This window comes from Herpailurus yagouaroundi, unplaced genomic scaffold (assembly GCF_014898765.1).
Source record: "Herpailurus yagouaroundi ecotype Mexico unplaced genomic scaffold, PumYag 184, whole genome shotgun sequence".
NCBI lineage: Eukaryota > Metazoa > Chordata > Mammalia > Carnivora > Felidae > Herpailurus > Herpailurus yagouaroundi.
In genome coordinates, this window is record NW_024412415.1 from 19,172,613 (window position 1) to 19,244,701 (window position 72,089).

General features: G+C 39.0%; 1 long non-coding RNA gene across 1 annotated transcript; it reads right to left on the reverse strand.

Moving 5' to 3' along the window:
* Positions 1-15,228: 15,228 nt before the first annotated feature.
* LOC121042109 (uncharacterized) lies at positions 15,229-52,333 on the reverse strand. Its single transcript, XR_005795976.1, has 4 exons — positions 52,205-52,333; positions 42,027-42,120; positions 15,868-15,983; positions 15,229-15,273 (listed from the first exon to the last, which is right to left on the reverse strand). It is a non-coding gene; the product is annotated as an uncharacterized LOC121042109 (long non-coding RNA).
* Between the last annotated feature and the right edge of the window lie 19,756 nt (positions 52,334-72,089).

The following is a 72,089-nucleotide window of genomic DNA, read 5'->3' on the forward strand; positions in this document are numbered from 1 at the left end:
AATTGCCACGAATTTATAGTAGTCACTTCATTCCTCACAGAGACCCACCTGTTTTCTCAAATGCACATAAGCAGGCAATGGCACCTGGAATAGTCCATAATTTTAACCCTTGTCTTGAGTCGGTGATAAATGAGCTGAATTGATGCAGAATGATTGCCTGCAATCTGCTTTTTTCTTTCCATTTTTCTTCAAATGGAAGGAAACAAAATGTATATGGAAATATATATTTTATATGTACACACACACACACACACATATATATATATATATATATATATGTACATACATTCTTTGCATCTTTCTGGTTTGTCTTCATTTGTTTCTTGTTTGAATAGAAAAGAGCAAGTCTGATTCACTACGCATTCAGAGGAAGAAAAAGTGTTTTATGCCAAGGTTTCAAAATACACTTCATTTTAATTTTAGAAGTAGGTAGAGGCTAAGTTATACATTTTTTAAAAAATTTAAAAGTTTCAAAAAAAAAAAAAAGAAAAGTTACATTTAAGGCACCTGTGTGGCTCAGTCAGTTAAGCGGCCAACTCTTGATTTTGGCTCAAGTCATGATCTCAGGATCATAGGATCAAGCCCTGCATTGGGCTCCATGCTGGGCATGGAGCCTGCTTACAATTCTCTCTCTCTTTTCCTCTGCCCTTCTCTCCTACTCATACTCTCTCATTCTTTTATTCTTTCTCTAAAAAAAAAAAAGTTTCAAAACCTGAAATTACATTGAAACACTAAACTTATAAAATATGAGAAAGTATCCAAAAAGTCATTTTGTAGAAGAGATAATTTTTATAGAATGAGAATTCCAAATGAATACAGAAACATGAGAATGGAAACATACAAATTAAAAACATTTAAAAGTATTGACATGCAAATCCATAAACTATTTTTTCTGTTGGAAAACAAACTAATGCATTACATCAGCAGTGTACGGTATCTTTAGATAAAAATATGCTTTTTCCAGTTTGAGTTTTTTGGTTGTAGGGAAGTGTGATCAGATTATGCAGGGTGGAGAAATAGAAGCAAAGGAACCAAACTAAATTAGTAGTTAATCTCTCTCATTAAAGGACATGTCACGGATAAATCCAGATTCAGAGCTCATCTTTCCTATTTCTGGTGGGCTCTGTGCATTTCTCTTTTACTCTCAGCAAGGTCAAATTATTTTCTATATTATGATTTTGACTTCTGCTTAACGGGCAGAGGTGTAAGACTATTCCAATGATGGCTGTACAAGTCTGCTTCACCTTTTGGCTAGGATTGAGAATCTTAAAAATAAATGGCCCTGTTCTATTTTCTAAGACTAGGTTATACAGCATAGTATCAACTGGACTCAATGAAACAGAATAGCAACTGTGATATTATGCACATGATCTGATAGAACTTTGTGATTCAAATTATGTAACTGAATTACCTTTCACTTCTTAATGCGTCTCCTGCATTAAACTTGACCACAGAAATCAACTTATACTTGAAGAAATGCTAACCTCTTATTTTACCATAGGGTGACAAATACTGGTCCTGTCATCAGATAATGATTTTATGGGGGGAGGAGGCTATAACCAAATTTTCTTTTGAAAATTCAAATTACATTTAAGTGGCAACTAATATTTATGGTCTTGAAGTATAGAATGCTTACCTTTTAACAAAAAAGTATTTCATTGTGTTCTGTAATTGGGAAAAACAGCAGGCTGTGGGACATGATGCTGTAAAAAGATCACTTGGGCTGCAGGGTGGATGGTCCTCATACAGAACAAGTTTAGGCTAGTTTGAAGGGAGTCGTGCTCTTGTTTCAGAAGCTATGCTTTTGCTCTAGCTAAAGCCAATATCCCAACTCCTCTATTACTTTCTTTCCATTCTGCCCTAACTTTCTTACTCACTGACTATATGACTCTGGAGTGGGAGGGATTTATTTCCTCTAGAACTTAGTTTTCCCATCTGGAAAATGAGGATTCAAGGCTTACTCAGTGTTTCAGAAACATTCTGATGGCATATCCTTGAAAGATGCTGTTCATGCAAGCAATGTCTTTGGCGTACCCAGATTTAGCAAAGCTCAGAGTACTATGAGAATTTGTTAGTTACTCTATGATTGTGCATCAATGGGAGCCATACATTGTTGGTTGTGGAGAAGGGAAGGTGCCCTCTGAAACATCTGCTTTTCCCCTATTCAATAAGCCTTCCACTGTGCAAATGACTGAGAATTAAGTTCCTTTAGATATAACTTGGAATGATCTCTAATTTAAATATATATATAGTTTTTGAGAGAGAGCGTGTATAAGCAGGGGAGAAGGGTGTGTGTGTGTGGAGAGAGAGAGAGAGAGAGAGAGAGAGAGAGAGAGAGAGAGAGAGATGGAGAATCTTAAGCAGGCTCATGCTCAGTGAGTAAGCCGGATGTGGGGCTCAATCCCACAATCATGGGATCATGAACTGAGCAGAAATCAAAGAGTTGGATACTCAAGCAACTGAGCCACCCAACTGCCCTTAAATACATTTTTTAAGTGCTTTGGTACTGTATTTTGCTTAACAAATTGTTTCTTACTTTGCTCCCAACTGTTTAGAAGACCTAAGTGTTCTGTGAGGCTGTAATAAGGAAATGCAGGATCTCTGAAATGAGAATGAACGGAATTCTGTTTTATCAAGTAATAAATCTCACAAATAGTATGGAGGAGAAGAAACCAGATACAAAAGAGTAAATACGGCACAATTCCATTTGCATAAAGTTGAAAACAGGGGAAATTAGCAGACTGTGAAAGAAATTTGACTGGTAGTTACATTCGTTGGGAGGAATCAGACTGGAGAGGCAGGAGGTGGACTTCTGGGGCTCTGATAAAGTTCTGCTTCTTCATTTGGGTAGGGGTGTTCAGTTTGTGAAAACTCACCCCACTCTATGCTTAATGTCTGAACATTTTTCCATACAGATATGTTTACTTAAAATGAATACATAAATAAAAGATATGCTGGGCTAGCTGCTCTCGAAGGGAAAAATAGCACAGAATAACATCAATATTACTTGTTGAGTGTTAACCATGTGCCAAGCACTGGTAAAGGTTTATGGATACATTATCTCACTTAATTCTCACAGCACTATTAGAATACTCTTAATATCCTCAGTTTACGGATGAGAAAGCACAGAACAGACAGATAAATTAAATTTGTCCAAGGTCCATACAGGGAGTAAGCCGTTGAGACAGGTCACAGAATGCAGACTGTTGATTGCAGAGTGCATGCTCTGAACCATGGCACTTCAGTAAATGATGCACGCTGTCATAGCCCCAGGTGTGTCTGGGGGCAAGTCCTTTACTGTCCTGCAGACTCCCTTTCCTTCACTGCCTCTTTTATAGCTCCCACACTCTGGTTTCATTTCTATTGGCTCACAGATTCATTCAAATGTGCCCCGCTTCCCTTTAAGTTCTTGCCCCGCTCCCCTCAGAACTCTCCTGGGACAGCCCAATGAGACATTAGCATACAAATAGAACTTTAACCTGAAGTACAATTGCAGAACACTTCTTCTTTGTGGGTGAGCGGATGCTGTATGTGAGGGTTGCCTGAATTTGTTCCAGGGCAATGCTGCCCTTGTTATTACTTAGCACAATTCTGCCAACCTTCAATCATTTTTGCCGCATCCTGGCCACCACCCAAACAGGGCCCTGGCCATGCTGCTGCAGTATTCATTAGGATGGGATTTTACCTGGATAATGCCTTTTGAGGAATGCATCCCAGCATTTGAGGCAGCTCCCAGCAGAACAACCTGCCATTTGTGATGCCTCCGTCAGGTTAAACATTTTAGATTAATCAATAAGTAAATGGCAAATAAATGGCATGAGCTCCATGTCCAATATAAATGAGATCAACGGAAGAAGCAGAAAAGGGCAGTTTCGGCATTGTCCAATATGCCTTGAGCATGCTGCCTTCAGCTCTGTCTACTTGAGGCGAAATATCTAGATGAAAAGTGAACAGTGAAGTGCATCATCCAGATGTTTTAGAACATCAGGGTGTCTGGTGTCCTTTACCTTAACACACTGACTTCATTTTGAGGTGCCAGAGGTGCTATTGTTCTGAATCTCTGTCACCCAGAAGAAAGGTCAGGACTCTGGCGAGCCATTCTCCTTCCTACAGTATAAACTGAACTGGCTGGCCCCAGAATACAGTGGGATGAAAATGCCACAGAAGCATCCCTAGCTTTGAGAATTTGCCAAACACTGCCCCAAGTATGCGTTTCATAAAGAATTCCATTCATTTCTCCCAATTCTTTCTGCTAATTTACTTCAGTTACACTTTTCAGATGTGTAATATCTCATTCTTGAGGAAAAATATGTTGCAGCCAAAAGAGCTGACCTTCATGCGTTTTCAGACTCTCTGCTGTGTACCTGACAAATGAGGCACCAAGGCCTTTCCATATTCTGTTTGGGGGTCTATTGGCTGAGGAATCCTTGGTCATCCCACCTGCCTGGCATCTAGGATCATGATGAATTGTCTCCAACTCTGGCCTCAGATTGTTTTTTAACATTTAATTTAGTTTCTTCCTGTGCTTGGATGAACATGGCCATGTTATGGATTTCTGCTCTAATGTACACCAGCAGGCTGGAAGAACAAGCCTCAGCAAGCTGTGGAAATTAGAGAGGCTGGATCAATAGGCAAGGTCATGACCCCCCGGCTCCGATTCTGTACACTGTCCTGAAATTCTCTCCCTTGAAAATCCTCCTGCTGCTTCTAATGTGAATCCGTGTGTATTCCCAGAGAGGAATTCATGTAAACCAGTCTACCCCAACCTCTCACATCTCAGGGAGGGACACCCATAATCACAAACACTGAAAAATTTGTGTAAACAACAGCCTAGGAATATAAATATCTAGGCATTTGCTTTATGTGCAGTTTGTTAACTCCATTGTCTAAAGACCCTTTCACAAGAAGGACAAATAGATGAGGACAAAGAGAAAACAGACCTGCCAATTCTGGAGCAAACCTCCAAGAAATTATCCTGTATCACATGTGTACCTTAAACAAAGGGACACAGTCTTCTGTGCCTACACCTTGAAATTTTTATGGAACACGGAATTTTAAAAATCAGCCTGTTTTAACCTCTAAGAAATATCTCTGGGCTCAAATAGATTGAGGAGAAAATATTTGAAAATAGTTTAAAACATAGCTGGTGCTAATACAAATTTAGATCTTGTTGATGTAAAGGACCTACATTCCCAAACACAAAGCAATATCCATAACAATCTAGTTTTCTATCTGGAGATTTACAAGTTGATGTGGTTCAGAGTTATAATTTTCCTGGGTGGAAATAACTAATGCATCAAAACTTCAAACCTGCAAAAGCAAACCCACTACTGGTAATTTATCATATTCACTAATCACTGGTTCCAAAACGACCTGACATCCAAATGATCAATTCTGGAAAAAAAAATCTTAAAGATCTGTCTTTTTGAGGAGAAGGTTAAGGATGTGCCAAAAATGGGAGAAGGGAGGTTCAGATCAAGAGGAGAGGTAGGAGGCCTCAAGAGCTGCTTATCATCTGGAATGTGGGTGCTACTTTCACTTGGTAAATCTGAAGCCACAGAGCCCAGAAAAGCAGGATCTCTTTTATTTGGAGAGTAAATTCAGTATGTGATAAGGCACATCTTTATCTAAACCTCTTATTCAGGAACAACAACAGGAGCACATTCTATACAGCCCAGTAATTCTACAATATTTGGTAGTTTTGCTTCAGAATTTAGGTACCTGGGTCGTATTAAGAAGATGACCTTTGCTTCATTTGTGACAAACAACTGAGCAAATCTCCTGTGTTTCTATTATGTCAGAGATTTTTAGATGAAATAATGTCACATTTAAAATCCTCAGATGGATGAGAAACTTAACAGAAACCCATGGGGGAGAAGAAAAAAAAAAGAGGTTAGAGTGGGAGAGAGCCAAAGCATAAGAGACTCTTAAAAACTGAGAACAAACTGAGGGTTGATGGGGGGTGGGAGGGAGGGGAGGGTGGGTGATGGGTATTGAGGAGGGCATCTTTTGGGATGAGCACTGGGTGTTGTATGGAAACCAATTTGACAATAAACTTCATATATTGAAAAAATAAAATAAAATCTTCAGATGGAAAATTAGTTTTTTTAAAATATTGCTTTGTACTTAAGAATGAAGATCTTTGCTTGCAAAGGATATTATTTACAAGAACTCAGAAAAAATGAGGATGTTTTCTTAGTAGCATAGGGACTAATTGCAAAAGAGAAGAGTTAATTTCATTCTTTGCTGCTACTTTTTTGAAAGGAAAATATACACATTTGTATTTTCTCTTATCCTTTAAGAGTAACCTCAGTTAAAGATGTACATATGAACAGAGTATGGTGAAGATTGGTGAGGGAATATTTTAGAAGACACAAAAAGGAAGTGATGAGATTTTTTTTTTTTTTTACTACTACTGATGCTATTTTTCTACCCTATTTCTCAGTGGAGGCTTTCCATTTGGAAATAAATTCTAAGTTTGATCACAGTTTCAGGTCACAATGAGTATTTGAATGAATAAATGGCAATTTAGAATCACAAAGTCTGGGGCAGAATCTAATGTAATCTCAAGAGTATCTCCTTTTTGGTGAAAGAAGTTATCATGTCTTTTTTTCAGATGACGCACCTAAGACCTTGAGACATTCAGATGTCTTGTCCCAGGTCTCCCAGTGAGGAGTACAGAGCAGACCATAACTCTTGTGTTTCTTCCTCCTGATACAGGGCTTAACCTTCACATAAGGTGTTTCCCATTTCAGGGCTGTACTCTAATTTCGGATTCTACCTCCCAATGCCAGACTCTGCCTTCTGATACAGGGATTTACGTTTGTTATGGCAATTTAATGCTGCATAACAAGTTACCCCCAAAATTAGTGGCTCAAAACAAAAACAGAATTTATCTGTTGTTCATGAACCTGCAATTTGGACAAAGCTTGATGTATATAGCTCATCTCTGTCCCACATGGCAGCAGCTGAGGCATCCTGAATCATCTGGAGGCTTCTTTACTCAACCTTGATATTGGCTGGGGCCTCTGTTCCTCTTCTTGGGGCCTCTCTACATGTTCTCTCTACCTGGGCTAATTTGGACTTTCTCACAGCCTGATAGGAGGCTTTCTCAGAGAGGAGCCAAGGTCCCGCAAAGATCTAGCCCTGGATGTCACGTAGCATCCCTTCTGCCTTACCCTATTGGTTGAAGCAATCACAAGCCACTGCCCCAACTCAAGGGGAGAGAACAAAGACCTCACCTTTCAGTGGGAGGAGCCATCACATTGTAAGCTATTGGTAATGGAGACATTGTTGCTTGTATGAAATAACATCTGCCATAATCTGTCTTCTGGACGTAACAATTCAAATACCCACACATGCAAAATATACTCATGCCTTCCCTCTAGCCCTACAGATTTCATCCCATTGAAGCCTCAGCTTAAAGTCTGGGATCTCATCATCTAAATCCGGTCTCCAAGAGTAGAACACTTCTCTAGGGTGATTCCTCAGTTTCAGCTTCTGGAGGAGCCCTGTGGACCAAAGAGATATAGCTGCATGTAGATGGGTAGCTCATCTTTGCTCCACTTGGCAGCAGATAGGGTGGCTCTAAGGCTGGGGACTGGAATCATTTAAAGTGTCATTCACTCACATGTCCAATAGGTGCTGCTGGTTATTGGCTGAAGGCCTCAGTTTCTCTCCAGGTGAAACTTTGTGGTCTCTTGTGTGGTGAGTTTAGGCTTCCTCTTAGCATGATAGCTGGCTTTCCCAGAACAAACATCCTAAGGAGAGAGCTAGCTGAATGCTGTTGTCTTTTTGTGAGCTGGCCTCAGAAGTCACAGAGCATCACCCTGCTGCACCCTATTGGTTAGAGCAGTCCCGAGCTCTTGCAGATGCAATTGGAGGAGCCCTAGGCTTCACTCTCAGTGGGGGAGGCCTCCAAAGCACACTGTAAGAAGCGTAGGTGGGAAGTATCATTATGGTCATTTAGGAAAACGTAATCTGCTGGAATAGTCTACCTTGCAACTGGTGCCCTTCACATTGGGGCTGAGTGGCTAGTGGTCAGCAGTGCTGTAGGGGTGGGGAGCAGATTCTACTATGGGTAGACAGTTTAACTAAATGACCCTTGATGTTTCTTCCAACACTCAGATTATGACACTATGAAAAGGCCAACTGAACCTAGGTGATCTGAAGATATCATGCAGCCCAACTGTGTAGCTTTGTGACATATAAGAAAAGGGGCAGGAGAAATGGGATGTATGGATAAATTGAAGATGCCAAGAGTGTAATCGTAGGATAGTCTGCGTCCAAATATTATGCCCTTGTCTGCTAACAAGAGCAACAGACTGTGACCTCAGCCAGTCCTGAGGTGTACTGTTCTGGCTGGTGAGGAAGGTGGCAGCTTATACAGGAGTTTTATGTTAAAGACTAACAGCAGGGTGAAACCTGAAAGCTCCAGTTGGAAGGGGTTGTACTCTCTGCCATCCCAGAATGTAGGCTCATGCAAAAAGCTGTGACCCTTTGGACTAATAAGAGTTAAATGCAATTGTGTGTGTGAAAGGGCTTTATAAACTGTAAAGTGATGCATCAGAGTTGTTTATTGTGTTGGGATTTCCATTCATACAGCAGAGACTTTTGCAAACGAAGCCAAACCCTCTTTTGCTTTCTGGCCCACATGTGGATTGCTTACTTTTGGTCAGATTATCTTTCCATGAAGTGGTCTGTGTGCCTTTCCTGTGAGCCCCTTAATATTCTTAGTCAACCAGTTTGGTTAAAATAACCAATAGCAGGGGCTGTGTCAGTGGACGCAGCTGGGAGTGTATTGCTGTGGGTCTGCTCGTTGTCTCATATTGTGTCCTCTCCTCATTAGTTTTTCAAAACCAGGCACTTTTTCTGCTGCCCTTCGCTGGGCTGGCTTCCAACAGTACCTTGCTCTGGGGCAGAATTGTACTGGCGAATACATAATTCAGTGGTTTGTACTTTGCATCTATTAACCATGGCACCAAATGCAGGAATGACACAATGGTGAGGCTTTTGCTTAGATAGTGTTTTTTCTGAGTGAAGCTTAACATTCAAACCAATTTATAGTTCCTTTGCATAGTAGATAAGTATCATAATAGTCTTTTAATAGATGACTCAACGGAAATACATACATTATAAGGTCAATGTCACTGCAAATTATTACAAAAGGTCCAATTCAAGGGTCCTAACTCCCCATGTCTAACTTTTACTACTAGATTATGCATAGTACATAGTAGGTATTTGAAAATATCTATTGAACTTTATTATATTATCAATAGGTAATTAAATAAAATGCAACTTCAAGACTTTTTTTTTTTAATCCAAGACTGACTTAAAACAGACTCATTCAACTTATTTGGAAATCTCTGGCAGAATAATAACCATTATGTTTCCATTGGATAAATGATGGCAGCCCAATAATGTCTCAACTAACTAAATATCATATTTTTAATTATATTTAACTTGCCTTATGCTAGTTTTGGAAGTAGCAAAAGAGCTATTGATGTAAGTCTTTCTTTCTTTTTCCATATCTTACACTTCAAAGATTTTATTTTGTTATACAAAGTATGAATATTCATTATTATACTCATTCATACAACAAACCTAAGGATCTGTTCGTATAGATATTACTCCCACTTAAAAGATAGGAATCAAAAGGCTAGAAGAAATTTATTGGGAATTTGATCTTAGGCTCATTCTCTGGTTTGATTCTCTTGCTATAATCTATTATTTTTAAGTAACAAAATAATAACAATAGCAATAATAACAATAATAACAATAACAACTCTTTATTGGGCATTTATTGTATTCCAGACTCTGTGCTAAACATTTCACCCCCATTATCTCATATAATCTTCACAACAGCTCTTGAAGGAGACACTGTTACTAGTTTCATTTTACAGATGAATAAACTCAGACTGTGAGAGTTTGGGTAACTTACTAAAACTACTAAGTGAAAGAGATGGATTTTGAAACTATACCCAAGTCTTTAACCACAACACTGTACAATTTCTCATGCCAGGTGCCATGGGAAAAAAAAAATTGGAGATGGTGGGAAGGAGTGTGGGTGAAAGACATGGGCATGTACAGACTTTTTTTTTTCCTAAAAGAGCATTTTAAATTACACAGTTAAGATTCAGTCATTATGTGAGTGAAACCCGTACTCTGGGAAACTTAAAGCTTCTCTCCTGCCCCCCATTCCAGTGTCATAGACCAGTTGGTGTTCAAGTAGGAAGGAATGTGCTCTGGAGTGAATTTATATTTTATAAGATGGAATAGGCCATTTTCATGCCCCATTCACTCAGGCCTGTTCTCTATCTGTATTCTGATATCACCTAAGCATCTGTCCACTCAAGGGTATCATCCAACTTGGACAGGCCAGCCCGTGTAAACCACACTTTCCAGTTGCCTGGTTATCATTACTAATGTATCAGAATGCTTTCTGAGAACTTCTGTGCATCTTTCAAACCAGTGAACCACAGTTTTCTTATTCGATGTCTTGTCTCTAGAAATTAGCCTTCTTGTTTAATGTGATCCTTTTCCTCTGCCTCACTCTAGTTCTTCATGGCCTCCACTGTTTGCTGCACATCGGCTACTGTCATTGATGCTTCAGGCAGTGATTCGGAATATTTATTAAGAAGTTTTCTCTGGGAGATCTTTTGTCCTGGTCTTCAGTAACCCAAAGTTTTGGGAAATAGCAAATGAGTCTAGGAACTTAACTTAGCCTGACCCTGGGATGTCAAGGTATATATAAGATATTTTAATACAAGTGTTGTCAAGTTAAGCAGAGGAAGACCAGGTTCTTGAGTTCCATTATTATGATACTATTAAACTATTAAACTTCCCATAATAGTGTTGAAGATCACATGATGACTGATTTTCTAAGAGACTCAACAGTATGTTGGAATCACTATTGTTGATAGCTGGTGAACACACACACACACACACACACACACACACACACACACACACACAAACTCATGGCCCAAATATTCTTCCACTGTTCCTTTCTGAACCTTAAATATGACCTGGGTCCAGACACTTCCATTTCTTTTCTTTTCATTCTATCATTAAAATACATTTCCTCTTCAAGCGTTTTTCTGAATAATTTTAGGTTGAAAATTCCCCTAAATTGCTTTTTACCTAAACAGGAAGCTCCCAGGGTTTTCCAATTACTTGCTATTCCATGTCATGTATAATCATATTATATAAGTAACTTTAGGAGTGTGAACTGGGGTTGCCAGAGTCTGAATTTTTGTGTCCCACAAAATTAATATGTTGAAATACTAACCACCAAAGATGATGGAATAAGAAAGTGAGGTCTTTGGGAGGTGGTTAGGTCATGAGGATGAGGCCTTCATGGATGGGATTAGTGCTCCTACAAAAGAGACCCCACAAAGGTCCCTCACCCCTTCTACCATGTAAGGACACTGTAAGAAGTCTATGACACAGAAGAGGACTCTTACCTGACTGGGACGGCACCATGATCTTGGATTTCCAGCCTCCAAACCTGTGAGAAATATATCTGTGTTGTTTATAGACACTCATTTGGTGGTATTTTGTTATAGCAGCCTGAACCAAGATGGAGTTTGTCTATAAATACCATCATCTTTTTTTTAAAGTTCATTTTGAGAGAGAGAGAGAGAGAGAGAGAGAGAGAGAGAGAGAGAGAGAGAATGAGAGAGAAAGAGAGAGAGAATGAATCCCAAGCAGGCTCTGCACTGTCAGTGCAGAAGCCAACAGATGAGTGGATCTGGCTCACGAACCATGAGATCATGACCTGAGCTGAAGTCGGACACTTAACCAGTTAAGCCACCCAGGCACCCCTATAAATACTATCATCTTGAAGGAACCTAAAATTTCTATACATGTTATCCTTAATTATCTGCCATAGTAATATTTTCAAGATTATAATGATTTCTTTCCAGCTTAATCCAAAGCATGTCATTTGATCTTTATGTCTTTTCTTTGCAATTCTTAATATTATTCACCATTCTTTTCAATCTTGTGAAAAAATTTTCCCTAATAAATGGTTTCCCTGTTTTTTTCCCCACCTCTCTGATTTTTTTTTTCTCCTCATGTGGGGACATCAGTTTTGGGTTTGTTTTGTTTGTTTGTTTGTTTTTAAATAATTACTCAAATGTGGAGCATCCAGGTACCAGGACGTATATGAAATCATACAGGGCTCTTCTTAGGCCTTGGCACATAATGAAATTTGACATGCAAGATTTTAAATTTGCCTGGGGTCAATGATACCTGTATTCCTTTTAATTTCTCCCTTTTGGAATGGTAATATCTATCTCATACCTGTCCACTTTGGAAGCAGAAATTTTTTGTTTCTAAAAAGTTTGTTACTAAGATGGATAGAGGAGATTTTTTTGCTTCAGAATGATCCATACCTAGAATTTTACCCTGCCTTAATTTAGATGATGAGACTGGGGACTTTTGAGCTTATGGTATTTAGGTAAGGTTTTTGAACATAAAATTAATGCTTTAAAAGCTTGAGACTTTGGGAGATTTTTGTATTGGGTGAATGTGTTTTGCATGTGGGATGGATTTTAATTTGGGATGGCCAGTGAGAGGATTTCATTGTGTTTAATGGCGGCTCCCCAAAAATGTGCTCACGTGAAACCTATGAACGTAGCCTTATTTGGAAAAAGTTTTTACAGATCTTATTAAATCTGATTAAATTATTTTTAGATAATATCATCCCATATTATGTGGCTGGGTCTAAATCCAATGACAAGTGTTCTTATAAGCAAAAATCATGAAGATACTTGAGAGACAGTGAGTAGAAGGCCTTGTAAAGAAAGAGGCAGCTTGAGAGCTCCTGGGTGGCTCAGTTGGTTGAGCATCCAACTTGGTTGAGCTCAGGTCATGATCTCACGGGCTGTGGATTCGAGACCCACATTGGGCTTGCTGCTGTTAGCATGGAGCCCACTTCTGATCCTCTGTATCCCCTCTCTCTCTGCCCCTCCCCTACTCACAGCTCTCTCTCTGTTTCTCAAAAATGTATAAACATTAAAAAAAAAAGGAGGCAGCATGAAGTTATGTATTGCAGGAGCCAAGTATTGCCTGGAGCCTCTAAAAATCTGGATGAGGAAAGAAAGGATTCTCCACTAGAGACTTTGGAGAGAGTGTGGGCCCTGCCAACAACTTGATTTCAGATTTCTGACATCCGAACTTTGAAAGAATCAATCTCCATTAGTTTTTTGTTTTTTGTAATTTTAAATTTTTATTATTGAAATATAATTGATATACAATGTCATATTAGTTTTAGGTGTACACCATAGGTTCAACAATTCTTTATGTTAAGCAATGCTCATCACAATGAGTGTAGTTATGATCTGGGGGACCTCAGTTCTTCTTCTTTTTTTTTTTTTTTTTTAGAAAGAAAGAGGGAGCACAAGCTGTAAAGGGAGATAGAATCTTAATCAGGCTTTGTGCCCAATGCGGAGCTTGATGTAGGGCTCAATCTTACAACCCTGAGACCATGACCTGGCCCAAAACCAACGGTCGAACACTTAACTGACTGAGTCACCCAAGTGCCCCGGGACCTCAGTTCTTGCTTATCAGCTTTAATTTCTCCAGAATCTCACCCTGAGATTTGGGAGTTTTGTACCATTGCTGTGTAGATGACTTTGTAATCTGCTTCTCCAACTTAGTTCTGTAGCCTTTATCCTGCTGTTTTCTTAAGATCAGCATATACCAAATGTAACCCATCATTTCTCCACCCAGATTTTTTTTTTGTTTTGATTTGTCCATTTCTTTTTTTTTTTTTTTTATGTTTATTTCTGAGAGGGGGGCAGGGCAAAGAGAGTAGCAGTCTCTGTGTGAGAGCTCAAACTCATGAACGCTGAGATAATGTCCTGAGCTGAAGTTGGATGCTTAACCAACTAAGCCACCCAGGCACCCCTTGATTTGTCCATTTCTGAGAAAAATTAAGATTAAAATTTAGGTTAATGTGGACTGATATGGTAGCTGACAAAATTAGAAGAAAGGAATGTACTTGCAAGAATTTTCCAGGGAATAAATATAGGATTTAATGACTGGTGAGATATAAGGAATGATTCAAAGATAAAGACATTATTAGTAGCCTAAGCATGTCTTCAGTGTCCTGGAAATAGGCTCCACATCACTTTTGACTCCACAGTTTGTTCACACCTTACCTCCTTTCCCCAACCAGCCAATGTACTTTTAAAAAACAGCTCTGTTTTATTTTTATCTTCTACCAAGCCATCATAGCTGTAGAATTTTGTTAAAAGAATGAGTAAATGCAATGAATTGATCTCACTTTCAACTTTTCCTGAGGAGATTGATGTGAACTTCCAGTGGCTGCCAGCTGCTTTGAAAGCTCATTCTCTCAATTCAGGTCTCTGCTGACAACTTTTGGAGGCCATTGTTTCCAATTTGTGGTGAGAATATAAAATCCACGTGATTCTTTCAGCAGCCCCCCATCTATGTCAGAATGTTTGGAAACACAAACATTCCAGGTCTTGGTTAACCCCTGCTGAGAGGTCTGACCCTCTTCTGCCATTTCTAGCTCTGTTCATCCCTTCACCAGGGCACTATGTGGCCCCTGTGGTGGGCATCAACACAGCCCCCCAAAGATGTCTACACTCTCATCCCAGTAACCTGTGAATATTATAGGTTACATGGCAAAAAGACTTTGAAGATATGATTAATCTTTTGTTGTGGGAAATATCCTGGATTAACCAGGGCACCTAGTATAAGCACAAGTGTCTTTATAAGGGAAGAGGAAAGCACAAGAGTCAAAGGAGGAGATGTGATAATGGAAGCAGAGGTCAGAATGGTATTGCTGGAAGGAGACCACCAGCCAAAGAATAAGGCCAAGCCTCTAGAATCTGGAAAAGGTAAGAAACAGATTTCCCACTGGAGCTTATGGGAGACATGTAGCCCTGTAAGACTGGTTTTTGGATTTCTGAAATCCAGAACTGTAAGATAATAAATTTGTGCTGTTTTAAGCCTCTAAGTTTGGGATAACTTGTTATAGCAGCTGTAAGAATCTACTAATCCCCTAAACCAATATTCTTCAGCACTGTTACCCTAGTCATTGCTTAAGACTCACCCTTCTAGGGGCGCCTGGGTGGCGCAGTCTGTTAATCGTCCGACTTCAGCTCAGGTCACGATCTCGCGGTCCGTGAGTTCGAGCCCCGCGTCAGGCTCTGGGCTGATGGCTCAGAGCCTGGAGCCTGTTTCTGATTCTGTGTCTCCCTCTCTCTCTGCCCCTCCCCATTCATGCTCTGTCTCTCTCTGTCCCAAAAATAAATAAACGTTAAAAAAAAATTAAAAAAAAAAAACTCACCCTTCTGTTTATCCATTTTCCTTCAGACTCTCATCCTTTCACATTGCTTTGTACTTCCTCTGCTCATCTAACCTCCCACTGATTCTCTTCTTCTCAAAACTTTTCAAATCCTGTAAATTCTCTAGACTTTCTGTTACGTTGCACAAAACCTCCCCTGTGTTCTCAGGCTCTCCACCAAATATGTTCCCTAACTGCTAGCTTTAACTGTGAAATGCTCTTTCCTGAGGACACCAACATCCCTGAAATTCCCTCAAGAAGATGCCTTTATCTTTCTTACATTTCCAAGTATCTCACTTCCAAAAATGTATAGCTTGTCAAACATTACACTTCTATCCTGTGTAAAAATCCCTGGTCCTTACAGACTACTCATGATATTTGGCCACATCACTCTTGATTTCTTGTCATTCTCATTTTCTAGCCTCATGGTTACTTCCTCCTCATTTATTGAAGATTTTAACCCTGGGTCAGTGAATCGTATCTCTGTCCCAAGCTCTGTTGTCATCTTGGGGATTTGAGAATTCTTAAGAACAATGTAGCCTCACCAATCCATTTCTTGATCTCTTATACTCCAGTAACCTTCATCTCCACTCTAGCCATTAATTTCCAAGGGCATATTCTGGGCCTTTTCATCACTTAGAATTTCTCCTCCTCTGAAATCCTGCATTCAAATATAGTATAAAAAACTAAGTCAAAAAATTAAACATACAAATAACCAGAATGTATTATCTAGCCCCACGACACCCCACCTCAAAGGAAATATCTGTTCTTCTCATGATGCCTGGTTTAGTAAATGGTAACACCATTCACACATGTGTCTAAGATATCACGTGGGTACTGTCTTTAATTCTTTTTAAGTGTATTTCTTTATTTTGAGAGAGAGAGAATGAGCCAGCAGGGGAGAGGCAGAGAGAGAGAGGGAGAGAGAGAATCTCAAGCAGCCTCTCTGTGCTGACAGCAAGGAGCCCGATGTGGGACTCCAACTCACGAATCATGAGATCATGACCTGAACCAAAACCAAGAGTTGAACGCTTAACTGACTGAGCCCCCCAAGCGCCCAGGTACTGTCTTTAAGTCCACCTCTGTCTCCCAATTTTCACATCCAGTCAGTCACTATAAACTCCTGCGGAGTTTAACTTAATCTCTGAAGCCTGTCCTTTAATCTCCAGCCCCATCATCATTACACTAAATAAACTTTCTTCTGGATCACTGCTGATTTCTAATTGTTCTCTCTCCAACTGACTCTCAATACCCCTTAAACTCAATTCTTTACAGAATTTGGGTGATCTTTCTGAAATATGTTACAATCATGTTACTTCTCTGCTTAAAATGTTTCAAGAGTTTCCCATTGCCTTTGTAATAAAGTTCATCTTAATGTATCTTTAATGACTGACTGCTGCTTACCCAGGTAGCTTCATCTGGTGTACCTGCCACGTACTGTCTTTTCTCCCCTACCACCGTTAAACAAAGTCATTCTAAAGTGGTGAATTACTTTAAGTTTACCAAACTAATGTTGCTGTTGGTGTCACTTTGAAGCTTTTCTACATGCTGTTCTCTCTAGCAATAACTCTGTTTCACACCTTTTCTTATCTGATGGCATCATATGTCCTTTGGATCTTAGAGAGCCAGTTGCTTTTTCTGAAAAGCCTTACTTTATTTCACATCCGGCATCCTCATCTCATCATTGAAAAAGGCTCCTTTTTCATGGAGCAACCTGTACATATATCTGCTGTAGCACTTGTCATTCTCTACAACAACTCTCTCTTGAGTTATCTCTTCAACTAGTTCATAAACTTGAGGAAGCACTGTGTCCTTTTTGGTCATGAAGCCTCAATGCATGACATAGACAATCCGTAATTTTTACTGAAGTAACAGATTAACTAAGTATAGATTTGTGTTCCTAGATACACTATCTCTTATTTTCTTTATTAATTTGGGGCTTCTTGTATTTATCCTAATTGGAGCTAAACTTGACATCTAGATTAAATAATGTCTTTTTAAAAACTTTTTTTAAATGTTTATTTATTCTTGAGAGACAGAGAGACAGAGCATGAGCAGGGGGGGAGCAGAGAGAGAGAGAGAGAGAGAGAGAGAGAGAGAGAGAGAATGTGAAGCAGTCTCCAGGCTCTGAGCTGTCAGCACAGAGCCTGATGCAGGACTCAAACTTGTGACTTGTGAGCAGTGAAGTCATGACCTGAGCTGAAGTCTGACACTTAACCAACTGATCCATCCAGGCACCCCCGTTAGTGCTTTAAAATAAATTCATCAGGGGCACCTAGGTTGCTCACTTGGTTAAGTATCTGGCTTCAGCTCAGGTCATGATCTCATAGTTCATGAGTTTGAGCCTGTGTCAGGCTCTGTGCTGACAGCTCAGAGTCTGGAGCCTGCTTCTGTCTCTCTCTCTCTCTCTCTCTCTCTCTCTCTCTCTCTCTTTCCCTCTGCCCCTCCCCAACTTGTGTTTTCTCTCAATCTCACTCTCTCTCTCTCTCTCAAAAATAAATAAGATAAACATTTAAATAAACATTTAAGTAAATAAATAAATACATAAACAAATTTATTCATTATTAGTCACAGGATCAATTTACATGCTTTTTGAAAAATTAGAGTACATACATTTGTAAGATATGTGAACACATAAACTTGCAATAACTGTAGTATCTTCTAGACTTGAGAACTGCTCATAGTTTGAGAACCTTTTGATAATCATTAAGATCCATTCTACCATTAACAGTCTCTGGTTTTATTAGTTTAGGTAATTTCCATTCACTAGTTAGACAAGAGCTTCTCCCTCTCCTTAATTCAGCATTTCCTAAATTTTGTACCATGGAAATCTAATGGTTGATTGAAAAAAGGTATTTCAGAATAAGCAGTTTTTAGAAATGCACATTACATTAAATAAGCATTAAATTTTTTAATGTTTATTTATTTTTGAGAGAGAGAGAGAGATAGAGACAGAATGTGAGTGGGAGAGAGACAGAGAGAGAGGGAGACAAAGAATCCGAAGCAGCTTCCAGGCTCTGAGCTGTCAGCACAGAGTCTGACACGGTGCTTGAACTCACGAAATGTAAGATCATGACCTGAGTCAAAGTTGGATACTTAACTGACTGAGCCACCCAGGCGCCCTGGGAAATGCACATAGTATTATCCTCTTAGAGATGCTTCATGTGTATAAAGGCTCTGAAAAATACTACAGTAAAGAAATTTTTTACATGATTCAATCCAGCATTTCCCAATGTTATTTGTCAATGGAGCAGTTTTTTCCCCCAATGGAACACTATTAACATATGATATCTTGGAGCACTGATTTGAGAAAACATGATTTGCTACATGTTACATGTTACTACTGGGTGGGGCACTCTCGGCCAAGGGGACAAGAGATCCAAGAGCACCACATACCACTGATTTTTGTAGGCATTATGTATTTATCATCAGCTGGGGACCAATGCTGAGTAGATGTGCATGGCAGTATGAAAGATTTTGATCTGGAGACGTGGCCACCCATGCAAATCACATACTCACTGAACCAAATTCAGGGCATTGTAGAAATACTGAAAAATCCATTTGACCTCCCAGTGTAGTTGCAAGTCTTTCTGTCCTAAAGATATAACCATGCTTTGCAGTTTCTCAGATGCTGACCCTTAAGAAGTGCAGTTTGCACGAGGAGGCTGATTCTATGCCAGCAGAGAAACACTACTTTCAATGTGATGTGATGAGTTTTCTGCACAGATACCTCTGTAGTCTTTGGCATCCCAGCCTGTACTAATCCACCACGTTTGCCAGAATAAGTGCAGAGGATCTCAGTAATGTCCCTGGTTCAGCACAGACATACTTAGTATCCAAGGCAGGCTCGAGAAGAGATGAGGAAATTCTTCTGGGCGTAGCCCTAAGGTCAACAAATTGGAAAAAGCCACAACTCACCCTTGGGAAGGATTAAATACGCTGACATCCTCCAAATTGATTTACCTAGATCAGACCACATGTTAATGAGGCAGGCAAGTTACTCTAATTCATCGTTAGTATTCTAAATGCAGAGACCTTTTCACATTAAAGGGGTGGGACCACGGATTCAAATGAGCATTGCTTACTTAGGGCTTGTCACTCACCCTGCCTGGACCAGTGTCCTCAGAGCCATTTACAATCTTTGTCCTCTGAACTGCACCAAAAAGAACTGGACATTCAAAGAACACAGCTCCCAAGAAGTGAAGTGAGTTTTCCTCCTCTGTTATCTGCACCTCTGAATAGAGATACATGAATGCTCTTAGCCAGCAAAGTGTGAGCATTTAGATTTCCTCTGGGTGCAGACATTTCTAAGTGCTCTCAGAATTTCTGTTATTTGAAGGATCCCTTGAAAATGTCTCAGTCACTTTTCAAGACTGATTCCTCAATGGCACTGAAACACTATTTATACCACAGATGCAATGTCTACAGATCTCAACTTTGTCCAAATTGTGAGTTGGGAGGGAAGGATTTCTTCATGGCTTCACACCTATCACTGAGCTTTATCCTCACAAAAAGGTGAAGTTCCTGCCTATATGACAGCAATATTTATCAGTATGTTATAATTCATACACATACAGTACTTTGTAAACTTAATAAATTATTAAGTTTCCCTAATAGGTAAATAAATACATAAGTTGAAGAGCCACATAGTAAATATTTCAGGCCCTGTGCTCTATTGCAACCTTTCAACTCAGCTGTTAATAGTGTGAAAGCCACCATAAACAGTGTGTAAACAAATGTGTGTCACTATATTCCACTAAATTTTTATTTATGGACAACAATGAAATTGGATCTTTGTATTTTTTATCTCAGAAAATATGATTCTTTAAAAAAATTTTATTCAGTGTGCCTTAGTGGCTCAGTTGGTTGAACGATTTGCTTTGGCTCGGGTCGCGATCTCACAGTCTCTGCGTTTGAGCCCCTGTGTCAGGCTCTGTGCTGACAGCTTGGAACCTGGAGCCTGATTCAGATTCTGTGTCTCCCTCTCTTTCTGCCCCTCTCCCACTCTCTCTCTCTCTCTCTCTCAAAAATAAATAAACATTAAAAAAAAGAAAAGAAATTAAAAATTTTTTTCAACAATTAAATAGTGTAAAAACCATTCTTTGCTAGTGGGGTCATACTAAAACAGGTGGCAGGCTTCATTTGGCCCATAATTTATTGAACCCTGCTTTAACCCATAGCTTTGAAAATAAATCATAAAACCTCTTTGCTTATGTTTCCTTCTTAAGTTTTTTATCAACATTAACTCATCCTACTTGATTTGGAGAGAAAATCAGTGGAACTATGAAAACACATACAGAACAATTATTGCAGCATATAAATATGAGGAATTTCACATTTTACTTTTACAGAGTTATAAAAGTAGTGAGAAGACAAAAAATCAAGAGACATCAAGACAATTTTCCTTGCAATATGTACTTTGAGAAAAATTGCTATAATTATTCATTTACTTTCACTACTCTTTGACTTAATTTTTTCCTAGAAAAATGTACTCCTAGATTCATAATGGATTGTGAATTTTGCTTTCTAACAAATGACTGTTCATTATTCATAGTCATAGAAAACCCCACAATAAAAATTACTTTTTCTGATTACAAAAGCTATATTTGTTTATTTTAGATTACATGGAAAATGCACAAGAGCACAGTTTACTTCTAGTTCAAAAAAGATGGGGTTTAAAATCAAGGGATTAAAAAAAATCTTTTCTCATGTGTCGATAGCCATTATATAAAAGTTTTTCTGTTGGCAAATCAAATGTCAAAACGCTTGGCTAGGAGGCTTATAGTTTAACCCTGCGCCTAGACCCAGGGTGAAGCAAAGGTCTCTAATTCTAAATATTTGTTGGTAAATGTTGCTCCACTAGCTACTTGGAAATCAGTTTCCATCAGATTAGGTAAAGCCTGCTAACCAAACAAAGCAGCGGTTGTAACTGCAGTCAGAAAACAGCCTGTTTTTCTTCTTCCTGTGCCTATGCTGCATCAGTTTGTCCCTGGCCTCAGTCCTCTCCCCTCCACCTTCTTTGGTATAAAATGTCTTTGGCTTGCAAAGCAATATCAGTGAGTTTATTAGTACATTTTATGACAGGCTCACTATGAGCTGTGTGCGGCACAGGTGTTCATTCTTTCAGAAGGCCCCATCTGTGTGACTGGGCCTTCTTTGAGTAGGCTCACTTATTGGCAGGTAGCTCAAAGCAACACCCCTGTAGCTTCCCTTTAATGGGAATATGAACATTGAGAGGGAAGCTGTGGACTTACAGGGCTTTCTTGAAGCAAATTCAGCTCTTTAAAGAAAAATAACAACAATTCTTTGCCTGCAGACCCCTCTTCCCTGCCCCCAGTGCACACCCCCAAATCAGACAGGCCAGATGTTTATGAAAACTGCAGTTTCCGCAATCAAAAGTACAACATTTACCATAGCTTTTATCAAAGATTTCAATTCCCCTCATCTTAAGGAAAATGACCCTTTTATTTTGTTGTGGACATAAAATTATGGCCCTGGGAAAATTGGAAGCATTTCTGTTGAGGGAAATCAATTTTCTCACTGCCATATATGATCAACATGTCACAGCCATCACCCAGATAATAATAGTAAAGTACAAGTAAAATGGCTGGTAATACTGGCTATAAAGATAGCAAAAGATAGAAGCAAGATAACACCCCCACCCTCCCCTACCCTTTTTTAAAGCATGTTTGCAGAAAGGAAAGAAGAAGACAAAGATAAGCCTCTAAGGGTTATTTTTGTTCCCTAATTTTCTTCCTTCCCACCCCACTTTCTTCCTTTTGCTAGTGCTTTCTAGAGTGTAAGTATTTTATTTTGTGTACTAATCGGCCAAAGCATTAATGAAACTGTAGAGATATGTGTTCTTCCTGGAAAAGAGTAAGCACTTTATGTGTAAACCACTCTGGCTGCTTTTCAATCATCCTGTTAATGGGTGGCTAATTGTCAAAAGATGTGACCAGAGCGGGATGACCCAAGAGTGTGTTTAGGGGGGAGGCAATAGGGAAAGTACAGAAGCAGCTTCTTAATTTGGATCCAGCAAACAAAAGGAAACATCAAATCTGACCTCGCTGCTGGAGTGTTAATGGCTTTCTCCCATCGCGCCCCCTGCCACTTAGCATCTTTTGTGCCCCACCCTGGGAAGCTTCCCGGCAGAAGTGTGCATTAGCAGAACTCTACAGTTACAAAATGCTGCTTACTACAGACAAGGGAAAAAAAAACCTTCAGTGATTAAATGTTCTTTGGACAAACACATCCATAGCTATAAAAGTACCATTTTTATCTCAGGCAAGCCTCTCAGTGATGTCCCTGCTGTGGCCACCAGCACAAAGGAGTGTTTTACCTAGAACGTCAGTGAAACCCTTCAAAGAAGATCCAGGTACTATCTCTCTTTATAGAAAAGTTGGCCCCACACATGAATATGGGAAGATAAAACTTCATTAATTCAGGCCAAGACCATAACTGAGAAAACAGCAGACAAGGTTTTAGCAAAACTCTAAATATTTTAAATAATTTAACCATTTACAAACAAAAAAGAATGAACAAAAATAATCATAAACAAATAAGCAATAGCAAAGACAAAAACCTAACTGCTTATTTTGGAATGAAAATGAGAATGGGAAGTAAGAATGAAAGGGAAAAATAATGACATCTAAGCTCAGGGAATCTCACCGATATAGTAAATATGTCTGCACAAAGATGTTCTTAGAAGTATTATTTAGAATTGAAAATAACCTATATGACTAGCAATAAAGAATTTAGAAAGACAAAGTGTGGCATATACGTTGGATAACATGTTTTGCAGCTATTAGAAATATTGGTTTTGGAAAAAATAATACTTCAAAAAATATGAAAAAGCATATACTATAGTTTTAAGTAAAAAATAGTAAGTTATAGCCACTGGAAAAAAATGCAAGCTCAGGAAAACATACCAGAAGGATGTTATGGTTGTGTTAGGATGGTAGTATTATGGGTGAAATATGCTTCCCTTCTATTCCAATTGGTAATGATTTGGATATTGTATTGATTAAAAACAAAACAAACAAAAGCACAGAAAAAAAAAGCCCCAAGAAACTCTTTGATGGGGAAGAACATCATTCAAAAAGGAGCCTTCTTTTTTCTCCACATTTTATTAGAATTTTTCCTGTTTTTAGGTGGTAAATTCAAAACAAAATGACACTTCAGGCTCTTTCTAGCCTAGAAGAAGCTATGTCACTCTGCTTCTAACAGCAAAGGCTCCAATGCCCTCCCAACTCAGACTTTAGAACGTCATATGCTTCTGTACTGCTGATTCCAGATGTGACATGGAATTTGGAGATTTTAGACAATGCCTAATGTTAAATGACATTTAAGTAGATAATGTCTGTACTCCAAAATCAGCTTTTTCCCCCCATTTATTTTATACCATTTCCTCCAAAACCTGTTTTTCCTTATACAGTGAATGTGTGAATAGTTCATCTGAAAGTTTGTTTCTAGCTAAATCTCTTCTTTTTAAAAGACTAAGAGTTGGGGCACCTGAGTGGCTCAGTTGGTTGACTGTCCAATTCTTGATTTTGGCTCAGGTCATGATCTCATGATTCATGAGTTGGAGCCCTGTGTTGGGCTCTATGCTGACAGTGTGTAGCCTGCCTGGGATTCTCTCTCTCTGCTCCTCCCTGCTTGCATGCTCTATCTCCCTCTCAAAATAAATAAATAAAATAAAAAAAAATAAATAAAATAAAAGACCAAGGCTTATCTGAGGTATCCATATCCCAGTCCATTTTCTGTTCACACTTCCACAAACGGGTGGACTATCTTCAGGTCACGATGCAAGTTCTGCATCAGGAAGCTACCGTCCTAATGGAGGAGACTGGTTGCCTGTTGGCCCACTTATCACTGTGGCTGATCAGGCTCTCAACTCTCCAGACAGTGGGTGGACCATGTGTTGGAAAAGATCAAACTCAGTGGCTTATTGGAGTGGAATGGTTGGGAGAGAGGTGTTCAAAGAACACTTCCTGTCAGTTAGTAAAAGCACATCAATAAAAATAAATCAATGCCTACTTGTTTTCTAGGAATCTGCTTCATATTCAGCAAAGGCTCCCATTATGCTGCATTTCTAATCACGTAGCCTAGAAAAGATGTGGTTTAAGCTAGAGTAAAATATCCTGAAGAAAAGCATTACTCAGATTCTGAATGTTGCTTTGTGCACCAAAATATAAAGCAAAGATAGACTCAACGAAAAACAAATGAAAATGTTCTGTGACATATTTGGGAAATGGATTGTGAAAGAATTGCATTGGACTGGATAATTTAGGTTTGATTCCTGACTTGTTAATTTACCTTCTGTGTGGCTTTGATTCTTTCTTCCCCTCTTAGGGTGTTAGTTTTATTAATTGTAAAGCAAAGGACTGAACTAGATCAGGGGACTCTAGGTGGAACATACACCACCACTCACCTTTGCAACACTTGTAACAGACATTGTTAGTCACTTGTGGCTCTTTCTTGCTGAGCCAAGCTGAGGCCTCAGAATCCATTTGATGGTGCTCTTGGAAGCCATTACTAATCAATAAGTTTAGATATGATGGATAAAACTTTCCAATTACAGACAAAAATGAGTTCCTGAGTCTCTGACCCTCCATGACTCTATATATTTTTTCTCAGTCCTTAACAGAACAGAATTAAGATCTCCTCTTTTAGATATCTAGACCACAAGTACACTGACACTCTGTAGGCTGCAGATCAACAGTGGTCCCAATTTACATGTAAGTGGTACTGTGTTTCAAGAATAACTGTGCTAAAAGCATCAGTTTGTCCAAATTCTGTTTCCCTTTCTAGTAGCCAATTTGTACCAATGGCAGATAGCTAGTGTTTCTTTGTCTGGCTTGAGTTCCCTGGCAATCCATACTACTACTATGTTATGTAGTACAGTAAAAAGGCAGCATTATTAATTCTTACAAGTGCAGGGTGATATTCATTCATAATTTTAATAGTTGACTTAAAATGTTATATATAATTTTATTTTCTTCCCAATCCATAAAAAAACAGAGCAATATTGACCCCTTATATAGATCAGCTGTTATGTGTTTCAGAATCCAACTGAACTGTCGCATTATATGCTCATGCTATGAAAATACTACCATGTCCCTTCTCCAAAACCTGAGCTTGCTCCCACTGATTCATTGGGTCCAGACCCATGCTTTGTTCTTTGTAGCCTGTTATTAGTTGGATTTATCACTGTGCCCTCATGTCTCATTATTTATCTTTACAATGTTACTCTGGGCTTACTGTCTCCTTTCACTGGCCTGGGATCAGGGTGAGGCAAGTGAGGAGATGAGGGTGCAAAATCTAAAAAAGCAAGATCTCAGAGTTGTGCCTTCTTAAATTTTGCACCCTAGACAGGTCATTTGCCTTATTGTAGTTCTGGCCTTGCCTTGTGTGATCAATTAAAAATAGCAATTTTTATTTCTTTACTGGTTTTCAGCTCTTTAAAGTCAATTCACATGTGTGATCTAATTTTATTCTCTCAGTCCCTAAAAAGGCCAATAATTGATTTCCCCCATTCTACGAGGATACACATATTTTAGTTTGAGAAAAGTTAAAAGTCAGGAAGTATTAGAACTCACTATCATGTGTTCTGAATCTGAGCAGAATATTCTTTCTAGCAGAATGAAACCTCACCTCCTTTTCTGTGTTCTGTGACAGGGCATGCCTTTCTCTTCCTTCAAAATCCACACTTTCACTAACTTTTCAGTTCTAATTACTTCATTTATTCCAAGATTTTTCCCATTCCCATGTATTATTCCTCATTTGTTTTGCAAATGTGTATTACGTAGTATTACCTCTTACCTTTTTGGAGGCATCCTCTTTCCTTAATAGGTTGAATATTTTTTGAGATGTGAATGATGTGTAATACATAAAATCCTTTATTTCTATAAAGTGTGAACTTGTAAATGGACTCTGTGAAGGATAGAAAGATTTGTATTTATAGTCAAGTTTTATAGATGAGGAAACTGAGTGATAAGGAAGTATGAGGACAGCTAGCAGTTATTAAGGACATCGATGTTGCAAGGACTGTGCTTAACAGTTAACATACAACATTTTCATGGATTTCACAAACCAATGAGGTAGTTGTTGGTATTCACATTTTAAAGATGAAAAAACAAAGCTTTAGAGAAAATAGCCAACTGCATACAATCATAGCACTTATAAATTCAGTGCCAGAATTCAATCCCAGGTCTGGCTCTATAATCCATGCATTTGAATGATCAGTCCAGGGCTGCAGAACCAGTGATGGTCAAATTGGAATTTGGGCCTGCGACTTAGTTCCTTTTTTATTGCCCTAGTCTGCTTCTGATTTTCTCAAAAGAGTATAGATATTTAATGCCTTTTTATTGTAAGTGAACTGATATTATATTAATTTTAGCTTATCTTTACTTTAATAATTTAAATGTCCCCTTACTCAAAATGAAAGCCTAAATAGAAACATTACCAATGTCTACATCTGCTACTTGGTTATGGGATGGATACAATGTCTTTGGAGAATGCAAATATAAAGATGGCTTAGTAGGATGTAGGCTTCATGTCTGTGTCTTGCAGGTTAAGAAGCATAAGAAAGTTTGTGATTATTAAGCACAGGTGGATCCCTAAGGGCATAAGAGAAGTGGGTTGTGGGAACAGTATGGCACAGGGATGGCAAATAAGCAGCATGACTAATCTATCCCAGCCTTCTTTCCAGCGGGGCTCTGCAGTGCCTCGCAATCCATCTCTGTACAGAACTCCAGGCAGCCACTACCCATAGACCAGGGCTGACTCTAGAAAGAAAAGTCAACTGTGAGGTGAAATAGACTTAGTTACCAATCCAAAAATGCTACTTATTGGCTGAGTGGCCCTGGGCAGGTTATTTAACCTTGAAGATCCTCCATCATCTCATTATTAAGTAGAGGTAATGGTAGTACCTTCTTCCCCAGGTTGCTGGCAGGGTTAAAATGAGATACATATAGCACAGGCCCTGAACAGACATTAAGTATCCTTGCAAAGAAAATAGAGAAAATGCCTCTTTTAACTTTCCTTTCTAATAGCAAGTTATCCACAAAATAAAAAATAATAATGCAATATCTGGCCCCATCTTTTTTTGTTTTTTGATTTCTGAGCTTAATCAGAGTAATTTTGAGTTTTCATGATTTTGTTTGTTCCTTTTTAAAGGTGTAATGCCATGAGTTCATGGAATTTAGAGTCAGCCAGACCTAGGTTTGAGTTATAATTCTGTCATTGACTTGGAAACTAGGGATAAATTGCTAAACTTACCAAGCATCTGTCTCCTCATCTATAAAACAGGAATGACATTACCTATACCACAAAGCTATTGTGAGATTAAAAAAGACAAAACACATAAGCCATAAATCACTTGGTAAATATTCTTTGTAATCATTCCTGTAAGGCAGGTCTCTAAGGGGCACCTGTGCCCATTCCAGTGAAAGGAGCCATCTGGCCATGACACTGCACTTTGAGCTTGTCCTGTTTAGTGCGACCATTGTGCTAACTGCTGTTTACCCAACTCTGATGAAGTTACTCAGTTCTCGTCCTTGGCTGCTTCCTGGCCTTTGTGCAATATCTCCTGATTTGAGGCTGGATCCCTGCAGATCATATGACCTGGTCACAGCAGAGATGGTTACGCTTTAACTTGCGTTAGTAACCAGTGTTATGAACTATCAAGTGGAAAGAGACTGAAGGTGCTGGGGATCAGAGTTGGGGAATATCAAGGATGCTGTTCTACCTAATCTTTTGCATCTGATTCAATAATTATTGATTGCCTACCATGCACCAGGCTCCGAGGATATAAACAGGACATGGCCCTGCCTTGGGGAGCTCAGAGCCTGGTGAGATGTAGCAAGAATAAATTTTCCTTTATATGAACAGTTACACAAAAAGTAAGTTGGATATAATAAGGTTCCTTCAAGAAATATGTGTAAGAGTACACATGCCCACTTCAAAGAGAGTACATTTCTTCAACGTTTATTTATTTTTGGGACAGAGAGAGACAGAGCATGAACGGGGGAGGGGCAGAGAGAGAGGGAGACACAGAATCGGAAACAGGCTCCAGGCTCTGAGCCATCAGCCCAGAGCCCGACGCGGGGCTCGAACTCACGGACCGCGAGATCGTGACCTGGCTGAAGTCGGACGCTTAACCGACTGCGCCACCCAGGTGCCCCCAAAGAGAGTACATTTCTTAAAAGATCCCTTTGAGATTGAAAGAAAGAGAATACATATTTCTTTAAAGAAAAATAGAACTAAAAGCTACCAAGACATACGCAGACTTCAATGTATATGTATAATTTTTGTGGAATATATATTGAAAATGATATAATACATATATTATAATATATAATAACTTTAAAACTCAGTGAACTTTCACAAACTGGACACACTTAAGTAAACAATAAGCAGACTGAGAAACAGAACCTTACCAGCACCCTAGAATCTGCCCCATCATGTCCTTTCTGATAGCATCAAATATAGTTTTGTATCTGTGCACTTTATATAAATAGAATCATATAGTATAGTATGCATATTTTAAGAACATTTTCCCATCAAATTTAAATGTATTATTTGATGCTTTCTTCATTAAATTAAACCAGGAAAGGTTGATTTACTGTGTAGCATAGGCTTGAAATAAAGTATTCTCAGGCTTACATAAACATTTCCAACTGTTTCTGCCCAGGATGATGTCTTAGTACCTGAATGTTCTGATTCTGGAGGTTACACTTCAGAATGTGAACTCATTCATTAGAAAAAGCTTTATTTGATGGAGGGCCAGGTACCTGCTTCCCAGCAACACAGCTTAAGTAAATGCCCAACTCAGACAGTCAACATTACTGTCTCAAAAATCTTTCATTCTGACATATTATCACACATTTGTCATTAGGGAACTGCATACTCACATATGTCCATAAATATTTGGTCTTAGTAGACCCAGGTTGACCTGCTTGAGAATCAGAACAGGGAAAAATCTTATCTCTGTCCTTGGAAAACATACAATTAAATGAAGGGAAAGTTTGAATGTGGCCTCTGAGAGACTCTGTTTCCCTGAAAACAAAAATCATTTTGCTCTAGTCAATCAATAACTACATGGTAAATGTGAATCTTAGGCTCAGAAAGAGGTTATCGGCCACAACATTTCTTAACACTTTCATAATGTTATCAGGAATTAAAAGGTAACATTTATCAAATATTTACAAGTTGCGTGGGACACAGCACAGTGTAAACATATGAATCTGATAATATCCAAGCTACAGTTTTAAAACAGATCCAAAAAAATCTCAAAAATGTTTGCTCTTCAATGATACATTCTCCATCATTTAAAATTTAACCATTGAGATGCTCTAATGACATGTGGAATGGGTCACACCAGGAAGAATGTATCTCAGGTGAAAGGTCAATATCAACAGAGATGAAAGAGATTGCATTAGGCAGGTTATGCCAACCAGGAAGGACAAACATTTTCTACATGAATGTAGGAAAAAAACCTATTATATAATGGAAAATGTGAGGCAAATATTATTTTATTTCAGTTGATTACATATGAAAGGTGTGTGCTAAAGTACACAAAAAAGAAATAGTCCTGTCTTCCTGTGGTTAACTCCATTCTGTCTTTTGCTGTATGTGGTGGCATTTGTCCATATTTTGGGTGGACAGAAACCTCATTTATCTTTCTCCTTCCCCAGTCCCTTGAGCACTTTGCCTCTGTATTAGGGCTTTGCCCAGTCCAGAGCCTCCATCACCACTTCCATTGTGGTGGATCTTTTATTGCATTAATTAGAGATGGTCTAGAAAAGGGGAGGAAAAGGAGCAGGAAGAGTGGAACATAAGCTGGTAGACAACAATCTTTAGAAAATATAAGATCATTAGCTGGAAAAAAAATAGAGTCACATAGCCCCAATACCTCAATCTCCGCACCCCCATCCTCCTGGTGAACTTGAATGATTCAGGACATTGCTGTTCAGTTTGTACCTCGTATACTGCTGCCGTCTCTGTTGTGTTTCACCTCAGGGCCATGTGTGATGGCCACAGCTCAGACAGAAGTGGAGTGGGCCTGACTAGAGAGTAAGGTATATAGCTATAGTGCTCTGAAAGATTTAGGACAGTGAAATAACACTTTCCAGAAAAGAAAATTTCCTAAAGTAGATTTTATTGGTGGAGCATTTGTTTCTTTGCTTTCAGAGTTGAAAGTGCTTACATTGTGAATTTCTTAGCCTTTAAATCTGAGAAGTGTGTTAAGCTTTACAACGATGGTGGATGGCAGCTAGAAATTCAAGGTTGTATTACAATGGTAATTGGAAATAAGGCCCAAATGGCCTTGTAGAAATAAAACAACAACAACAACAACAACAACAACAACAACAACAACAACAACAAAATGTTTCTTTCTAAAACACAATAAGTGAAGATTTTTATCAAATATGGGAAGAGAAACTGGGGACAAAGAGAACCAGAACTTAAATATCATGAAACATTGGGCAACTACAGAACAGGCATACATACATACATTTTTTTTATTTCAGCATTTTGCTGTGAATGAAATACTGCAAACTATAAAAGGTAATACTTTGTTTTTATTTACATGCATGTAATCATAAGCTTTTTAAATTGGGCAATATAATGTAAACCAGACACCAGTTCATTAAATTGGAACTCTAATGGATATTCACCCTGTGTAAATATGGGTGGGAAAAAGGAGAGCTTTAGAACTAATTGACTTCCTGCCCCAGGCACCCAAACATCTTTCTGCAACTCTGGATTTGTCCCTCCAGGATACTACTGCCAAAATGATCAACACAAGGTCCCAAAATAACAATTTATTCTGCCCAAAGGACATTGTGCCCTCAGTCTCCTGGCCAGATGAATTGGCACAATTACATCCTTCTCTCTTGCTTTCCCCCTCAGGATATCCTAGGTGTCAGGGCTTTACATGTTGCGATGATTCAGAGCAAAAAATCTGCTAAGAGGAAAGACGGTGCTACAAGCGTCTTCTTAGATTCTTAGGCCCAAACTGATGGAGCGAAACACAAATCCTCCAATGGTCTGTTTCCTTCAAAACTTCGCTGCCCCTCAGGCACATCCACAGATCAAGTGGAAAGTTAATCCTTTCCTGACTCCTGACACAAATATGTTGGCGTTAACCAACAACAGCCCCAAATTAGCCGATTTTAAGTCTTCTTTCCCTTCACCAAGAATTAGCAACTTAAAGACCATTGTGCAAATGCCAGTTAATCTGCTGAGCTCCAGTTCTCTGTCTGAAGGAATCCAACAGAAAAATATACATTCATATCTGCTTTTGAAAAAAAATTTTTTTAACGTTTATTTATTTTTGAGACAGAGAGAGACAGAGCATGAACGGGGGAGGGGCAGAGAGAGAGGGAGACACAGAACCGGAAGCAGACTCCAAGCTCTGAGCCATCAGCCCAGAGCCGGACGCAGGGCTGGAACTCGCGGACCGCGAGATCGTGACCTGAGCTGAAGTCGGACGCTTAACCGACTGAGCCACCCAGGCGCCCCTCATATCTGCTTTTGGAAAGAAAACTCTGTTCAACATGGTTGTTGGATCATTTCCTCTTATTTGCTTTGCCTCTTTTGCCTTAAAACTCTCTTCTATCAGCACATTCTTTGGACAGAGCTGTGTTTTGGGGGGAAAAATTTCCTTTACTCATTTTTCTTTCTGAGTCAGACTCACTGAGCTCTGCATGAACAGACCCTTTCATGAGGAAACCCCACAGCTCACTCTCAGGATGTTCAGGAACAGGTGTGTGTCTGCTGAAAAAGCTTTTCTCAGTATAAATAAGCTCAAGGTAGGGTTCTTAACAAAGAGCTGGGAAGTTGGAAGAAGGTGGTCATTTCCTCAGAGGCTCAACATCTGACCCCACTGAGGTCCTCACTTTCAAGTACTAGGATGAGTGATTCTAAAACCCACACACAGGTGGGCACTTGAGCAGTGTTTTTGACCCTGAAGAGCTGCCTGCTAGGGAATTACTCACAGCAGTATTTCACTGCCATTTAAAGAAAATGGTTTGGTTACTTCCTAAAGTGAGGGATAGGGAGAAGAAAAGGGCCAGGTAGATTGTTCCCAGTGAAAACGAAAAAAGAGGAGAGATTTACATAAGTCCTTAGTAGTTCTTTAAGACTAAACTCTTACTTATAAATTTTTTTTAACAAATTTAGAAATAGATGGGATTCTTACCAAGAGGGACATAGCTTTCTATTGACTTTTCATTTTAATGAGGATTAGTTTGAAGGATCACCTTCATTCTCCATTTATTTGCTCATTTGTTCATTCATTCAGTCAATATTAATTATTAAGTGCCTACTTATGCCAGGTGTGGTGGCAGGTATGGGGATACAACAGTGAGCCCAACTGGTCACCTCTACCTCTCCATGTAGGTGAAAAACAAGAAATGGATCAACTAATCACACAAATAAACATGAAATTACTAAGCTCTCCAAGGGCAGGGACATGGGACTATGCAAACCCGTAAGAGTGTTGTTCATCCTAGTTAGGAAGGTCAGGAAATACTTACCAGAGGAAGTTATAATTGAGTCTGGATGTGGAGGGGGAGTAGTACTCAAAGAACTGAAGGTATGGCTGGACTGGGGAGAGCGAGGATGAATGGGAGATAAGATAGAGCAGAAACAGACCTTTAGGGATGGGATCGTGCAGGCTCTCATTACCGGCAATGTGAAGGCATGGATGTTATCCTAAGAGCAATGGAAAGCTATCAGGGGGTTTTACACAGGAGAAATGATAGGATATGATCCAAGATGACATGACGTGACATAATACTATTAGGTTGGATTTCTGTGCCTGCAGCATGTTGGTGGTGGTAAGAACAGAAGGGCAGGCAGGCTATCAATAGACTGAAAGAGACCAGAAAGGTGAGTGGTACAGGTTATTTCATTTAGAAATCTTTACACATTAATTAAATCAATCTGATACAAGGTAAATCAGATTTTTTTTTTTTTTTTTTTTTTTTTTTTTGGTCTAACACCTCATAAAATTCTTCTTTGGGACCTACTTACATTTTCCCACTCTCTTCCTAAGAGATCCTTCCCTCTGTTTATTCAACAGAAGATTTGCTTCTGCCATTTTATAAGCCAAAATCACTTAGCCAAACTGCCTAAGAATCTTTATTTGTAAAAGGGCTAATTATAGTCTCCAGGCTTTCCTTATGGAGTGAGTTATTATGAGTGTAATCTGCAGTTATAGGTATGAAAGTTACCTGTACACTAGAATACATGAGATCAATGTAGGTTGGCATTATTGCAATGCTTCTAATTATGTGTGATGTCTACCTTCTCTGGGAGTTAATGGAATGTTGATATGAATATTCTGGCAGGAAAAATAAGTTTAGGTGCTTTAATTATGATACTCATCAGATTCCTAGATAAGGCAATTAGTTCAGAATTAATGGAGCAAAACAGAGACAGACCCAGAGAGCAAATTGGGGCAACTTTGTAGCCACAGCCTCAGGTCTCTGGATATTATGAGACTATACTCCAACCCATTTACCATGGTGAAAAGGCATGTTTAATCCAGTAGGTGGCAACTGTGTCCTCAGAATGCATCCATTCACAACTGTGAGGAGTTGGAAAGGCTCTAAGAACTGAGAAATGAGGGTTGCCTGGGTGACTCAGCTGGCTAAGTGTCCGACTTCAGCTCAAGTCATGATCTCGTGGTCCATGAGTTTGAGCCCCATGTCAGGCTCTGTGCTGACAGCTCAGAGCCTGGAGCCTGCTTCATATTCTGTGTCTCCCTCTCTGTCTGCTCCTCCCCCTGCTTACACTCTGTCTCAAAAATAAATAGACATTTTTTAAAAAGATTAAAAAAGAACGTAGAAATGATATCATTGTTGTCTTTGGGAGGCACTGGTAGAGAAGAGCCTCTGGTCTCCCCAGAAGAACAAATAGCTATGCTTAATTAACCTCCACCTTCTGTTTGTGTAAGCAGGCTTAGGATTTGATCAAACAAATCTACTTTAACCGGGGGGGGGGGGGGCCACATCTCAGGGAGGGGAATAGGTAGCAGAACAGTCATGGGAGAGAAGAAAATAAAAACATACCAAACTTATTATAGAGCTTTCTATCCAAATTCCATGGAGGCCAAGCTACTGCAGGAATCTGGGTCTCTCAGATACTTCTGTTCTCTGTCCTCTTGCCCCTTTTTCATTAAATTTTGGCATAATCTCTGATGACTTTCAGAATAGAAAGAGCCTGTTCATTTTCCAGGGATGCACTAGGCAGTCATGAACTTGATTGTGTAGAGGAGGGCAGAAAAAAGAACTAAGGTGTTGGGGGCATCCTCTTCATCTGTGAACATCACCTTCCACACATTGAGAATCAATTCTAACTTTATAACCTTCTGTGTTTCTCCTAAGGTCATCTCAAATTGTATTAGAAAAGTACTCCCCTGGGGCGCCTGGGTGGCGCAGTCGGTTAAGCGTCCGACTTCAACCAGGTCACGATCTCACGGTCCGTGATTTCGAGCCCCGCGTGGGGCTCTGGGCTGATGGCTCAGAGCCTGGAGCCTGTTTCCGATTCTGTGTCTCCCTCTCTCTCTGCCCCTCGCCCATTCATGCTCTGTCTCTCTCTGTCCCAAAAATAAATAAACGTTGGAAAAAAAAAATTTAGAAAAGTACTCCCCAAACTGAAGCAGTGAATTCTAATGTACGATAACCTTGTCTAGATATTTCTACTCTGTCTTGGTAAAGTAGTATTCCTTGGGGAAAGTTGTGAAGAGGTGCTGAAGAAATCCAAACCAGGCCTTATGAGATGTTTCCATTTGAGAGCAGAGAGGGCTCTTAGGGTCTGAGGAGGTAAGACCCTGAGAATCCCACTTCCTGTTCCTTAAGGAGCCTTTGGGATGCTATGTTTGTGACTATGTGTGTCTGTGTGTGCAGCAGGAAGTAGAGGAGTTGCACATTTACCTTTGTAAAAGATAGCGAATATAAAGGGGAGCCGAAGAATCTTCTGGAAGTTAGGATGGTCTATCAAATCTAATAAACGCTTACTAACATGAATGCAGTTTGAGATGCTCTTGAAGATGGGTAGGACTTAGGAGGCTGAGGTAGGTTGGGAATTGGCAAGACATTGCAAGTAGAAGAAATAGGTGGAACAAGGAAAATAAAATATGAAATGTAGGACTTAGACAAAAAAACATCTAGTCAGTCAATATAGCTATACATTTCTGAGTTGATTAGAAAGGGAAATAAGGCTGGAAAGCTTAAGTATGGTCAAATTATAGAGAGCTTGGAAAGCCAGTCAGGAAGGTGGGAGGACCATTGATTCAATCACTCTGAAATATTTATGTAGTGTGACTATGTGCCAAACACAATTCCAGGTGCTTGAGATACATTGGGAAGCAAAAAAAAAAAAAAAAAAAAAAAAAGGAATGTTTCTGCTGTTACAGGATTTACATTCTAGGAATGACAATCTGCTATTTATCTGCCTTTCATTCAGAATGTCCATGAACTAAATTCATCTCTACAACAACCCCATATGGTTGGTATTATTATTAACTTGCTTTAAAGATGGGAAACTGAGGCACAGGGAGGTTAAACATATTGCCCAAGGTCACACAGTTGGTAAATGTCTAGAGTGGCTCTTAACAACTGCATAATACTAGTTGTAAGAGCTGAAGGAAGAGAATTTCAAGGTGGTATGTTTGGCAAAAGGGGTAAGTGCAAGATTATACTGTAATAAAATACCATAGACGGACTAGGTGACTTAAACAACAGACATTTATTTCTCTCAGTTTTGCAAGGAAGCCTGAGATCCGGGTGCTAATATGGTCAGATTCTGGTGACAGCTCTCTTCCTGGCTCACAGGCAACCACCTTCTTGCTGTGTGTTTACATGTCCTTTCCTTTGTGCTTGTGCTGTTCTTCTTCTTTCTTTTTTTAACCACTCTGTCATGGTGTGATTGACCACAAAGAGCTGTGCATATATGTACTAAATGTATACAACTTGATCAGTTTGGAAATAAGTATGCACCCATTAAACCACTACCACAATCTATACCATAAATCTATTCATCACATCTAAAAGTTTCCTCCTGTTCTATTTATTATTATTGTTATTATTATGTATGTGTGTATAATAAGAACTCTTAATTAAAATAGTCAAACTCAGAAGCAAAGAGTAGAATGGTGGTTGCCAGGACCTAGGAGGAGGGAGAATCCGGGAGGTATTAGTCAAAAGGTTTTAAGTTTCAGTTATGCAAGACAAAAAAGTCCTAGAGTTTTACCATCAGCATAGTGCCTATAGTTAACAATATCATATTGTATACTTAAACATTTCTAAGACAATAGATCTTATATTAAGTGTTTCCTTCCTCTTCTTACAAGGCCCCCAATCCTATAGGAGTAGGATCCTACTATTATGATCTTATTTACCCTTAATTACTCCTAAAAGCTGTATCTCCAAATACAGTCACACTGGGTTGGGACTTCAGTATTTGAATTTGGGGGAGGGACACAATTCAGTCCATAGTACCAGGCAATACTAAGATTTTAAAAATCACCTAGTATTTGTCCAGGCTTACTGTCTACCTATGTTTTCTCATTTAATCCTAGTCATAACCCTAGGAAGTAGACCATATTCTTCCCATTTTACAGATTGTGGAAATATATAGTTACAAGAATTTAAACAAGTTTTTTAACCACTTGTACATCTATTGATGGCCCCTGACCTAAAACCCCTAGTCCACTTTCTCTGTACCACACTCCACTGCTCAGCTGCCGGCCACAATTCTTACTCAGTGCATGGCTGGGTACTAAAGGCTTTGTGACCGCTGGAAAGGAAGCACTCATTTTACACAAGAGGCTTCTGCTGTGCACGGAAGCCCAATGGCTGCTGAGAACCTGGCAGAGCTTCCTGGGTACTCTGGGAAACAACTCTCTGCCCCAGGGAACCTAGTGTGGAGAGGAGATGCAGAAAAAGAGGGTTTGGATAGTGAATTTATCTGAGTCAGTTTAAGAAAAATGATTTTTTAAAAAGATTGTTTTATTTTTTTAAGGAGCTTTCAGAGGGAAAAATGGTACAACATTTTCCAGGGTAGAATGACTTAATTTAGTGACTGGGGGAAATTAAAATGTGTTTTCCGCAAAAGGAAATCTGAACCTCCTTTTTTTATAGCCACCTTTCATGGACTTTCTTTTTTAAATGTCTTCATTTTCTCATTCATTTCTACATGGCTTGCTATTCGCATGGCTCTTTGTAAAGGCTGCCATGAAAAAGGAGCCTGTGGCTAAAACCATGAGAAAGACATTAGTGAAATAGTTTGTTAATTTTCCCAAGACATCTATCTGATCTTCTAGGTAGAACCATGAAGAGTTGGGATGTCTAGAAACTGACTTGCCCCTCAGGTGATAAGAAGTGAGTATTAACGGCATTCTATCACTTGGATATTTTGTACCAATAGGTCTGTGGGAAAGGTAAATCAAAATAGGAGCTAAATTCAACAGCTTATATTTGAACAAGTTACTGTGTTTTCTCATAAACTCATAATAAGTAACATAGATACATGGGTTTCATACCAGATGTCTTTTATTAGTGAGCTAATATTTATCTCCTGAAATTCTAATAGCTCATCTTTTCTTTCAAACACTCTCAGATCCTACATTTAATTGAATAGTTGCTCTGCCCTTGGAGAATTCACATATGTTAAATAATTTAATCTTCACAATGACCTACTGAAATGTGGTTATTTCCATGTTGCAAGAGAGGAAACTGAGTGATGCCTGCCAGTTTTAGCTCCTTTAAGTTCACTGAGGACTGTGCCTGTTCATCATATATACAGGGCTCACACAAATATCTGCCACATGGTAGTGGTCAGTATTTATGAAATTCCTGAAGAAAAACATAGCCAATTTCAAACTCAGATTTTAGGCTCTTAACAGCAGTAAGAGTGACTTATGACATCAGAATGACTTGTATGGTAATCCTCATAGAAAATTATTTTCCTAAGTATTGCAACATTATAGACACACTCTGCAAATACCCATTTCAATTTACTACTCTTTTTAATAATGTAAGGAACATATGTTTACTGTATAAGAATTCTGGAATACAAATGGTCAGTAAGAACAACAAACAGGGTGCGTGGGTGGCTCAGTGAGTGAAGTGTCTGATTTCAGCTCAGGTCATGATCTTGTAGTTTGTGGGTATGAGCCCTGCATCAGGCTCCATACTTTTTAGTGCAGAGCCTCTTGGGATTTTCTCTCTCTCTGCCCCTGCCTGACTCATACTCTCTTCTCTATCTCAAAATAAATAAAAGTTAAACAACAACAGCAAACAAATTTAAATCACTTGATACCAGGCCACTTAGAACACCTGCCTCTGTCTTGCAGCATCCTGTGCTCTGATAAAAATCTGTACCCTTTTTTTCAATTTTTTGTTATTACTGAAGTATAGTTAATATATTAGTTTCAGGTTTATAACACTGTAATTCAAAAATTCTATACGTTACTCCGTGCTCACTGTTGTAAGTATAATCACCATCTATCACCTTACAGCACTATTACAATATTATTGGCTATATTCCCTATGCTGTACTTTTCATTTCTGCGACTTATGCATTTTATAACTGGAAGTTTGTATCTGTTAGTCCCTGCACCTAGTTCACCCATCCCGCCTCCCCTTCTCCTTTGCCAACCGCCAGTTCTCTGTATTTATGAGTCTGTTCCTGTTTTCCTGCTTATTTGTCATTTGTTTTGGTTTTGAGATTTCACACATTAGTGAAATCATATGGTATTTGTTTTTCTCTGACTTATTTTACTTAACATAATACCCTCTAGGTCTATCTATGTTGTCACAAATGACAAGATTTCATCCTATTTTAATGGCTGAGTAATATTCCATTGCATACACATACCACATCTTCTTTATCTGTATTTTCTTTCTTAACAAAAGGAGTGTTCTGTTCTTCCCATCTACCTTCCTGAGTTCTCCTTGGAGTCAAAGACAAGATGGGTTCTCTCTTTATGATCACCCAACAGGATCTAATAGGACCATCCCTTAGGGCTGTGGACCAGAAACGGGGATAACAAAGCTCCCATTTCAAACAGTTTTATCCAATTGCTATCAGTTAAAAACAAGCACCAGGGACAGCCTGAAAAGAGCAATGACTTTGTCCTCAATCTCAGTTGCTCAGTGTAAAGAACAAATTTAGGTGATTTGGTATTAAATCCCCAGATAAAATCCAGATCTGTCATAGCCATTCTATCTCCCAGATCCTAGCTAGTGAGCTACCCACTATAACAAGCCTTTTGGTTTTCCAAATTCTTTTCTCCTGCAATCTAGGACTTAGACACATTGAATTATATATACTTGACTAACCAAAATGTATCCTTGCTTCTCTGACTTCATTTCACATAAGTGATAACTAAAAGGCTGATATGATTGGTAAGTATAAGGAAGAAGCTGCCTATTCCAGTAAAATTTGTTTAGCACTGTGAAACAGAGCTTTGTTTTTCCCTCAGCTCATACTTCTCCTTGGTTCCCTAAAGTCATTGTGCTCAGCCTGACTGTGTCAGGTCCCTCTTTTCCAAGGTTTTTGCTAAAGGTATTGCCATCACTCTGACTCCACAAGAGTTTTCATTTCTTATTCTTTTATTATGATTTTTAAGATGTAAGTCTTGATTTTTGTGAGAGGTCAGGGAAGACTGGCAAATGTAGAAGGGAGAAAAAAGAGTAACATGATATTTTCTATAGAAAAATGCATTTTGGGTGTCAGGAGCTGACAGGGGAAAAACACACAGACATTCATGGCAAAATTGTTGACGGAAGCTTAGGGGACTAATCCTGATGCTTACTTTATTTTCTTTTTAATGGGATGTCAGTTCTGAAGAATAAACAGTCTTTCCTGAATCCAGAGTTATAAGCACTTATTTGTCTAGATAAAGTACAGAAAAGAAATATTGTGTGCTGTGGCCCATAAGTCATCTTCATGGCCTTTCAGGTAAACTACCAAGGATTTTTACTGTTCAACTCAGTGGAACACAAATTGGTAAACTGAGAGCTAACTGATCACAGCCATTGAAGCAGTTCATAGCTGACACCCAAAATTTCATCTTAATCTGAAGTGGCAACATCAATTACCTAAAAACGTGCCACAGTAGGGAATGCCCACATCCCCTATTATGGGCAAAAGGAGAAAGGAGCATGTATCAGATGCTTCAAGGAAAGGCCTATTTTATTCTGAGACTTCTTCCAAGTGTTCCCTACCAGAGGAGTAGAGTGTGGTCACCCTGCCCCTCATTCCCAACACTCCATAAGGCAGCACCTGTACAGAAATGTGGATCACAAAATACAAAGATGCAAAATGGGATTGTAGCACAGGACAAACACAGAAATAAGGTTACTGTAGTCAGTATGTTTAACAGCCTGTCCCTCTGTTCTAGTATCATGAATTGTGGAGGCAGAAACACTAGCAGTCAGAGTGTGAATAGCTAAAAATCAATTTAAAATCTGAACGAGGCACAATTGCTGAAGGAAGGCTGAGAATTCTCTGCAATTGCTCTGAAAAGCTAATGACAAGAGGAAGCTGTGAGTGAAGTGCAGAATGGCATGAAGCAAAAATCAAAGAGCATGTAACAAGCAGACAATGTAAAATCTTAATGACAAAAGAAAATGTGAAATGATCTCACCAGGTTCTTACTGAGGAATGTTGGAAAGTTAATACCAGAGCCATATTATCCATTATAACATTAGAATACATTTAATTCCAATAGAGTTTCCTTCCTTGCAAATGGTTTACATAGTCCTTAAATTTGAACAATGGTGGTATAATGGGAAAACACTTGGAACCCAGAGCTGGCCTCAAGCCCTACCTGAGCCTATTGCTAACTGCTCATTTAGTCCACTCAGTCATTCCAAGAACACTTTTTGAAAACCTATATATTTTACACTCCATTTGTGTTGAAGCAACTGTCTAATACTTTTGGAACTCAGATTACACATATGGAAACAGGGATGGTAATTCATATACTGACAACCTTGTAAGGTCTACAGAGAATCAGATGAGAGAGTGTTAAAATTAACTGGACTATGGCTGTAACTTTTCCTTTTTTTTCTAGACAATTCTAGCTAATAAATAAGCTCATTTAAGTTATTTAAACCTGGTCTAAATAATGTTGTAATTAAGTTGGCACTATGACTGCAGAAACTATCTTTTGGTCTTCTGAGCTACCACTGAACCTCTAGGCAGCACTGAGGCATCATTCTGAATGCTTTTAGCACTCCATATGTGGTTCAATTTTACTAGAAAACTGTCAAATATCAATTGGATTAATAGGATTCCATTGATCTCTACACCTGGTTAGATAGAAAATATCAGATTTAGAAACTATCACATAAAAAAAAAATAGTCCTCTGTTGTTCATAAACAGGTTGAGAAGTTAGTAGAGAAGCCTTGAGTGAGCTGCAGCTTGGCACAGACACCTCCTCTGGTCTTCCAGAAAGCCTTCCCTTGTCAATTTGTGCTCAGGTTGATTCAAAGGACACATTGTACTGGTGCCAACATTCAACATGCTTATGAAAATGCCTCCCCATTCTTTCCTGTTTCCACAGAGGCTTGTCTTTAAAATGGCCCTGCTGAGTGTTGGTAAACTCAATTGATAGAGTAGCCAGAACATTAGCATATGTATCTCTAGCTCAGGAATGGAAGAAAAGTTGGTTTCTCTTACTTTACTTTTATGTGGTTGCTCAATGAATGAGAGTTTAGACATAAAGCTTCTCCTTCTTTTCCGGCTTATTTTCTTATCAATGATCAAGCTTCTTCTGGTATGCAAATGGATCATTTAAAAATTTTTTTTTTCAACGTTTATTTATTTTTGGGACAGAGAGAGACAGAGCATGAACGGGGAAGGGGCAGAGAGAGAGGGAGACACAGAATCGGAAACAGGCTCCAGGCTCTGAGCCATCAGCCCAGAGCCCGACGCGGGGCTCGAACTCACAGACCGCGAGATCGTGACCTGGCTGAAGTCGGACGCTTAACCGACTGCGCCACCCAGGCGCCCCAACAAATGGACCATTTAAAAGGCAGAAAACAAAATCCTGTAATTATGTGGAGTAATTTTGACCTTATTACCAGGCTTTTAGTGTATATGTAAAGTCAGAAAAAGAACAAACGTCTCTCAAGACCTGCGCTAGGTAATGGTCAGCAATGTTACCAAATAGAGAACTTTTCCCCTGCCCGTAACCGTAAGAACACCATTGTAGCTGTCCCTGCTCTTCCTCTTGCATGGGGCGTGTTTGTCTGCATTGAGCTTTAGATTCCACACAGCATTGTCCCTGACACTCTCTAATTTCATAATCACAAGTCGGCAAAGTTTATTATCTCCAATTTATAGAGAATAATTCCAAAGTATGAGTTGATCTTCAGGGCTTCAGTGAACTTGACTGAAATTCAGGTCTTCTGACTATAGGACTTTGCTGGTGAGTTTCTGAAACAGCTTGTATGCCTAGGAAAGGAGAACTAGCACTGGGTGAAAGACAGATTGTCACCATGTCTTAGGTCCTTTATGTGAGTCACCTTAACACCAATTTGTATACAAAAATTCACAAAGAAATTCAAACTTCACAATTTATGTTTTTACTACCCTAATCATTTTAGCATTCTGTCTACTTTGATAGAATGCACTACATATGTAGGTATGTTGTAAAACTTCTTCCACGTTCTCTTAACCCATCATATTAAAAACCATGCCTTCATACTCCTAGCATTTAACAGTATAATGGGGCTGTTTTAAAAATAATGTATTTTGAGGCTGCATTGATATAAATACACTATTTGGAATGTACAAGGGGATAGCACCATTCTGTGCTAGGTCGGGTCACATCTCAAACACAACTTTCAGTTCAGCACATTGATAAAATTAATATTGTGTATGTCCAGAGGATCATGCATCCACCACTGGGAACTAGGGATTTGGGCCTGGGGATGAAAAAATGTAGGGTGAACATGATTGCTGTCTTCACATTTGCAAAGGCTGTCAGGGGAAGACAGATTAGACTCACTCCATGCCGCCCTCCAGGGCTGAACGAGATTCAGTGTGTGGCAGCCACAGGGTGGCTGATTGAGGCTCAATGGAAGGAAGAGTTTTCTAAATTATTAGATCAGTTCACATTGGACTGAGTTGCCTCAAGCTATAGGTTGCTCCCAGGTACCAGAAATGTGCTCACAAAGGCTGAGCCATCCTTTGGCAGAATTGCCAATGCAGGTATTCAAGAACTGGAAAGGGATGTAAGGAAATATCTCAGATACCTTGTATTCCAGATATTCTTGGGTCCTAGGATTCATGGCGAAGCAGCATGCTCAGAGCCTTCTCTCTTGTTTTCAGACCATCGAAACTAGTTTTGTTAAAAACACTTCCACCAACAGGAAAACAGGAATTTGTTGGTTTTGTATATCCCTTTGGGTTTATTCTCAATTCTTCCTTATTTTCTCTCATTTAGGGAGAAGATTTTATTCCATAGTGGAAATATAGATATCACTGAATTTCTTTTTTTTAAAATTAATTTGTTATTTTGAGAGAGGAAGAGACAATGCAAGTAGTGGAGGGGCAGAGAAAGAGGAGAGCGAGAATCCCAAGCAGGCTTCATGCTGCTAGCACAGAGCCTGATGCAGGGCTTGAACTCATGAAACCACAATATCATGACCTGAGCTGAAACCAAAAGCCAGACACTTAACTGACTGAGCCACTTAGGCACCCCAACATCATTGAATTTCTTATAAACTCCTGAAATTTAAAATAAATTGTCAATGTTTTTCTTTTCTAAAGACTTTGTGTTTTTAGAGCAGTTTTAGGTTCACAGCAAAATTAAGAGGAAGTACAGAGATTTCCTATATACCTTCTGCCCCTAAATATGCATAGCCCCTCCCATTATCAACATCCCCCACCAGAATGGTACATTTGTTATAATTGATGAACCTACATTGACACGTGATTATCAGCCGAAGTCCACAGCCTACATTAGGGTTCTCTCTTGGTAATGTACATTGAATGGGTTTGGATGAATGTATAATGGCATGCATCAATCATTATATTTTTTCTATATTCATTTTCTGTGAAAGCATGGTATCACTTGGTGGGGGATATTGATGATGGGGGAGGCTATGCATGGATGGGAACAGAGGATATATGAGAAATCTCTGTATCTTCCTCTCAATTTTGCACAAACCTAAAACTTTTATTAAACATGAAGTCTATATTTTTTAAAAGTTTGTGCAAAAGGACCTTGAGCCTGCCACATTTCTGAGAATGTGATTGTACTACTAGTCCATGAGCCCTCTGGTCTTTTTATCGGCAAGAAAGAAAAGGCACATTCAAACTTCATAATTGAGTTGAGTGTAGTATAGAAATGTTTCAAAGATAGGATGGGGCTTAGAAAAATAAATTGTACAGGACCTAGGGTCTAATAATAGTGGGCACAGTTACTACTCTGAAAAAGTAACAGGGAAGAACAGTTTCAAAAACCCACTGAGGGTCTCTGTGTAGAAAGAATTACTGTCTGGTATAGAGACTAGGCCAGCCCACCATGACCTGGCAGGGGTGGAGCTGAGAGAAAGCTCTCTCATTTTTATTTCTTCCCACCCTCTGTCAACTGCTAGTGCCTCTTATTGGTAGAACCAACTGAAAGCCTGTGGGCAAGGGCACCTGTCAGTGCTGTCCACATGTATCAGCCTTACAGGGCAGAGTAGGATAGGAGAAGAACTCAGAGTGGACATGGAGAGGCCAGAAGGAAATGATCAACACTGTCCTCTCTCATAGCACTCACTGAGTTGGTCATTTCCTATCTGCTGTCTTTGTAGCCTGGAATGTACCTGTTAGCAGAGCCTATTTAATTGACTAAGACTTAGAATTGGCTTTAAAATAAGATTAAAAGTAGTCATTGTTTTAAAAGAAATGTTCTATCTTCTGATTATGAGAACTAAGTAATTTAACAATAAATATTTCAGTGTAAAACAAATATTTGGGTTCATTTAAGAAAGGGTTTTATAGTAGGAGATTTATAAAAATCTCATACTTCCCAAAATGCTTTATTGGAATTGAAATGCTCCTTCTCCCAAACTAGCCATGCTTCTTACTGTCTTTTCCTTCCAAAGCCATCTGGTATGGTCTTTGATGGGAAATCTGTGATATACCTTCTAATTTCATTCTAAACATTCATATTCAATACAACAGTGTATCATCATGTTTAGATAATTGAAATATTCAATATTTTTAGCTAGGTTAAATGAAAGGAAGATCATTTAAACATTACTCTTTGTTGTATGGCCTGTAACAACTTGCCAATAGAAGATACACATACTACTTATGGCATATAAAATGCCATAGTGTTGGGGAAATCAATAAGGTTATGACTGGAGAAAGAGGGATGGGCTAAATGGTCATCCCAGATTCCACGCACACATTTCCCTCTCTTCATCTATAAGGAATTATCAGAAAGCAAGTGAGTCTGGTATTTAAACATAAATTCATCTGTAATTTGGTGCTTTTCAATGGAGGTTTTCAGAGCTCAATTTCAGTTTCATCTCAAAGTGGAATTTCAGAGTTACTTGACAATAACAGGTTTGCTCTTGAAAAATGAAAGTGGAAAGTGAAGTCTGGACTCCCCACTCCCACTTACCATGTCATAGACTTTCACCTTCTTCCAGAGTGAAGAGAATGCTCAATGTTGATGGAAACACAGTGAGCTACCTTGTGGGAACTACTTTAGTGCAGCTAAATGTTTACTGTAGCAGAAATGTTCAAATCTTGTTGAGAAATTCATAGCGCTAAAAGCAAAAGCGTTTCATAGCCTTATAGGTCCAGGTATGTTATATCCTGTGAAATCTAATATGAATTTGGACTCCAATAAAATATATGCAAAAGGCCCATATTTTGATCCTGAATTCCTCTAGTTTTTCATATAGGAGAGTTTTCTATGTGATGCATCCAACTGGAGGAACCGGTAAGATAATCAAGAACAAAGGTCTGTTGTGCTGCCCCAAGGAGTAGATCCAGATGGTCTCCTGAAGAGAAATTGTCCCCAAACAATTACCATCTTTTGCTTTGGGGACCAGGTAGGAAGGAGGTGTTTAAGCTGAGTATTTGTACATAGTCTTTGGAACTGTTTAGATTCTGATGAGGATGCAAGAGGTATTAGAAGTGTCTCAGATATAAAAACTATGGCTAATAAAAGCTAAAAATCAAATCTTCTGTTTAATACTTTGGAATTATTTCTGTTTAAATTTGGTAGAAAAACTATCAAACTATTAGTAGAATTTCTAAAAACTTTGGTGTAAATGATGGAAAGACAAAATATATATATAATTCATTGCCAGGAATTAGATTTAAGGGTATTAGCAAATTTGTTAACTTGTGGTCTGAGTTTAAAATTAGCAGGTTCTTAGGTAGCACTGCTCAATTACACCAGATATATTCTAAGGATATAATAGGACTCCATTTAGGTCATTAATATGTGACTCTCCTAATAATTTACTTTTTGATAAATATTGTCCAAGTGAAAATTTTTTTCAGATTCAACATGTTGCTTTTCCTAGAAAAATACCCAAAGCAGATGACTTTCCTAAGTAAAGCTGAAACTTGTAGAAATTAATCAAAAGGACATCTTTGTTCAAATAATTGGGGTTGGGCAGAGGGAGAACCCAGAACACACTGCATGTTATCCGAACCCTTGCACAAATATATCTTGGGAGACCAAGCTGGCTAGCTTGGTTCTTTTGCAATAGAGTCGGTTGAGAAAGCAACATAAAATCTTCACTATCTCATGTGTATTTAGTACACTTTACAGTGTTTTGGTAATAGAAATATTAGAAGAGTTTGTCAGAGTGTGAAAATGACAAGTGATTACATATAAATTTTGTCTTATGTTTCAGGTGAGAATAGAGGCAAAGAATGGTGTACAGTGGTCATACTTTTTCTTGAATGTTTGTACCATTTAACAAATAAGATCAGAAAATGCTCTACCTACTGCCTTTTTCCAAAGTTATCCCTCACTGGAAGAAGAAAAAAAAAAAGCAATAATATAGTTAGCAATTATCAAGGAGTAAGAAATGATTGCTGGGTTTAGGCCAATGGTAGAATAAAGCATTTTCTTTCAAAATCCTGCAGAAGTCCATAGAGAAGTGAGTGGCAATTGCTAAGCATTATTTGTTCCCAAGATCATATTTTCTTACATGGGTGACCTTGGACAAAACATTAAAACTTCATTATATGTCAAGACACTCACTGCTCTACCATTCCTCAGCAGTTCCCCATCGTTTGAGGATGACGTTGTGACTACTCTGAATGGCATAAAAGATTCTTCACAACCTAACCCTTGGATGCCTCTTCAATCTCATGTCCTAACACTCATACATCCCCCCATCACCACAAATGTATCACAATTAATTATTGTAGATCTTAAGTGGACTGTGTCTGTAAGCCCCCTTGCCTTCCTTTACTTATTTAATAAATATTTTGGGGGTATATACTGTGTGTCAGACACTGAGCCAAGGGCTAATAATAAATGGTGAGCAAGGCAACATGATCCAAGGCCTCATGCAATTTATGGTAGAGTGGGGATAACAAAGAAACAGAACACCCCCCCACACACCAACAACAACAATAAATAAATAAATATAAATAAAATAATTATAGATTGTGATAGGTGCTGGGAAGGGAAAATAAACAGAGGGTTAACATAGAGACAAAAGGGAATGATGAGTGTGAGGTGGTGACATTTGGTATGTGCCAGGTGAAGACCTGGGACAAAGACTTCCAGACCAAGAAAAAAACATATACAAGTTCTAAGTATGGAAGATTTTCTAAAGTTCGGTGAATTAATAAAGGCCAGTGTGGCTGGAGTATGGTGTGGAGGACATAGCATGAGGTGAAGGTGAAGAGGTAGCTTCAGATCAAGCAGTCCTATAGCTCATAGCAAGGAGTTTTATTCCAAATGCAATCAAAAGTTATTGGTTAGATTTAAGCAAAGTTGTAACATGGCTTAATTTATGTTTTAAAAAGATTGTTCTGGCTTTGTGTGATGAATGAATAAAAGAAAGACAATAGAGAAAGTGGGTGGAACAGTTACTTAGGCTATTCTGGCAGACCAAAAAAAAGGGATAATAGCAGATGCATTCAAGAGATATAGGGGGGAAGAATTATCAATGCAATTGAATTTTTCTGTTTTCTGACTTATTTCTATTACCTTAAAGTCCCAAACCAAGCATCCCCTACAAACTAAGCTACTTTGAAAGCCTCTTAATCCCACAGGGTTAGAGACCCCCTTGTTCTCTAAGCAGCCTGTCACATGGCTCTACAATGTGACATACCATAATATTGACTTCCTTGCCTGCCTTCTGTAAGACTGTGAACTATTTTTAGAATAATGGCTGTGTCTTGTCCATTTCTGTATCCTTGGCCTGAGAACAGAGCCCAGTGTGTAAGAGGTGCTCAGTAGATGTCAAATGTGTGTGTGAATCTTGCCTTCTAGATTGTTGGAGAGCTCTTCACATGACTTGCAACACTGAACGGAAGCCAGATCTAGGCACTTGGGATTGATTCTGATATTGAAAGGATTGTGGAAGAGCTTCTGCATACCAAAGACACCTACATGTATTAGAAGTGACCAACACATCCCAGACAGGAAGCCAAATTGATTTTCCAAAGCCACTTTGGGGGGAAGAGTTCTTGACTAAGGTAGACTTTCTCAAAAGTGTTTTGAGTTCCATTTCTAAACCTTGCTGTGACATTTACAGTTCAGAAAAGCTTGCAGCACATAGCTTACCAGACACTGTCATTTTTGACAAGGAGTTTGCATTTATCAGTCGTGTGTCTGGGAACTGTTGGGCAGAATCATAACCAAGCTGTCACCAGGGCCTCCTATTACCTTCAAGCAGATTCATTTTAATTCACCTCCATAAAGATTTAAGTGCCTAACATGAAACTTAAGGTGTTGTGCCTGGCTGTTAAAATAGAGATTGATGTCAGAATATTTCTAAAAGATCTCTATTCATAAGGAACTCACAGCCCTGTGGGGCAAACAACTGAACAGGCATTGCTGTTGAGGACGATAAGAAGTTACAGTGTGTACATATAACATTATATGTATGCACGTAGTAAGAGAAAACATAATAATTTATGTTTTCTTCTGGAAGGAGGAGTAGAATGTATATTTGTCAAAAGGAACTTAACTTGAACTGGATTAGTAGTTTACCTGTCTCTCTCTGTCAGCTTCCCAGATGCAGGGAAGCCAAAGGCTTAAAGGCATTGGCTTCAGAGATAGACTGTCTGGGTTCAAATCAATTACTTTATGACCTGTATAACCTCTACCAAGTTATTCAACAATTATTCACCCCAGCTTACTCAACTGTTAAATGGGATAATAATAGTACATACCCTGTAGTGTTGCTATGAGGATTAACTAAGTTTGTACGTAAGAACATGATAATGTCATTCCAGGCAGTGAAAATAGTATGACCAGAAGCAATGGGTGTCCATGGAATGTCAAGGAATTGCAAATCTCTGTGAACAGATATATGGTATATTTGAAGAGGGAGATTGGAGAAGAGATTGGAAACACAGTTTGTGGCCCAGATCCTGAAGTGTTTGTAAAACATGCTAAGAAATTTGGATTTGATGCTATAGGTAATGAGGAGCTGCCAATGGTTTCAAACAAGGAAGTGGTGTGACCAGATCTATGTCTTAGAAAGACTCTTTTGTCAAGAGTAGAAGGGTTGGACTAGAAAGGGAAAGAATGAAAGGCAGAGAGTCGAAGCAAGTGATTATAGCAGTAATCCATGAGAGATGATTCAAAACCCATAATGAACAATAGGGAATGCTAACCTGCTCAGTTTAAGGTTTCTCAGGTATTTTGACCATAGGATTCTTCTTTCCTGATATAATATTCCAAGAATTCCTCAGGATTCAGTTTGGGAATGCTAGCTTAACACCTGCTAATTAAAAAAAATTTTTTTTTTAATTTGCTCCCTTTACATTTTTCTGCATCTCAGATTTGCTATTCCTAGCACCCAGCAGGGAATCATGATCACAGACAGAGCTACTTGTACATTATCTGACATGGACAAGTTAGCAGATCAACGAATGAGCAAGTGTTTCATGGAAGCTGAGTTTATGCTGAGATCTTTGGATTTGCACATCAGCCAGTCCTTTGCCATAATGTTCTCTTCCCTTTGCCAGAGAAGCTTTGTGAGGAGAATAGTGTGATAAAAGTTGTATTTGAGGAATATTAATCTGTTGTTGGCCTATTTGGGGTGGTGTAATGCTCTGGAAGCTTAGAATTCCCTTTCCAATGCATTTGGTGCAGTTCTCTCTGAATATAAAAATAACAAATCCTTAGAATGTGCTAGGTATACTTACCTATAGCAGTAATCCATGAGAGATTATTCAAAACCCAGAATGGGGTATGAACAGTAGGGAATGCTAACCTGCTCAGTTTAAGGTTTCTCAGATTATTTTGACCATAGGATTCTAAGTGCTACATACTTGGACAATACACACACACACACACACACACACACACACGCACACACACACACACACACACACACACACACACACACTTATTCTTCATAATAACCCTATAAGGCAGAACTGATATTTTCCCTATTTTATGGATGTGCTGAGTCACAGAGAAAGCCAAAATCACATAGCTAGTAAAAGGTAAAACAAGGAGTGTCAGTGGCAACAGCTGGTGTGTGAAAGAATGTGTGAGTGAATGAGTGAGGGAGTGAACAGAGTAAAAGAACAAGAGATTATTAGTAAGCATTAGAAAAGTAAGAAGAAATTAAGGACAGTTTAAGGACAACATTAGAAGCCAAAACGGGAAAAGAGGCCCCTGGTTAACCTGGGCAGTATTCCAAAGAAATTACTCTTCAAATGAGAGAGTTTGAAGTAGTGGTAGTAAAGAAAAAAAAAAAGTGAAATTCACTCAAGATTACAGTAAATAGGGCACATTGGGAAAGTTAACACATTTCTCTGCTGTCAAGATCAAGCTCTTGTATTATTATTGGCTTCTATAAGTGGCATTTGAAACAGATACCATTTCAACTGCAAAGAGTTTACTGAGTAAGACCCAAGAAATGTTTTCAATTTGCTGGATTCCGTGACCTCGAGAATAGAAATGGCATCTGTGTATCTAGAAAGAGGTGCAGAATATGTCCTATGGAAGGCTTGCTGACACAGTTCTAAACAAGACATCAGTCCCTGAACCTGTCCATAAGCATGTACCTAGCCCTGTGTTAGGTGTTGTCAGGGACAAAAGCATAAATATTATCAATCAATAAACATTCCCAAAGTATACACTAGGGCTAAATGGATAAGATATAATCCCTAATCGCAAAAACCTCCTAATCAACTAGGAGAGAAATGGTACAAACACAGCGATACATTTAGATGACGGGTTTATAAAAACTCCTGTCCCAATAAAACATACCTAGTAAAGTGTACTATGAAAATAAAGTACAGAGTTATATAATAAGACCAAAACCACAAAATAAATTTAAATAAGAATGGCTCAATAAGGATTCAAGACAGGAGAAGGAATTTCAGGTGGGTCTAGGTTATTAAATAAATGATGAGGAGGAGGAGAAAAATGTTTCAAGAAGGAAAGAGAGCAGCAGTACTTTTTTTTTTTACTTTTTTTTTTCAACGTTTATTTATTTTTGGGACAGAGAGAGACAGAGCATGAACGGGGAGGGGCAGAGAGAGAGGGAGACACAGAATCGGAAACAGAGAGAGCAGCAGTACTTAATGCTGATTACAAATCAGGGACACTGAAATGGTTAAAAATATAATAATCATAATCATAACCATAATGTCTTTGGGCTTCCTCATTGAAGAAAGATTTCACTGACCTTGACTTATGAAATTAATTACCCAAAGCATATAATGCTAACTGCAAACTGTTATTTCTTCTGAAAGCAAGGTCCATTCTTGGATGTTTCTGATTTCACTCTCCCCATCTTTCTACATTGGGGTTTTGGTCTTCAGAGTCCTATAGACCTTCTCTAACACTTTCAATTCTTGTGTTTCCAAGGTTGGCATCAATAGGCATTATGAGTCATTTGTTCACACAACATAGAAATTCTGCCTTCTTACTAGTTTAGAATTCTGTCCTTCTCTGACCCATCCTTGACCCCAAAAGAGGCACAGCTGAGCACTTATCCAATTAGGCTCATCCTTATGCTAAAGAGGTATGCCCAGGCCAGTATCATCTACACACTGTACTTTTATATGAGTGCACAGCTCATGTGTCATAGCAGGCAACCTGGTGCTGACATACAGCAAACCCTGATTACCATCAATCTGCTCCCAGAACCATGTACCCAACCATCACAAGATATCACTTTGGGGCTGACACCTTTGGGGCCTAGTCCCAGCCAGGATATGTGAGTCACCTAGGAATGACAGTCTGATCAAAATGCATGATGGATAGGGCCTAACCATCATCCCATCACTCATGAGCAAGGAGGCAAAAATTGTCAAGGTAGGGGTGTCAGGTGTGGGGAAGGTAATTTCTGACAGGTGATTAATGCCAGGAGCTAGCAATCATCCAGGTACTGCCAAGAGAAATGGGCAGTTGTATATATTTTTCTCTATGACAGTGTCTCCCTTCCCCCACTCTTGACCTCTGGTTTTACAATGTTGCAGAAAAGCCTCACAGATGATTTTTTTTTCTTTCCCAAATTCTAAATATTCATGCCACTCAAAATCTAGAGCTTATATACCTTCTACATGCACACCTACCCCAATGTAATTCTAGTTAAGATTTCATAGCCCCATTGTCTTTTGAAAATCAACTGATATCTCCCTAGTTAATGTTACTCTGATGGTTATTAAGGAAGCGATAGGTCAGTCTGCCTTGGGCCAAATCTTGGTTTTGTCTAAGGCCCTGAGAAAATGATTGTACTTGTCTTTGTCTCAGCCTTCTCACCCTATAAAATAAGATTGATTTGAGGATTAAAGGAGGATCTCTCACCTTTATGGTTTATGATAAATGCTTAATAAATACTATGTACTATGGTTACTGTCCCTCTGCTGTGCTTGTTATGTATGAGAAAATTTTCAAAAACTGCATATTTTGTGAAACATGGGATACCTGAAGGAGACAGATAAAATGGTCAAGGGTAGAGGGTACTTGGACACTTGAATTAAACCAAAATGAGTGTGGGTCCTTTGAGATAGGAATTAGAACAAAATAGCAAAAGACAGAGAAGAGAAGCCATGCTTGAAACTGCTGAGTTCTGGTCCTTCTCTCCACTGAGCCCCAGATAGCAAAACCATCAACTTATTCAATATGTGGAGGATTCTGTGGAGGTGGTACAGAACCAGAGGTGTTAATTACCCCAGGACTCATTGGTGCAGCAAGTGGTGAGGAGAAATCCCGTCTGAGGTCACAGCAGGAACAGGTGTAGATATGCTGAGCATGAACAGCTTCACCCAGGCTCCAGGCAAGAGACAGAAGCCACACTGGCTATTTTAACAGAGAGAATTTGATATAAAGGTTTGTTAGGTTTTGAAAAACTGAAAAGGCAAAGGAACTCTGAGGTATTACGAAGGTAGCAACTGCAAAGAGCAGCTTCAAGCCCTTTGGTCGAGGGAACCAAGGGGAGAGGCTATAATTATTCCAACTTAGAAGCTTGGAGCCCTGTGGAGCTGAGAGTCAGACCTCTGAGGAGGGGGTGCTACTCAGCTGAAGCCGGGGATTTTGAAAGATGTCATGTGCTGGTTTTTCGAGTATGGGAAAAACTAACAGGGTTCAGCTGCTGTTACCAGAATATGGATGCTTACTGGGGTGAAGAAATGAGGCTGAGAGGCCACTGACAAGAACAGGAAACCCATAGGAAGGAAGGAGCAAGTCCCTTCTCTCCACAGCAGCCTTGCAGTCTCCCTCTGGCAACTGCTATTGGACGCACCCAGGAAGGAGCCACTGGCAAAGCAGAAATACGTCGTTTGCACCCTTCCACCCCACAGGGACCCAAAGTAGGGTAGAGAAGGGTGGATGTGGTGCTGAGAAACAGTAACTTACTAACTGGCACACTGTCTATGCCACCCATCCAGATGCAGGATAAACATGCCTACTGTGTGCCAAAGACTAGAGACTAAGATGTACTACGTTACCCTCCAGGGACTCAGGCAAAGGAAGGAGAGAAAAAAAAACAAAGAGAATATGACTTGGAAACATGACTAAGAAATGTAAACCAGTGTGGGGGAGAGAGGAAGGATGGGAAAGAAACTGCCCAGAGCGACCAGTTAAAAATGAGATCTGCTGGATGAAGACAAAGAAAGTAGGTAGACACTGATATATGGAAGAACAAATCAGGAAGGGTCTTATATGCCACATATGGAATTGAGATTTTTTTTTTTTTCCTGAAGGCAATGAAAAAATAGTTTTCATCTGATGCAATAGGTTTATGTTTTGATCAAAAAGTTTTTGAAAGTGGTTAGGATGGCAGCAGACTGGTTGGATTTTAAAAATTGCAATAGTCTAGAAATAAATGTTTAATTGAGGTTTTTAAATAATTAATACATTTACAAAATAAAAATGATATGAAAGGCAGATATTAAGAAATCTCCCCTATAGATAACCATTTTCTTTTTTGATCAACCTTTTGATGTTACTTTATCTAAATACAAGTGAACATGAACATGTATTTCACTTTTTCTCCCTGTCTTGCACAATCTTTTCTTATTTCAAGCAATGCCAGAATGAGAGTCTCCAAAGTAAGATTTCTGGTCCAGTGGGTAAATGCTTTTGTAATTTTGGTAGACATTGCCAAACGCAGTGAAGATTTTCCTTTTCTAGATGTATCATTTTGTACTCCCACCAGCATGACAGGAGAGCCCCTCTTTTCTCACGGTCTGGCCAACAATGTGTGCTGTGAACACTTTTGGAATTTTGGCCATATGGTAGTTGAGAGATAGAATGTCAATGTAGTCTCTCTAAGTGAAATCGTGCTCTTGTTTCATGCTTAGGGACCATTTGTATTTCTTTTCTTCTTTTTCTTTTTTTTGGGGGGTCTCTATTTAGATCTTTTAGCTGTTTTTCTTTTGGGTTCTTTGGAAATGTTACTCATTCCCCACCCCCACCCCCCATTTTCTAAGGGTTGCAAATGTTTTTCCCAGTTGCTGATTTCTTTTTGAATTGGCTTCTGGCTTTTGTTTTGTTTGCCATGCAAGACATAGTTTCCTAATCTCGGTTTATGAAAGAATTCACACATTCATTCTATAAATACGTTTATTATTTTATTTTCACATTTAAAATATTTCAGTGCAGGAGCCTGTGTGGCTCAGTCACTTAAGTGTCCAAGTTTGGCACACGTCATGATCTTGCAGTCTGTGAGTTCGAGCCCCACATCAGGCTTGTGCTGGCAGCTCAGAGCCTGGAGACTGCTTTAGATTCTGTGTCTCCCTCTCTCTCTGTCCCTCCCCTGCTCATACTCTGTCTTTCTCTGTCTCTCTCTCTCTCACTCTCAAAAATAAATAAACATTAAAAAAATTAAAATACTTCAGTACATTCAGAGTTTATACTGATATACAATATGAGGCACAGATAGAATATTATCTTTCTTAAATGGCTACCCAGTGATGCTAATGCCTTTTATTAAAATGTCCATTTTCACCTCACTGATTTGAGATATCATTATTATCATATTTTAAATCTCCCTATATACCTAGGCTTTCTTCTGGAGATTTGTTCCATTCCATTGATCAATTTGTCTCATCCTGAGTCAATACCACACTGTTTTAATTATTGATGCTTTATAATATATAATATATGTTTTAGCTTGGTAAACATCAAGATGCCTCTTTTAGCTATTTTTTCAGCACTTGGATTTTTCTTTTCAATATATGAAGTTTATTGTCAAATTGGTTTCCCTACAACACCCAGTGCTCATCCCAAACGGTGCCCTCCTCAATACCCATCACCCACCTTCCCCTCCCTCCCACCCCCCAACAACCCTCAGTTTGTTCTCAGTTTTTAAGAGTATCTTATGCTTTGGCTCTCTTCCACTTTAACCTCTTTTTTTTTTTTTCCTTCCCCTCCCCCATGGGTTTCTGTTAAGTTTCTCAGGATCCACATAAGAGTGAAAACATATGGTATCTGTCTTTCTCTGTATGGCTTATTTCACTTAGCATCACACTCTCCAGTTCCATCCATGTCACTACAAAGGGCCATATTTCATTCTTTCTCATTGCCAAGTAGTATTCCATTGTGTATATAAACCACAATTTCTTTATCTATTTATCAGTTGATGGACATTTAGGCTCTTTCCATAATTTGGCTATTGTTGAGAGTGCTGCTATAAACATTGGGGTACAAGTGCCCCTATCAGCACTTGGATTTTTTGGAGGAGTTTTAGTTTTACAACAAAATTGAAAGGAAGGTCCGTAGGTTTCCCATATATCCTCTGCCCTGACACAAACATAGCCTCCACTATCATCAGCATCCCCCACCAGAGTGGTACATTTGTTACAACTGATGGACCTGCATTGATACATCATAATTACCAAGGTCCACATTTACCTTATGGTTCACTCTTGATGTTGTACATTTGGAGAAATGTATAATGACATGTATCCATTACTACAGTATCATACACAGAATTTTCTTTGTCCCACCAAATCCTCTATTTCTTGCCCACCCCACTACCCCTCCTTCTCCTGGCAATCACTGATTTTTTGTATTATTTCTACAGTTTTGCTTTTACCAGAATGTCATATAGTTGGAATCATATAGTAAGTCCCCTTTTCAGATTGGCTTCATTCACTTAGTGATACGCATTTAAGGTTCCTTTATGTATTTTCATGGTTTGATAGTTCATTTCTTTCTAGCACTAAGTAATATTCCTTTGTTGGATATACCACAGTTTATCCATTCACCTACTGAAGGACTTCTTGATCATTTCCACGTTTTGGCAGACATCCTTGTGCAGCTATAGAGCTGCTATAAACATCTTTGCCCAGGTTTTTGTGTGGACCTTCAACTCCTTTGGATAATACCAAGGAGGGTAACTGCTGGATAGTATGTTAAGAATTTGTTTAGTTTTGTAAGAAACTACCAAACTATCTTCCAAAGTGACTATTCCATTTTGCATTCCCAAAACCCATGAGTGAGAGTTCCTGTTATCAGTGTTCCAGATTTTGACCATTCTAATAGGTGTTTATAGTGGTTCCTTATTATTGTTTTAATTTTCATTTACCTGATCACCTATGATATGGAACATCTCTTCATGTGCTTATTTTTCATCTACATACCTTCCTTGGTGAGGTGTCTTGTTAATGTCTTTGGCCCATTTTCTAATAGCATTGTTTGTTTTCTTATTGTTGAGTTTTAAGAGATTTTGTTTTTTTTGTTCTTATATTTTTTTGGATAACTGTCCTTTATCAAATATGTCTTTTACAAATATTTACTCCCAGTCTATGACTTGTCTTCTTACTCTCTTACTAGTGTCTTTCATAGAGCATACACTTTTAATTTTAAGGAAGTCCAGCTTTACAATTATTTATTTCACAGATCTTATCTTTATTGTTGAATCTATACAGATATCATCATACCCAAAGTCGTGCAGATTTTCTCCTATGTTATCTTCTAGGAGTTTTATAGGTTTGCATTTTATATTTAGGTCTATGACCCATTTCAAGCTAGTTTTAGTGAATGCTGTAAGGTTTGTGTCTACATTCCCTTTTTTGCATGTGGATGTCCAGTTGTTCCAACACCATTTGTTGAAGACACTGCATTTGCTTCATTGTTATTGCCTCTGGTTTTTTGTCAAAGATCAGTTGACTATGTTTATGTGGGTCTATTTTTTGGGTCTTTTTCTTCTCTAGATTCAGTGTCTTATGTGTACTTTAAATATTTATTTTAGGAGGAGGAGGGAAGATGGCGGCGTAGGAGGACGCTGGGCTCACCGCGCATCCTGCTGATCACTTAGATCCCACCTACACCTGCCTAAATAACCCAGAAAACCACCAGAGGATTAGCAGAACGGAGTCGCCAGAGCCAAGCGCAGACGAGAGGCCCACGGAAGAGGGTAGGAAGGGCGGCAAGGCGGTGCGCGCTCCACGGACTGGCGGGAGGGAGCCGGGGCGGAGGGGAGGCTCGACGGCCAAGCAGAGCCCCCGAATCTGGCTTGCAAAAAGCGGAGGGGCCTGACGGACTGTGTTCCGACAGCAAGCACGACTTAGCGTCTGGGAGGTCATAAGTTAACAGCTCTGCTCAGAAAGCGGAAGGCTGGAGGACAAAGGGAAGGAGAGCTGCTGAGCCCCCGGATGACAGAGCTCAGTTTGGGGGTGAACAAAGGCGCTCGCCAGTGCCATCTCCCCCGCCCATCCCCCAGCCAAAATCCCAAAGAGAACCAGTTCCTGCCAGGGAACTTGCTCCCTCTGCGCAAACACCCAACTCTGCGCTTCTGCGGAGCCAAACCTCCGGCAGCAGATCTGACTCCCTCCTGCTGCCACAGGGCCCCTCCTGAAGTGGATCCTAAGGAGAAGCAAGCTAAGCCTGCCCCTCCTGCCCCTGTGCACCTTGCCTACCCACCCCAGCTAAGACGCCAGATCCCCAGCATCACAAGCCTGGCAGTGTGCAAGTAGCCCAGACAGGCCACCCCACCCCACAGTGAATCCCGCCCCTAGGAGAGGGGAAGAGAAGGCACACACCAGTCTGACTGTGGACACAGCGGTGGGCTGGGGGCAGACATCAGGTCTGACTGCGGCTCCGCCCACCAACTCCACTTATACACCACAGCACAGGGGAAGTGCCCTGCAGGTCCTCACCACGCCAGGGACTATCCAAAATGACCAAGCGGAAGAATTCCCCTCAGAAGAATCTCCAGGAAATAACAACAGCTAATGAGCTGATCAAAAAGGATTTAAATAATATAACAGAAAGTGAATTTAGAATAATAGTCATAAAATTAATCGCTGGGCTTGAAAACAGTATAGCTGACAGCAGAGAATCTCTTGCTACAGAGATCAAGGGACTAAGGAACAGTCACGAGGAGCTGAAAAACGCTTTAAATGAAATGCATAACAAAATGGAAACCACCACGGCTCGGATTGAAGAGGCAGAGGAGAGAATAGGTGAACTAGAAGATAAAGTTATGGAAAAAGAGGAAGCTGAGAAAAAGAGAGATAAAAAAATCCAGGAGTATGAGGGGAAAATTAGAGAACTAAGTGATACACTAAAAAGAAATAATATACGCATCATTGGTATCCCAGAGGAGGAAGAGAGAGGGAAAGGTGCTGAAGGGGTACTTGAAGAAATAATAGCTGAGAACTTCCCTGAATTGGGGAAGGAAAAAAGCATTGAAATCCAAGAGGCACAGAGAACTCCCCTCAGACGTAACTTGAATCGATCTTCTGCAGGACATATCATAGTGAAACTGGCAAAATACAAGGATAAAGAGAAAATTCTGAAAGCAGCAAGGGGTAAACGTGCCCTCACATATAAAGGGAGACCTATAAGACTCGTGACTGATCTCTCTTTTGAAACTTGGCAGGCCAGAAAGAATTGGCACGAGATTTTCAGTGTGCTAGACAGAAAAAATATGCAGCCGAGAATCCTTTATCCAGCAAGTCTGTCATTTAGAATAGAAGGAGAGATAAAGGTCTTCCCAAACAAACAAAAACTGAAGGAATTTGTCACCACTAAACCAGCCCTACAAGAGACCCTAAGGGGGACCCTGTGAGACAAAGTACCAGAGACATCACTACAAGCATAAAACATACGGACATCACAATGACTCTAAACCCACATCTTTCTATAATCACACTGAATGTAAATGGATTAAATGTGCCAACCAAAAGACATAGGGTATCAGAATGGATAAAAAAACAAGACCCATCTATTTGCTGTCTACAAGAGACTCATTTTAGACCTGAGGACACCTTTAGATTGAGAGTGAGGGGATGGAGAACTATTTATCATGCTACTGGAAGCCAAAAGAAAGCTGGAGTAGCCATACTTCTATCAGACAAACTAGACTTTAAATTAAAGGCTGTAACAAGAGATGAAGAAGGACATTATATAATAGTGACAGGGTCTATCCATCAGGAAGAGCTAACAATTATAAATGTCTATGCGCCGAATACCGGAGCGCCCAAATATATAAAACAATTACTCATAAACATAAGCAAACTTATTGATAAGAATGTGGTAATTGCAGGGGACTTTAACACCCCACTTACAGAAATGGATAGATCATCTAGACACACGGTCAATAAAGAAACAAGGGCCCTGAATGAGACATTGGATCAGATGGACTTGACAGATATATTTAGAACTCTGCATCCCAAAGCAACAGAATATACTTTCTTCTCGAGTGCACATGGAACATTCTCCAAGATAGATCATATACTGGGTCACAAAACAGCCCTTCATAAGTTTACAAGAATTGAAATCATACCATGCATACTTTCAGACCACAATGCTATGAAGCTTGAAATCAACCACAGAAAAAAGTCTGGAAAACCTCCAAAAGCATGGAGGTTAAAGAACACCCTACTAACGAATGAGTGGGTCAACCAGGCAATTCGAGAAGAAATTAAAAAATATATGGAAACAAACGAAAATGAAAATACAACAATCCAAACGCTTTGGGATGCAGCGAAGGCAGTCCTGAGAGGAAAATACATTGCAATCCAGGCCTATCTCAAGAAACAAGAAAAATCCCAAATACAAAATCTAACAGCACACCTAAAGGAAATAGAGGCAGAACAGCAAAGGCAGCCTAAACCCAGCAGAAGAAGAGAAATAATAAAGATCAGAGCAGAAATAAACAATATAGAATCTAAAAAAACTGTAGAGCAGATCAACGAAACCAAGAGTTGGTTTTTTGAAAAAATAAACAAAATTGACAAACCTGTAGCCAGGCTTCTCAAAAAGAAAAGGGAGAGGACCCAAATAGATAAAATCATGAATGAAAATGGAATGATTACAACCAATCCCTCAGAGATACAAACAATTATCAGGGAATACTATGAAAAATTATATGGCAACAAATTGGACAACCTGGAAGAAATGGACAAATTCCTGAACACCCACACTCTTCCAAAACTCAATCAGGAGGAAATAGAAAGCTTGAACAGACCCATCACCAGCGAAGAAATTGAATCGGTTATCAAAAATCCCCCAACAAATAAGAGTCCAGGACCAGATGGCTTCCCAGGGGAGTTCTACCAGACGTTTAAAGCAGAGATAATACCTATCCTTCTCAAGCTATTCCAAGAAATAGAAAGGGAAGGAAAACTTCCAGACTCATTCTATGAAGCCAGTATTACTTTGATTCCTAAACCAGACAGAGACCCAGTAAAAAAAGAGAACTACAGGCCAATATCCCTGATGAATATGGATGCAAAAATTCTCAATAAGATACTAGCAAATCGAATTCAACAGCATATAAAAAGAATTATTCACCATGATCAAGTGGGATTCATTCCTGGGATGCAGGGCTGGTTCAACATTTGCAAATCAATCAACGTGATACATCACATTAACAAAAAAAAAAGAGAAAAACTGTATGATCCTGTCAATCGATGCAGAAAAGGCCTTTGACAAAATCCAGCACCCTTTCTTAATAAAAACCCTTGAGAAAGTCGGGATAGAAGGAACATACTTAAAGATCATAAAAGCCATTTATGAAAAGCCCACAGCTAACATCATCCTCAACGGGGAAAAACTGAGAGCTTTTTCCCTGAGATCAGGAACACGACAGGGATGCCCACTCTCACCGCTGTTGTTTAACATAGTGCTGGAAGTTCTAGCATCAGCAATCAGACAACAAAAGGAAATCAAAGGCATCAAAATTGGCAAAGATGAAGTCAAGCTTTCGCTTTTTGCAGATGACATGATATTATACATGGAAAATCCGATAGACTCCACCAAAAGTCTGCTAGAACTGATACATGAATTCAGCAAAGTTGCAGGATACAAAATCAATGTACAGAAATCAGTTGCATTCTTATACACTAACAATGAAGCAACAGAAAGACAAATAAAGAAACTGATCCCATTCACAATTGCACCAAGAAGCATAAAATACCTAGGAATAAATCTAACCAAAGATGTGAAGGATCTGTATGCTGAAAACTATAGAAAGCTTATGAAGGTAATTGAAGAAGATTTAAAGAAATGGAAAGACATTCCCTGCTCATGGATTGGAAGAATAAATATTGTCAAAATGTCAATACTACCCAAAGCTATCTACACATTCAATGCAATCCCAATCAAAATTGCACCAGCATTCTTCTCGAAACTAGAACAAGCCATCCTAAAATTCATATGGAACCACAAAAGGCCCCGAATAGCCAAAGTAATTTTGAAGAAGAAGACCAAAGCAGGAGGCATCACAATCCCAGACTTCAGCCTCTACTACAATGCTGTCATCATCAAGACAGCATGGTATTGGCACAAAAACAGACACATAGACCAACGGAATAGAATAGAAACCCCAGAACTAGACCCACAAACGTATGGCCAACTCATCTTTGACAAAGCAGGAAAGAACATCCAATGGAAAAAAGACAGTCTCTTTAACAAATGGTGCTGGGAGAACTGGACAGCAACATGCAGAAGGTTGAAACTAGACCACTTTCTCACACCATTCACAAAAATAAACTCAAAATGGATAAAGGACCTGAATGTGAGACAGGAAACCATCAAAACCTTAGAGGAGAGGGGCGCCTGGGTGGCTCAGTCGGTTGAGCGTCCGACTTCGCTCAGGTCACGATCTCACGGTCCGTGAATTCGAGCCCCGCATCAGGCTCTGTGCTGACAGCTCAGAGCCTGGAACCTGCTTCAGATTCTGTGTCTCCCTCTGTCTCTGGCCCTCCCCCCGTTCATGCTCTGTCTCTCTCTGTCTCAAAAATAAATAAATGTTAAAAAAAAAAAATTAAAAAAAAAAAAAAAAAACCTTAGAGGAGAAAGCAGGAAAAGACCTCTCTGACCTCAGCCATAGCAATCTCTTACTCAACACATCCCCAAAGGCAAGGGAATTAAAAGCAAAAGTGAATTACTGGGACCTTATGAAGATAAAAATCTTCTGCACAGCAAAGGAAACAACCAACAAAACTAAAAGGCAACCAACGGAATGGGAAAAGATATTTGCAAATGACATATCGGACAAAGGGCTAGTATCCAAAATCTATAAAGAGCTCACCAAACTCCACACCCGAAAAGCAAATAACCCAGTGAAGAAATGGGCAGAAAACATGAATAGACACTTCTCTAAAGAAGACATCCGGATGGCCAACAGGCACATGAAAAGATGTTCAGCGTCACTCCTTATCAGGGAAATACAAATCAAAACCACACTTAGGTATCATCTCAACGCCAGTGAGAGTGGCCAACATGAACAAATCAGGAGACTATAGGTGCTGGAGAGGATGTGGAGAAACGGGAACCCTCTTGCACTGTTGGTGGGAATGCAAATTGGTGCAGCCGCTCTGGAAAGCAGTGTGGAGGTTCCTCAGAAAATTAAAAATAGACCTACCCTATGACCCAGCAATAGCACTGCTAGGAATTTATCCAAGGGACACAGGAGTACTGATGCATAGGGGCACTTGTACCCCAATGTTCATAGCAGCACTCTCAACAATAGCCAAATTATGGAAAGAGCCTAAATGTCCATCAACTGATGAATGGATAAAGAAGTAGTGGTTTATATACAATATGGAATACTACGTGGCAATGAGAAAAAATGAAATATGGCCTTTTGTAGCAACGTGGATGGAACTGGAGAGTGTGATGCTAAGTGAAATAAGCCATACAGAGAAAGACAGATACCATATGGTTTCACTCTTATGTGGATCCTGAGAAACTTAACAGGAACCCATGGGGAGGGGAAGGAAAAAAAAAAAAAAAGAGGTTAGAGTGGGAGAGAGCCAAAGCATAAGAGACTGTTGAGAACTGAGAACAAACTAAGGGTTGATGGGGGGTGGGAGGGAGGAGAGGGTGGGTGATGGGTATTGAGGAGGGCACCTTTTGGGATGAGCACTGGGTGTTGTATGGAAACCAATTTGACAATAAATTTCATATATAAATTAAAAAAAAATATTTATTTTATTATATCCTGCAGTTTAATAGGTTATTTGTGCCTGTCTCCCTATGTCCTGCCCTATGCCACCACCAGCATCATACTCCATTTCACTCTACCACCAACTCTAATTTCAAATACTGGGGCCTGTATCAGCTCACAGCAGAAGCCCAATATTTGCTGCCTTTGTACATTCTTAAGAAATGTGAATTTGAGAACTAATTATAATTAAACCTGCTGAATCTGATTACCTACTCTTCTAAAAGCACAATGAGTGGGTGAAAAGTCTCTAGACTGCAATACTTCGAGGAGTGGCTTAGTCCTACTGTCTCAGATGGCTGGGATGCTTGTCCTCTTCTGGGTGTATTCTAATGGCACTTAGGAATTACCTCTATGTTTACTCTCAGTTTCCATGTACTATATACTAGGGCACTGGGCCCTGGGGAGAAACCTTATAATATAGATCACTTCTCCTTTGTCCAACACTCCTTAAATTAGCCAGATTTTTCTTCTATTCTGCAACCTTTTTCACTGTGGTTACACAAGACACAATCCACGGAGCCTGCTCCCTCCTTATACATTGACTCCCTTTCAGGTTAGACTCCACTGCACTCCCTTTGGCTCCTGGCTTCTTCCCTGGGCCTCCCTGTCCTCCCAAAGCAGACCTTTGGCTACCAGTTGTCTCACAGCCTCTCTACCTACCATCTGCCCCATGGGAGATATTGCATTGTTACATCTTTCTCTTTCTCACTCTCTATATCATAAAAGAATTATTTACTTGAATAGAAGCCCCATTCCCCAAGGAGACAGACCAAAAATTTTTTTTCTATGGTTCTTCAGGTTTTCTCATTTTCCCTTTAGTAAAGCAGCAGGATCCTGAGGCTGGGTTTTAAACATGTCACTCTCCATATGAGTTTCCCTGGCCCTACTGGCCTCTGTTTTGACTCTTTCTTCTTTTTTTTTTTTCTTTTTGTTTTCTTCCTTTTTTTTCCTGTTCTTCCTTCATGGCAGAGTAGCAAATATTTCTAATATTGTTGCACTTTCCAGCAGCAATACCCTTATTTCTAAGCTTAATGTCTTAATAATAATGGACTTCAATTTTTGATCACCAGCAGTACCAAGATTTTTTCTGGATTTTATGTTCTGTTCTCACCCTCTAGGATTCAGATCTGTTCTGAAATTCACTTTAGAAGATGTAGTTTTCTTTTTATTTTCAATCAACCTAACAGCAATTAAATTAGTTTAGCTGACAAAACCACTTTTGACTGATAGAAACATGGATGAAAGCATAGATGATAGATAGATAGATGGATAGATAGATGGATAGATTCTTTTCTCTAAATCAGAGTTTCTTGACCTTGGGACTATTGACATTTGTGGCTGGATAATTCTTTATTGTGGAAGGCTGTCCTGTTTATTGCAGAATGTTTAACAGCATCCCTGGCCGTTTTCTATCTGCTAGACAGTAGTCTCCCTCCACCTCCCCAAGTTCTACAACTGAAAATATCTTCAGATTATCACCAAAAGTCCTTAGGGGACAAAATCATCCCCCATTGGGAGTCCCTGCTTTAAATCCATTATGTTTCTAATTATTTGTACATAATAATGACAATATTTTATAGTATTTTTAAAGTTAATATACATTGTGTGAATACTGTAGGCCAAGCCAGACTTTCACATATAAATTTATCCTGTGCTTAAAATATCTCTGCAAATTAAGTATAAGGAAACAGAATTTAGAGAAAGTCAAATAGCTAATAAATGGTGAGGCTGTCTTTTAAGCAATTAGCCAATTTCAAAGCTCATGCTTTTTTCAATTATGTCATACATTTTACATCTTGCCTTGTATGACATAGCTGTATCTATCTATGGACATCTTTTCTTTGAGGATGAAGTGCTTTGTTTTCTTTCCTTTTTTTTTTTTTTCTCTTAGCTCATTAGTTCTAAATCTAAGCATGGTACTTGGCTCATAGCAGATATCAAGGAATATTAGTTGAGCTGAATATCTTTTAGTTTGGTCTGAGAATGAAATATTGCCATACTTTGCACATAATAGGTTCTTAATAAATATTTGCTTAATGAATATGCTACATAGTCTAGGAAAAGTAGGTGGCTTACCTTCTATTGGTTTTCTACATCCTTCTGAACTTTTACAGTGAGGGGTAGGGAAGAGATGGGGATAATTTCAAGATAGGATATGTACTTCTTTTCATCTGTGACTTTAATATAACCTTTCTATTTTTTTAAAGTTTATTCTTTATTTTGGGAGAGAAAGAGAGTGTGTGCATGTGTGTGGGGGAAGGGGCAGAGAGAGAGGGGGGTGGTGAGAGAATCTTAAGCAGGCTCTGCGCTAACATGGGGCTCATCTCACAAACCAAAAGATCATGACCTGAGCCGAGATCAAGAGTCAGCTTAACTGACTGAGCAACCCCTGTGCTCCAATATAACCTTTCTAAATCTTTTCCTTTCTACTCATTAGTTCTTTCAAATCTGGTCTTGGTCAACAGTCCTAATCAGAGTAATGTTGTGTTGTCTTTCCATGGCACCATTTTCTGAGGAAGAAGAGCTGTGTTGCAAGCAGTATTCAATTTATCCTAAGTCTTCAGTGAGGAGAGTAGGGGATATTATGTTTTTCTTTTAAGTAGACAGAGTTATTTGGAGGCATCAAATAACTGACACAGCCAAAGATTATTAAATCAAATTCCTGACTCCTAATCTGTAGTATTACCATTACTAAAGTTAACTTTTTAAGAAATAATAGAAACTTTGCTCTCTTTAACCCCCATGATTTAATCAGCAAACTTGGAATGTTTCCTATGGATATACATTGTGGAAATGAAGAAGAAGACTTTTATTGTGTGCCTATACTATCCTGACTACTCTGACAGTCACTTTAAATTTGTAAGCTCATTTTGGAGTAGGTATTAGCATCTGCATTTTTAAAAATGAGGCTGAGAGAAATTAAGAAACTTTCCCCAAATCTACAGCTGGAAGTAACAGAAACTGGCATCAAACTGGCTCAGGCTTCAAACTATTTCTAATATTCTACTATTTCTACAATTGTTCTGTTTTAATTAATTTCCACAAACTCTGCTATAAATAAGGAGCAGTCAAAACAAATCTGCACTTAGAAAAGGTTTCCTTAGGTCCCCAAGGTTTTCAAGAGTCAGCCTTCCCACTTTTTCCCACAGAAAAAGTAGAAATGGAGGAGATTATCTCTGGGTCCACATGTGCAAGTGAAGCAAGAGTGTAAGGCATGTTGGTCTGGAGGGGCTAGAAGTGTAAAACATACGTACTCTTGCCATCTCCCCAAGCCAAGACTGGGACCATTATGTGTATGGAAAGGTTGCTGCTTTGTACTCCAGAGATTGTTGTATTTCTCTAGTAGATGAAGTGATTCCAGGATACTCCACATGGCACTTTGGGATTCTTACAGATGAAAGGTGCTATATACATGTCAGGTATTACTATACAGCACTTATAAAAAGTGTTTCCACTTATTGGTGTGGACTCATTGTTGAAAAGCTTAGAGATGATAGTTATTGCTGGTAATAGCAGTCAGAATAGCAGTGTAAATGGCCTTTTTTGCTATAATTTGCTCCATATCTTACTGGGTTTTTTTTGTGTGTTTTTTTTCTCCATAATCCAGGGTGGCCTAGAACAAAAGAGGAAGATATTTGCTGACAAGGCTTAAAAATAGAAGGATGACTGTTTTTCTTATTGTGATCAAGGTCAACAGCAAGGAAGAAATTTACATGAGTGCATCATAAATGAAGGTAGACCACAAGAAGTAGTTTTTAAAATTACTATATGTGACATTATTGCTTTTAAAACTCATAGTCTAAATGTTATTACCTTCTGACAGTGCATCCACTATAATTGGGAATTGTACACATTTTATTGGTAGAAAAGACAATATAATTTAATGTCTTTATATTTAGAAACTAATTTTAAAATATCCTTAGGCAGTCATCTAGGCTCTGCATCATTTGCTTGGCCAATTTTACTACCAACATGTGTCCATTGGCTTCCTAACTATTCTTTAACCATCTATAAGAAGCCACTACAGAGATATGCCCATCACCTTACCCTGGTGTCCCTGAACTCTTCACAGTCAGCTATTGTTCAGTCAAATAGTGCTGTCTTGGGAAGCAAAACATCCCAATTTTTTTTTTTATTTAATCCCCATTTGGCCTCAAATATCCACTTATATATCCACTTTAGTGCCAGGAAAACTTCAAAATGGCAGAGAAATGAGACTTTCCTTCGTCTTTTCTCTGAGACTTGACAAAACTACTCTTCATATTTATTATGCACTGGCTACAACTTTTGGATCACAAACCATTGTCATATACATTTGCTTATATAATTCTCAAGATTTCGTTTTAAATGTCTTTTATTTTTTCTTTCATTTTTTGAGGGAAGAGGGGAAGAGGGAGAGGGAGAGAGAGAATCTTAAGCAAGCCCCATGCCCAGCTCAAAGCCCAATGCACAGGCTCAGTCTCATGCCCATGAGATCATGACCTGGGCTGAAATCAGGAGTTGGGCTCAACTGACTGAGTCACCCAGGCACCCCTCAAAATTTCTTGAATTAGGCATGATTCTTACTTTTCAGAGAAGGAAACTGAATTTGGAAAGGTTAAATGAAATGCCCCAGAGTATACAACCACTAAATCTAGTCAGAATTAGATTTCAAATTCAGGTCTCTTGATTTCAAATTCTAAGAGTTTTCCTTTAGATGAGGGGTTGAGACACTTTCTATAAGGGGTTAGATAGTAAATATTTTCAGCTTTTCAGGTTATAGGGTTTCTGTTGCAACTGTTTAGTTTTGCCTGTGTAGAGAGAAAGCAGTCACGGGAAAAAAAAGGTAAATAAGTGGCTGTGTTCCAATAAAACTTTATTTACAAACCAGGCAGCAGTTGGGCTGTAGTTTGCCAACCTCTGCTTTATAGTATGCTTCTCCTATAATTGTACTCCATTTGTGATTTATTTATGGAATCTCTTCTGATTAAGTTTTCACAAAGTTTATTTATAATAATTAGAAGAGAAAATAATAGTGCTGTCTACTATCCTAAGCTGCTATGCTGACAAAATTTACTAGTTTAATAGTCGATTAGTAGAGTAGAAATAGCACTGGACTTAGAGTAAAACACTTGGATTAGAAAATGGGCTCAGGGCATCTGGGTGGCTAAGTCAGTTGAGCAACCTACTCTTGATTTCAGCTCAGGTCATGAACTCAGAGGTGAGGGAACCCGCCCCGTGTCAGGGTCTGTGGCATGGAGCCTCTGCCTCCCCCCCCTCTCCCACGCTCCCTCTCTCCCCCTCTCCCCCTCTCTCCCTCTCCCTCTCTCTCTCCAAAAAAAAAAAAAAAAAAAGAGTAAATGGGCTCCATATAACCTCAAACAGGAATCATTAACTTCTTTAAGACCCAAGCTATTAGGGACATGATTTTAACAGTCATTTCAATTAGCTAAACCTGTTGTGGTCATTGTTTCACAGTGTATATAAATCAAACCATTGTGCTGTTTGTCTTAAATTTATAGTGATGTATATCAATTATTTCTAAATAAAACTTGAAAAACTAAGTAAATTAATTACATTTAAAAATTTTAAAAAATCAAGGTTGAAAAAAAAAAAAAAAAACAGTCCTTCCACTGGGTAGCCATAAGGATCAAACGTGGTACATGTGGCAATGACTAAACCAGTACCTGCTGCATACTAAGCCCTCAATAAAGACTTGTCAGATCTCTGGTTTAACATAACTAGAGCTTTCTTTCTTATAATTCTGGGATTTGGGTTAAGAAATAGCAGCATGTCATTTCATGTGTGTTTGTTGAGCCATTAGTTTATTACATCAAAATGGAGTTTGGGGCTAAAAAAAGACAGCTTTCTATAGAATTCTGGGGTTGTGAATATAACTATATTTTCACTACAATTGGTTTTTCAGCTATTCAGTTTAATCAGAGTTGTGGTAGCCATTGGTCTCCCCTCCCCAAATCCATTCTACTTTCAAATAAATCATCTAGAATTCTGTTAATCTTATTTATCTTGTTGGCGATTGGTTTTGGAATATGCATGTTTCCAGTCCCAGTCATTGAAACAAGAGAATTATTCTGTTTAGAAGCTTCTCAAAAAAGTTTACTCCCTCCTACAAAGGAGACATGAAAAGAGACAGTGCCTTTCACCCTTAACACATCTTTCTCACTGGAGATTTTGTCTGGAATTAATACAGCTAGCTTGAAACCTTGAGGGGCCAGCTGAGGGCAAAGCTGCCACATAGAAGATGGCAGAGCAGAAGGATGGAAAGAACTGGAACTTTTGATGACCCTGTGGAGCCTCTGAAGCAACCAAGGTAGGAATCTTGTTATGTTAGGTAACAAGATTATCTAGGATATTGTTTAAGCTCATTTGATTGGAGTATTTGATTGCTTGAAGCTATGATATAGCTTCCTATCATATATTGTTCTTTTAAAAATTTTTATTTAATGGCTAATGATGAAAATAAGAAATTTTGGGTTGCTGTCTTCTTTCTGCCAGTCTGATTAACTGAATGATTTCCACATAATCATTTTACTTCTATGAGTTTTAGTTTTTTTATTTGTGTAATGGAGTCAAATCAAAGGATTAAACTTCAAATAAATTTACCTAATAATCTCTAAATCCATGATAATGCACAAAATGCCTCCTTAATTCTTTTTCATACGTGTTTTGGTCTAGATCTGCTCTGTCCTATATGTTAGCCATTAGCCACATATAGCTGGTCCATATTGAGATGTCCCATACATGTAAAATATGAATAGAGTTTTGAAGATTTGGTATGAAAAAAAGGACTATAAAATATCTCATACATTATTTTTATATAACTTACATGTTGCAATGATATTTTGGATTCATGGAGTTAAATAAAATTTATTATTAAAATTAATTTTACTTCTTTTTTTAGTGCTAAAATCTACTTTTTTTTTAACTAAAAACTGAAGTAAAGGGCAACAGACTAATAAGTCACGCAGGGCTCTTATATTGCAGTCTTGAGAAGAATTCCTTCTCTTTCAGGAAATAGGTCTTCAACTGAAGAGTTGGTGCTCCCCCACATTATAGAGGGTAATAGGATTTACTCAAGGTCTACTGATTTAAATATCAATCACACCTAAACAATACCTTCACAGCAACACTGGTGTTTGACCAAATAACTGGTCACCATTGCCTAACCAAGGTGACATGTAAAATCAACCATCACAATTCCCATATTATTTTCCTCTGCTCTAAAATTCGTTTGCCTTCTGTAATTGAAAACATAGTATGTTTTTATACTCATCAATAATTTGAGTTGTATTACTCTCTAGTTTCTTATACATTTTGCTCCCCCCCCCCCCCCTTATTGCCAGCAGCATTTATTATGTTAGGAGAAAGATGACAAGACACACAAGCAAAGAAAATACCTTTGAGCTTCAGTAAGATTTGCATCTAGGGTATAATGTTTATTTCACAAACAACTAATCTGAGAAAATAGACAAGTTGGGCTATCTCACTGCAGAGGGGTAAAGAGTGCATGGGGAGGGCAAAGAGAAGACAAGTAACGTAGATGTAGGTGGATTCCTAAAAAGCAATCCTGTGTCTCATCCACAGTCTGTTTCCTAGTTGGGGGTTGGGTGCACAATAGAAACTTGAGATAAAATTCAGAATTCAAGAACTCTGGATAACTCCA